This window comes from Agrilus planipennis, unplaced genomic scaffold (assembly GCF_000699045.2).
Source record: "Agrilus planipennis isolate EAB-ADULT unplaced genomic scaffold, Apla_2.0 scaffold201, whole genome shotgun sequence".
NCBI lineage: Eukaryota > Metazoa > Arthropoda > Insecta > Coleoptera > Buprestidae > Agrilus > Agrilus planipennis.
The window spans coordinates 16,070-88,158 of record NW_020439103.1 but is presented as its reverse complement, the minus strand read 5'-3'; the positions used below and the strand labels follow the sequence as shown (position 1 = coordinate 88,158).

At 36.5% G+C, this 72,089-nt stretch overlaps 1 protein-coding gene and 1 long non-coding RNA gene across 2 annotated transcripts in view; one reads left to right on the top strand and one right to left on the bottom strand.

The window, feature by feature from the left end:
• The window catches only part of LOC108740607 (neurotrimin-like), an 80,421-nt gene extending 68,748 nt beyond the window's left edge, over positions 1–11,673 (bottom strand). Inside the window, exon 1 of the mRNA XM_025977507.1 lies at positions 11,465–11,673. Coding sequence (XP_025833292.1) covers positions 11,465–11,525 — 61 coding nt within the window. The 5' untranslated portion in view covers positions 11,526–11,673. The remainder of the gene's footprint in view (positions 1–11,464) is intronic.
• A 31,799-nt stretch (positions 11,674–43,472) lies between these two features.
• Positions 43,473–57,058, top strand: LOC108740619. Its single transcript, XR_001938374.1, has 2 exons — positions 43,473–44,676; positions 57,026–57,058. It is a non-coding gene; the product is annotated as an uncharacterized LOC108740619 (long non-coding RNA).
• Positions 57,059–72,089: the final 15,031 nt, after the last annotated feature.

The window sequence follows — 72,089 nt, the reverse complement described above, 5'->3', positions numbered from 1 at the left end:
CTCCGACAGAACACAGAACAACTTTTACCTGCTGTCTTAACAGCGCGTTTTTGAAAACACCACAAATAATAATGTAGCATTGTACTACAGATGGCGTTTACCGCGCCATTTGTGGTGTTTTCTAAAACGCGCTGTTAAGACAGCAGGTAAAAGTTGGTCTGTGTTCTGTCGGAGCTGTCTGCGACGCGCTGATGAAATCCAAAAAGATCGAAATCGCGATCCGCTACTGGCAGTTTCGACAGAATACAAACCACTTCGAATTATTTTATTCAATGACATACTGACCTACTTAATGACTTATGTTGTATTACTGAATTGGCTTATTAAACAAAAAATATATGAGTAAAAAATACAAAAGTAATACAGCACTGATGCTAATTGCAAGCTGATTAAATGCGGTGTTGCATTACCGCATTTCTCTGAGTGATTAACAGGGCCGGCTTGGGCGTTTTCATGTACTTTCAAATACGGCTTTCTCGAAAACGGTGAACTTTTGGATCAGCTAATGCTTACATAACTGTCTTTTTTTTGTAGAGGTCTATCACTTCCTGCAAGCGTTGCATTTATTTCAAAAAGACTCTGTATAAAAAGCGGTTAGTACCTGTTTGTGGTGTTTAACATTTCGATTAAGAAAATTTAAATGGAGACAGAACGAGGCATTTTAAAAATCCCCGTAGGATGTTTTGTTTGACGTAATGAAAATATGATGTTCGAGTAAATTTATCCGTTCAATTAATTCTAACGTCAGGCGCTCTTCAAAGTTTTTTTTTGCCGTTTCTGGAAATGACAAACCCAATAAAATGAAGGTGTATATTTATCCTGACAGTGGGAGTCATAATTTTCTTTTTTGTTTGCCCCCCATTGTTTTTTCGTGACATTTTTCATTTAAGCAGAACTTTTTTTTATCATGACTCTAAAACAGGATGCTAAATATAATCATAATTACTTTCTAAGTTATTCTGTGTAAGGCAACCAATGCATTTATTGTAATGCATTATGAAATGTTTCTAGTTAACACGTGTGTTAGTACCTTCACAAGTCTCGCAATACACGAAATGCAGAAACTTTTTTATATTTGACTGAGTATGATAGAATTAAGACCAAGTACATACTTGGCATATCCATCTCGACATTGCTTCAGCATATCGGGCAAGAATCGGTCGAGAGTTTTTGAACTACCTATTCCGAGCTCACGTTACTGAATGATCCTCCCTATAGCCCGGATCTTGCGCTTTATGATTTTTGGTTGTCCACATATTATTAAAAGCCAGTTAAAGGGTCAGAAGTTCACAACTATTAGGAAAATATTTCAGATATGACCTGTGTTTCTGTAGCATCTGGTAATGTTTTAGTAATTTAAATATATAGATATTGTTTGGGGATTCTGTAGCTCTACAACGCCTATTCCATTAGTTACGACATCTTGTTTTTCACTACCAACTATCTTAGACGAATTTAATTGGCTAAGAAAGACGAAAACATTGTTTAGAATCCAAGAGTATAAAGATTATCTTTTCTTCCCTTCTGTATTCGACAAAGTGCTGTTTTGAATGACATTTAAAGTTATCCGGGTTGAAACACTCGGTTAATTTCAATGGCTTGCTTCCTTAGCTGCAGTTATTTAAACCTGTCATTTTGCCGCTCTATCTGTCTAAATCATTAGGTGAAGTTCCGTTCCGGAAGGGCTACACGGACCGAATTTAAAGTAGCCCCTAAGGACTAGAGCCAGTCTCAAACAAAATTGAGGTAATTGCCTGGATTTAACGAACCGAACAATGACAATGAGGGTAATATATTCCGATTGGAACTAAAACTTAAAGTTGTATAATATTTTAACCTGAACCGATGCCTTCTTTAACGGATACGCGACAGCTAAAGACACCCTTTCATCCTCTAATCTTCACCCGACAGGCACATGTTCCACTCAAAAGGTTTGATGATGGAGTGGAACTCGAAACTCCTAGATTTTATTGGGAAAAGTTAATCTTGTCGAAAGCCGGCTATGTCTTCACTTGTCCTTACATTAAGTTTTAGCCAAAAAGTTAAATATTAAAGTGGGTTCACTTTTCTTGGTCTATATCTCTTCTTTATACCTTAGTGGTTAGATAAATACGGGTTTAACTTTTAAATGTTTTTAGACGATAGGGCGCCACCTAAAGGCGTATAACCTAACTCCGTCCAATATAAAAAGTTCGCAATTTATTAAACGTATATATATTATTAATCATTGTTTATTGTCGACTTTTGGCTTTATTTTATTTAGATTTCCAAAAGGTCCGAATGTTACCAACTCGTACGTACCCCTACGAACGACACACGTTGTAAAGGGGGAGCGAAGGTACAAATAGAAAGCAACACGTTATAATTTAGATTAATTGTGTCCTTGCAGAGCGCACTACCACTCCTATCACGAGATCTTCTATTTATTAATGTTCTCAGGTGTAGTTGCATGAGATAGCGATCTAATGGAGGAAATATTAATGTGCAAAAGCAATGTAAATAAGTGCCGCCAGCGTTCCTGTACCTGTGGATGTATACGTGTGAGCGGTTACCACAATGGGGGTGTGCATTAGTTTAATCACGAGTTTCAATCGTTTACAAACTTCTTACCACGTGAATATAAAATCGGCAGGTTTTTTACCTGTCTAAAATATTGTTCATCATCATCATCATCATCATCATCATAAGGTGTCCAGCCCAAAGGCTGGGTGGACACGCACCTCCAATTGACTCCATCTTCGCATATCCATCCATATTTACTTAAAATAGAGGGTGTTTGTGAAATAAGTAGCAACCTTTGCTTTTTTGCCGTTGTAAACTTGACGAATTCAGTCAATCGAAGGTGTTGACAGTAGGTCAGTGTGTCGTTGTTAAAGCAACGATCAAATGTTACAGTAATCGTAAGGTACCGCCTAGAATTACGGATCATGAGCGTCGACTCCCGAACCATATCACCACTAAGTTGAAATCCTTGACACGGGTCCTCCTATGTGTCAGGGTGGCGTACCTTAAAGAAGTAGTTACTGCATTAAACATCATGTGTAGTATTGGTTTTGTTGATGTTTACTTTAGCTGACAGACAACAGGTATTGTTTATTTTCTTCGTCGTTGTAGCTTCTGAGTCTTATCTCAAGTATGTGCAGAGGTATACTCCTAGGTTGTTAATTCACGCCCAGGGCCGGGCTTCGAACTGATTGGATTTATTTTTTACGTATCAGGCATCGAATTTCATGAAAAGTATTGATTAATATGAGAAATCCGTAAAACAAATGTGCAAGTAGAAAAAATCCATATTTTGTTGATGGAAATTTGTCACTGGTTAAAGTAAATTTATTATCAAGGTTTAGAAACTGAAATATACCTACTTACACTTAGAAACTATTCCCTTCTTCTAGTGTAAATAAGTACCCACTTCACGCCCAGGGCCGGCTTCGGATTGATTGCTTTTGTTTTTTACGTATCAAGCATCGAATTTCATGAAAAATATTGATTAATATGAGACATCCATAAAAACTGTGTAAAGAAGATAAAATCCATATTTTGTTGATGACAATTTGTCACTGGTTAAAGTTAATTTATTATCAAGGTTTACCTACTTACACTTAAACTATTCCCTTCTTCCAGTGTAAATTAGTACCTAATTCCGGCGCGAGTTGCACATGCAGCTTCGGGACATCCCGCAAGGTTTCACTTAAATATAATATATATCTTTGCGGTTTAGTAAACTTCCAAGACTACCCGCCAAGTTCCCGGTTAGGAGGGTGCTGCTCGTGACGTGTTTGCTGCGGGAACTCGACCGGCAACTAATCCCCATCGAAGAAGGTGATTTACTTATGGCAATTATCGTAATTGAGAAGAAAGTTGAAAATTTTTGAATTTAAAGGCAAGCTCGGCTCTCAATACCTTGCCATACCACCCTTTCCGGATTGTACGAGAACATTGGGGGAGAAAACAGAAATAAAGGCAGTTAAAGTGAAATATGAACGGGCACTTATTGGTTTCATAAAACCAACAACTTCCGAAAACCATTATAAATTTCAAGATATATACGGAATCACAGGTATCAAAGTGGAATTCCAAGTACGGTTTACAACTGTAGTTTTGTCAAAAAAGAAGTTATTTATTACAAAAATCCTAAAATAATTCCGTGGTTCGTGTATTTTTGTAGCAGATGATGCGCTTTTTAGTTGTACCAACGAAGAGTGCATTGTTAAGTAGATTTCCAGCGGTGAGTTTAATGTCAAATATTAAAATTAATTAAAGATGTTTTTGAAACCCCAAATCTTATTTAACAGATTAAAACATAGACTTATCTATCACAGAATTAATTTTTGAATTGATCTTTCTCTCTACAAATAACCTCAAATTAATGAGAAAAAATTGTTGATGCTGTTATTCCGTTGCCGGGAATCGAACCCGGTTTTACACATCAGTAACCTCCAAGCAGATGACAGCAGCAACAGTTTTCCCTCATTAATATGAGGTTATCTCATCATCACCATAAGGTCGTCAGTCCTAAGAGTTGTTGGACACGTACCTCCAGTATACTGAGCTAAACTTCGCATTTTCCTAAAACTAGAACAACCTATATCCTTAACTATTTGTGAACAGTAATTTAATCTAGGTCTACCTCTACCCCTCCTAACTCCTATTTCTGCCTCTAATGTGTCTATAACTAGACCTTCATGTCTGAGAAGGTGTCCTACCAACCTATCTCGCCTACTTTTTATTGACTTTCATAGAGTCCTCTGTTCTGCTATTCTTTCTAATACCTCTTCATTTCTAACCTTCTCTATCGACGGCATCCTAATCATTCGCCTGTAACACCACATTTCGAACGCTTCTAACCTTTTCCTTTCCGCCGCGCCCAACGTCGATGTTTCGCACCCGTACAGCACCGCGCTCTATACATCACCTTTAACAATCTTTCTCGAATTTCTAAATTAATAATTTGCGAACAAAGAAGTAACGTGTTTCTGTTGAAGGCGACTCGACCCTGCGCTATCCTCTGCTTTATATCCCTACTACTCCTTCTGTCCTGACTATCTGACATCCTAGATACTTAAACTCAACCACTTCTTGTAATCTTTCGTTTCCTAACTTTATTTCGCTCTTTTCCTACTTTTTTTCCCTTTCATACCAGTATTTTGGTTTACTTTTATTAATTTTCATACAATACCGTTTTGTCAATACCGCTTCCAGTTTATTTAAATCCCAGCAAGAGCCGGCGCAGCGACAATTCTTCCTCTTTAATTTGGGGTCATCTATATTGGGTAAAATCAGTTCAAAAATTAATTCACCAATACATGAATTAACGCTGCAAAAATTCAAAGTATCTCAGACGTAGCTATCATCCCAAACTAGGTAAATACAATGGAACGTTCTAAATCTGTTAAGCGAACAAAACTGTTTCAAATCGTCATTCTCGGTAGTACAGACAAAATTAAACTGTTTAATCGAACAATTCAGACGCCTAATTTCTTCCAATTAATTAAACGTTTGAATAACGTAAGATGGAGTGAACTAATGACGTAACAGAGCGTACTGATTTTAATTACTGTTTGCATGTTCAGGATGTGTTAACTACCGTAACGAAGTGTAGCATTGGACTTTTTAATCTGTCATAATTTACATATTATCTCCGTAGTACGTAAAGTAGCCGTATGCAACAAAGGGAACAAGCTCATCGTCATTTGTAATCTACCCATTCATTGTATTAATTCATTTCTCTACATATATATGTATAAATATCCGCTCCTTTTGTCAAGGGAATTAGCTTCGAATGGAAATTTCTTAACTTCATCGATACTTAAATAAACCAAAATAAGCTTTGACTAGCCCCAGTCTAATATAAACATTTGATAACGAAAATCAGCGACTTCTTTTACTATATCGTCTTCTATTTTATATTAGTTATAGCCATACTTTTATATCTCTTGCTATATGTAGTTGTAGTTAATTATTAAGTTTCTTTTTTATTGTTAATCTGTCATCAATAAGCACTGAAACTATGAACCAAGTAGATAATATCGGCAGAAGTCCACAGTGGTCATTTTAACAATACCCCGAGCGCCTCAGTACTATACAATTCCGACCACAGATGTAGCAGTGGTGTAGGTACTTACCCGATAGGACGTACCTAAATCAGGGATCGTGTTGATGAGTCAAAGAAATTGTGTCCTAAATAAAACAAAAGGATGTCAGATATAAAAAATAATTGAAAAAAAATCACCGTGCTATTTCGTTTTCAAAGTATTTACTATTTACTCTTAACTTCCAATCTGTGACATTCAAGAGTGAACTTTGTATTATTTTTAATCTTCAACTCCGTTTGTTTTTATGACAAACAAATACTTTTTAGAGTTCTAGAAAATTATGATTACTTTTATAGTAATTGAAAGTTGTAGTTGCAGCGTAGGTACGTAAACAAAATTGATTATTTATCTTCTTTTCAATTAATTATTGGAAACTTTTTCGCAATTTTGACAAGAATTTCATTAATACTTCAAACAAAACACACTACATACCTCAAACCCCGACGTCAAAACACAATTGTAAGAAGATTAACTTTGATATAGACTACTTACCTACACATATATAGGATCGCATGTCTACGTTCGCAATTTTTTTTTCTACTTCTTATTATTTTTTGATGTAGAATTGTGTTTAGAAAGCGTTTGTTTCGTATTACTACGTACATGTACACGGAAACATCCTATGTATACATAAACGATAGACATACATATAAACATAGGTCCGTTTCGCGTGTACTAAGATAAATTTCGCAGACCCCACTATCAACTACCCTAACCGACAATAATTTTCGTCGAACGCGAATGCGAACGGTCTGCTTGGTGCACTTGCTCCTCGGCTGTGCACTCCGCTCTTTTAACGGCATACCATTAATTTAACTATCTTAGCTAATTTATGTCGGGCACTTTTCTCGCTGTTTAGATGCTCTAAAATGTCGATAATGGCCCTTGTCGCTTCAAAACTTCGCTTTGTATTTGAATACGCGCATTCTCAAAAGCATACGTGCCGTTTAATGAAGTTCGACATTTAACACATATTAAAATTGACTTTTCTTATGTAACCCAAAAAATCTTTTGTTACTAAAACTTTTCGTAAGTGTCTCGTTTCTTTTATGTTTTGTCAGCATCGCTAAAAAGTGTTCACATTGTTTAATAATATCTCGGTTTAAGATTGTAAATTAGCGGTAGCTCGGGTCTTTTCACATAATCAAAATTTGATCGAAATATTTTAATTATAGGTATCTGACGATCGAATCAGCGGCTGTTTACTATTGGTGCATTATCCACTAAGATACTGAAAGAATTCATTTTGGGACGGTTCACAATTTGTTAGTCAATATGTCGCTACAGGTTTTGAGCAGACTAAGGAACTTGCTCAGGTTTTAGGTATTATATGACATTGAAAAAGAAGAACTTCGAAATACAGATTTTCCCTCATCATCTACAAACAGTAGGATCTGTTTCTTTTTCTGTTGCAAAATGCCCCCATTTTTTATAGGCGGTTATTTGCGAGGTTTGGGGTAGTATTTTTATATTATGTATTTTCTTTTTTGAAAATTTCACAAGTTTCTACACGAAGATTTCTATTATTTCAGATAATCTATCAAATGGATGAATTACCAGGGAAATTCAGCGTTTCCGGCTGGAGTGTTAAGGAACGAACTGACCGGTAAGCTAAGATTGATTAGTTATTTCTTTTATAAAGAAAATATTGTTTCTACTGGAATAACAGAAGTAACGTAGGTACCTACGTGGTGAAACAACAATTTATTAGGTATTATTTGATACCGTTATATTGCTATTCTCTCTACAATTAATATTATTTCTCTAGGTATTAATAACACGCTAATTATGGTCTAAGTCGTGTTATAATTCGTAAATAAAATTAATTAAATAACAAAAATGGCGCTAACGTCTCACTCTCTATTTTTTGTCGTCTATATAATACGACTTGAATTTGAAATTTATAAATTTGTAAATGTGAATTTGATATCGGAAATGAAGGAAAACAATATGATTCTTATGGTGAATATAGAGTAGAACCTCGATAAGATAAAGACCAAGGGAAACGTAAAGTAATTTGAGTTATTGAGGTTTTTACTTACTATGGGTTTAAGTTTAAGCTTTAAAATTATGGATTTCCAGTGACTTAGAAAACTCTTCAGCTTTTTACTTTAGTATAGATCCATTAACACTAATGTTTTTATATCTACACTGTCTAAACCATGTAAGTAACAAGCATTTTTCTAAATTAGGAAATTCAGCAATTCTTCGTCTTTTACATAGATGACTTTCTCCCGATTCAAACCACTTTTCACTGCTTACTGAGGTGCGATGCCCAAATTATTCGTTTAAGTTATAGAGGGTTTTTATTTTAAGTATTAGAGGTTTTGAACTCCGAGGGAAAGGAAACACAAAAGTTTATGAATTTATGGAGGTTATTACGTTATCGAGGTTCAAGTTATCAAGGTTCTAATGTACTTTATAGTTCTAATGCATATATATTTAAAGTTAGTGTAGCAAGAAGGGTTAATGCATTAAAATAGTAAGCTGCTTCAATGTCAAATGATTTTGATTAAAAGTTTCTGAATTTGTATATTTTAGGCCTCCCATTTTCGAATATACTTACGGGAAATTTTGACGTTAATAATTGAACAGCACTGACTTAAATCTCATACAACCATTAAATGTTACCTCATTTTCAATGAAATTGCCTAGAGTCAAACTTGGTAAATATCGACACTCACTATACAATGTCTTTAAATTATTCATGGACCTTCTGAAAGTTAGATGTCGTGAATGTTTAAGAACTTTTGTTTTATTCAAGAAAGAAAACTGTTATTACACAACGAACTTGTATTAAAGTTCGTTGAGCGTTAACAACTATACCACTCGATAGAAAGTTTTAATTAAATGACCTAATTAGGTACCTACGCAGAGTGTTGATTACAATGAAATTTATACGATCGTTCTAAATTCTGATTATTCTTAAAACTTATTCAAAGATTAAATTGTTTCTGTGCATGTAACAACTGCTGACCTGCATGATATTAAGTCAAATAATCTATTGCTAAATATACAGAGTTCGTTATAAGTTTTTTTCTCATAAAAAAAGTGCGCATGTCGAAGGCTATTAAAAAATAAAACAGGTAAACACAATAAATTGACTTCAAATATTATATATAAAAGTAATTATGAGTGCTGTCGGCACAGAGCAAAGTAGTATTGCGTAAATGAAAGTTAGTATCAGCAATTTCTTATGCTGAAGTGTACGATATGTTGCATAACTATTTACAAACAATTCCTTTAAATTTAATTTTTCAAACAATTTTTAACACAAAGAAACTGATTAAACAAATTGTTCACACATTGTGAATTTAAACCACTAGAAGCAATGGTGCTAACAGTTTCGAGCTAACAGTAATTAATATGGGGGAAAAACTAGAGTATTCTAAACTTATTTTTCTTGACATCCGAATCATCCCTTAACTTGTAATGGATGCAATGGTTTATTTTATACACAATATTAACGCCTAAACCTATCGTTGGAAAAGTCTACAAACCTATGCGAAACGTCGGACACGGTTTAAAAATTAACAAATAAATTATTTACCTCCCATCGCTACCTTGATTTATACATTCTTAACGTGTTTCCTTTTTATTGGCTAACAAGCTTTTCTCCGTAGCTTTGCTTGCGTTGATGTCCTAGATAAGTATCAAAGATCATCGAAAATGCAATAGTTTGGTAAATAGTCCTAAGTAGGATCATAAGGATAAAACTAGAATGTCTAATAGTCTAGGTTAAACATACAGTTTGCGTCGAATGGCAGTAAATATTGTCCTTCTTTATCGAGAGATATTCTCTATGTCTTTTTCTGTACCCCTGGCAATGTGTAAACAAAACTTCGTTATGATCGGCTGAGAAATTAATGCGTGAAACAAACAAAACTCACATTCTCGTTTATATTATTAGTTAGGATAAGACACTTCATCGGGTTTAATGTATCTGCAGCTTATTTGTAGCGAACAGGATTCCATATTATTTAAGGAAGCAGCATACCTAACGTGTTAAACTGTTATGTTGAACTTATTAGTTCTTAGTATAACTAAATATCCAATTAATCATTTACAAAACCAAAATGGCCGAATGCGAACGAGTTCCAAAAATGTGACGATATGTACCTGTAAGTTAATACTTAAGAATGGTCCTCGTCCTGGTCCAACCTCATCCTTTGAAGTGGATTTTAGAAGCTTTTAATGACAAAAGTACGAACGGAATAAAATTGTTTATTATTATTTATTAACATTATTTAACAATTAAGTGATTCCTAAAATGAATTAATGAACAAAGATTACGTATTCAAAGCGTGATGATCCTAGTATTATTTGTACGTAATAGTTTGATTGAACAAATTACAGATTAACGTATCATAATGCCAACGCCATGATCGCTCTCTAATAGGGCGATTTTGTGTTTATTACCTTCATAAATTTGTCACAAAAGTTATGGTTATAGGGAAATTAGAGTAAATCGCTAGAAACTACGAATCTACTTCTGTAAGTATCTCGCTTCATAGCTGTTAACTGTAATTGTTTATTTATAACTTACTGGGTTTCCAAGCAGTTAAAAGGAGCACGAATTTACGTCAATTTAAGTATTTACAATGAAGCTAATTTTCCACAAAAAAAAATTGTTCTTATATCAGACAATTAAAATATAAAAATGACTTCTTATTATAGTACCTATAATCCAGTAAAAGGCTTCTGCTAACTTATTACTAGTTCATTTGATAAAGGCATAAGAAATACACCAGAAGGATGATGTTAAAATAAGATATTGCTTAATTTTTTACAAAAATATGCAGAAGACAATTTTAAAAAAGTTTTTTGTCCTTAAACTACAGTTATATTATTTCGGTGATTTCTTAAGGGGGCCTCATAATTAAGACGACCCCCTTTTCATAAGACTAATTTTTCAATTTTAACAAACTGAAATAGTACTTAGGTACGTATTTAAAATTAAACGCTGTATCACCAATTAAATTACAATTAAAAATTAAAAATTATATAGTTACATATATATTTATCATCGACATATAATTAATATTATTTGACGTAGATGTTTCATTTCATACCTAATCGCTTATTTTATCGCTTGAAAATTACTAAGTATTATTTTCCCTTCATATTATTATCGTACAGCGAATAATTCTAATAAAGTTTATTAGCCTGATTAGTTAAGATACTCTAACAGGAGGATTAGCGTGTACAATACGAAAACAAAATATGCATGCTGTAAGTTATTACAGAAATATTTGTCGTAAAGTATATCGTATGTATACTAAACAAGAATTATTTTGACTCGAAAAGAGTTTCTATCAGGTAGGTATCTTGAATAAGTGAAAAGTTTTCTAAGGTAGTTAGAAACCTACCATTTGCGTGAAGGATCGCGACAAACACTGCTGCGATTAGCATAAACATTGGCGACAGCATACCAAAGTGTTGGTGAAAGCTTCAGAGCCACTTGTACTTTATTGCACTCGCGCTTTTTCTCAATAGCGTCGGACCCGCGCCACGTCCTATGTGTTACGTATATCACAATTACAAGCGTTACTATCAACAGTAGCGATAGGACTGCAATCACCGCACTTGATCCGAAGACTCGCCCGCGCGAATCGTTTTCAGACGGGCGAGAGTCGGTAGCGGTTCTCGGACTCGGCGAATGACAACTCCGAGAAGTATCGCGCAAGTCCTCCGCGCGCGCGAACACGTGTGTTCGCTTTTATCGCAATTGCGCCCTCATAATATGCTCATTGCTAATATCGGATGATAGAAGGGGCATTAGGAAAGACGATGCCGCGTCGAACGACGGATACGACGGTCGATAGGGTGATGGTGGCGAAGAGGAGCATCCGAGAACGACCGTTTATATGCTGTCGACGCGATTCCAAGCGAACAGTCGATGGAATTGAATCGGAAAACGACTTAAGCCTCTCTCGAAACTCTCATCCTAACCACGACAAACAAGTCGATACTTCACAGCACAATAGTACAAACTACGGCGAATGCACAATCGCACAAAGATCGTCACTCTGAAAGAATTGTAGCGTCTTGAAATAGAAAAGCTTTTGAATCCTCATGAAAATTTCACGATGTCTCAGCGAAACCCGACTAGAATTTGGGAGAGGGGCGAGAGGTTACTTAGGGTCTCCACGAGGCTAGCCACACAGCCTCACGAGGCTGTCCGGTAAGACACAAAGGTCGTACAACGCTTGCCTCATTCCACTTTGGGAGATAGTCACTCGAATTATACCAGTTGATAAGTTTCTCTGAGATATTTGATGTTTCACTAATCGCACCCCCTCCCATTAAGACAGATGATGGAATGATTCATATGTGGAGATTCTAATAGGAATATGCCGAGAAATCCCTCTATTGACATGACCCTGATTTGACACATAATGCATGCCCTGCATTTTAGTCGGACCGTTGAATATCCACGAAACATACTTAAGTATACTAACAGGAATATACAAATCCAAACAGTAAAAGATATCATCATCATCATCATCTTCATCACCATTATCAACACTATTATCATCGTCATCACTGGACACGCACCTTCAATCCTCCCTATTCTGAATCAATTTTCGTGTTTCCCACACCCCTAACTGTTTGAGAACAGTAATCAAATCTAGGTTTCCCTTCTTCGCTTCTGTTTCTGTTTCTAATGTTCCTCTAGGTAGCCTTCATGTCTCAAAATGTGCCCTGTCATCCTATCTCACCTTTTTCTTATAAACCTTCATAGAGCTTGTAGTTCTACTGCTCTTAATATCACCTCATTCCTAAACTTTTCTATCCAAGTTTTTTTTTATCATTCTCGCACAATATCGCATCTTAGACGTTTCTTAACTTTTTTATTTCCACGTTTCGCACACAACCCTGCTCCAAATAACACATACAATGAACCCATTTATTGTTTTACATGGCGACGGCGGTCATGACCCTTACTTTAACATTACCTATTTCGTCCTATTACTAGGCCTCCTGGTCCCTTATATATGAAAGAGACCTATCTAATCTCTACGAGCCTTGCAGTGCTGATATCCGAGCAGTTTTGGCATCTTGCTCACCTGCTCTCCCCAGCCGGGCTGAATCTACTGCGAGTACGAGTTCTACTCCACTCGAGTTAATCCATAAGGGGGGGGGGGGCTATGATCTCCCGTAGTACTAGTCAAAGTCACTGGTGAACATTCATGCAACCCATCTCAGACAAAATTACTTGCAACTGGCACTGATGGACCAGATTTGCCGGGTTTTGGTAATTCCGGTACGCATCTGGAAGTATCAAGCGTCTCTCCGTGGAGATACTGGATGGTCTTTATAACCAGGATCACTAGGATGTTCCCCAATTACAAGTGACACTTAAATTACCTTGAATCCAGACAATGGGCTGAATGCCCAGGCGAAGCTACGGACTAACTCCGAGGGGTTTCCCCCCTTCTGTATGCATGTTCCCGCCCTCTAAATGACAATGAAAAGTCTGAAAATTTTAATCTTTACGTTATGCAATGTCGCTACATTTTCATTATGAACGGAAGTGTGAATTTGGCTTCGAATTTGATCAACACCGATTTTGTTCATTATTAACTCTGCATAACTGATTATTATTATCACAATCAATGATAATTATAATATATTTCATTATGTATGTAGACAATATCCATAATTTACTATCACTTAATAATAGTTTGATAATTTCATAACTTCCACAGGAAATTTCCATAAATAACTACCATTCGTTATAAAATTTTCATTTAGTTACTAATTAATCATTAGTGACCAAATCAATGTGTAAGATATTAAATATTTAATTAAGTACGGAAAATTATTTACCTCGAATTAAAATGTAAAATGTTGAAGGTTGATAAAACAATTTTCCCCGATGTTTTTAATTTTTTGGTTTCAGTTCGATGAAAACATAATTCAATTATTAAAAAGTTAGACTTTGCCTTTACGTCATCGACATAATTTGTACGAACCAATAAACAACGTCATAGGAAGGGTGTATTAATAGTACGATAAGTTAGTAAATGTTAACTACAGAAATTCGAAAATGTCATTTGAATAAGTGAAATTAGTAATGAATTGATGAACATAATTTAGAAGAAAAAATTATCTGAAGTATCGGAAAATAGTATGTTTTTTAGGTTGTAACAATACTTTCTTAGCTACAAGTAAGGTGACGAAGAATGCCAATGCAATTTTCAATCACTCATAGAACAGTGAATTACTTAAAGACCTAATTATTGGGTTGTTCGGAAAGTCATTTCGTTTTTTCCCGACAGAGGATTTAATTGTATTCTTTTGCACCCAACTTCACATTTAAGCCGTATAATTTTTATATGCTTTGAGAGCTCATATAGCAAGGCTTGTGTGTGAAAAATTCCAATTAATTCTACGCAGTAGTTTTTGGTTGGTGCCCTTTTAAATATGGAGAGCGATAAGCAGCATTTTCGACATATCTTACTGTTTTACTACAGAAAGGGTAAAAATGCTGTTCAAGCCAGAAATAAATTGACTGATGTGTATGGAGAAGGTGTGTTGACAGTACGCCAGTGCCAGAACTGGTTCGCTAAATTTCGATCCGGAAATTTTGATGTAGAAGATGCACCACGTTCGGGAAGGCCGGTTGAAGCTGATAAAGACGCGATAAAGGCATTAGTTTATGTGAACCGGCGAATAACAACACGTGAGATCGGATTGAGGTTAAATTTATCAAATTCAACAGTTTATGACCACTTGAAAGGTCTGGGATTATCCTTGAAGCCCGATGTATGGGTTCCCCATGTTCTCACAGAGAGAAATCTGTGTCGCCGCATTGACGTCTGCGATTCGCTTCTCAAACGTCACGAAAATGATCCGTTTTTGAAGCGCATCATCACTGGGGACGAAAAATAGGTTGTATACAACAACGTCAAACGCGAGAGGTCGTGGAGCAAAAAAGATGAACCGGCTCAAACCATTTCCAAAGCCGATATTCATAAAAAAAAAGGTGATGCTGTCTGTTTGGTGGGATTTTAAAGGAATCTTTTTTTTTGAGCTTTTACCGGATAACACAACGATTAATTCGGAAGTCTACTTCTCTATAAACTGGACAAACTGAATGATGCACTTCAACAGAAAAGGTCAGAACTAATCAACAGGAAAGGTGTAGTGTTTCACCAAGACAACGCGACAAGCTTTTACAGCTTGAATGGGATAGAATGCTACACCCACCATATTCTCCAGACCTGGCACCATCGGATTATTATTTGTTCCGGTCACTCCAAAATTTTTTAGACGGTAAAACCTTCACCTCAAATGAGGAGGTGAAAAACCTCCTCGATCAGTTTTTTGCCAGCAAAGACCAAAAATTTTATGAGCGTGGAATTATGCTACTACCAGAAAGATGGCAAAATTGTTGGACCAGAACGGTCAATATATAATTTAATAAAGTATTTGTTTATTATACGAAAACTGTCTTTCATTTCCACAAAAAAAAAACGAAATGACTTTCCGAACAACCCTGTACTTTAATAAATAAGTTAAAAATGCTAATTTCACAGTGTAATATTTTGATCCCTGTGTTCTAGGTACCTGATTTATAATCAAATCTATCCGGTTATTAAACTTCATCTCTGTGTATTTATATAAATAGCAAGTTACAATCACAAAGTAGGTGGAAAGTTGCATTGTTGAAGTAATGTGTACCCTGTACAGAGATAAATGCATGTACATATTATACTGCAAGTGAAAAATATTGTTTGGTTACTCAATTTACGTTGAATGTTAGTTTATTCGGAAAAATGTCCAGACGAATGATAGTGTGTTGTATCGTCCTGCAGGAGAAAAGACGAAGGAACTTATAAAGATGTCCATGTAAGAACTTTATTATTCGCCGCCGTCGTTGTCAGCGTCACCGTCGCCGGAACGCCGCTACGCTATGTACTCTGGCACTCAGGGCTAATAATATATTTGTCGGATAGGCAGGCAGTCACGTCCCCCTGTTTTCCGACGACGCGTCCCGTTTATCGGGGGGTAGGAAGCCTGTTTTTGGACAATCGCCGAATTGTCGGCAACTACGGAGTCCGTTCTGGCTCAGCGTACCGTCGAAAATGTCGACGCTCCACGGCGTCGTCCCTTTCGCCGTTCGCCCCCGCCCGCCCTGTCCCGTTCTTTTATTCCCCATTCGCGCGAAGCAAAAACAATATCTGTGTAATGAAGTGGAACTGTAATTTTCTCGACTAAAACCTTTTGTAATCTCCTTCAGCTCGGCTGTCTTTTCAGAACATCCTAAAGTCTAATGAAAGCTGAATGCAACAGACGGTTTTTTTGCAACCGAAAATGCCAACTGATAAATGCGAACAGGCAGATTAATCGCATCGCCTAATACTTCTTTCCGAAACGGCTCCACTAATTTTTATTCGTCCGTTAATCTTTTTGAATTCGCTTTTAAGCGACCGACTGCAAAATATTGTCATGCTTCGATATCTTTCAGTCATTAAGCATATGAAATTCAATTCTAACGTTTCTTCGCTTTCGGAAGAGAAAACTCTTATGGACAACGGCAGAATCGACCAATCGATAGATTTAGAACTAATAAAAACGAATTAGATTTTATTATTTTCTAGTCTAGTGACTGTTTTTAGTTTCTCTTTCCACTAAATGTCTAATATTTAAAAAAAATACTGTAGGTATACGACGAATGGTACCTAAATGTGATTCATTTATTTCCTTTCATCAAATTTATCCTGTACAAAAGCTCAAATGCATTAGTTATCTAAGTGCTAAAGTTTTACACATTCCATTACATGTCCGACGACTGAATACGAGCAGAAATAATTACAACATTTCCGCTAATATTCCGGTGAAACTGTGCACTAGTTTTTGAATGAATAAAGGTAACCAGATGCAGAATTGTTTGCAACGCCATCGTCCCCCATTTGAACATTACACATATGTAGATATATACCCATACAATGCATGTAATATTATATGCGGTACACACTAATAAATGCACGTCATTCTTTGTGTCAGATTAGCCAGTAGCAATAATGAGCATTGTTCCTTTATGTGTAATTATATTTAAAGGCATCTAGCAGAATTAAATTAATAATTTTGCTGCAGAAACTCGCTTATATGTCACTACTGATTCAAACTAACCACTAGTTATCTTAAAAGCTGAAATTTTAGAACGTTATTGTTATTATTTCTTATTTCCAACACGTAATAAAGTTTTGGGCACCTAAATGAAGCAATAACATATATAACCAATGTTGGTTCCAACCGTTAAGAGCCTAGATTATCCAGACTAACGGAAAAAATGGAGAATATATCCAATAATGCTTTGGTATCCAGTGTTTGTAGGAAAAAGTGGCCGGGGTTTAAATGTCTCTATTCGGGTGTATAATTGGTTGCATATACCTACATTATCATGGAAAACCGGGGAAATTAAAATGTAAAATTGGACTTGCTTAGCTATTAGAAAAATATACGTAATGATTCATTTAAAGGCTATCTATTAAGAATATCAAATGATAAACTACTTAGTACACATTCTCATTCTAAATTAATAAAAATGATCTTGATGTGCCTAAACATCTAGAAGTTGTTGTGCTTAACAATTGCATTAGTTACATTGTTGTTTCTAAATTTATTAAATACATGATGAAATCGGCATTTACTTGGTAAAAATTCATAGCTTTACACAAAATAATAAAATTCGTAATTTACGACTAACACAGTAATTTTTTCTAGTGGAATATTACACTAAAAATTTTGCAGAATTGTAGCTTATATATGCCTTAGCTAAAAGTGGGGTTTACATTAGAATAAATTTAATAAGAGTGATGTATTTAACTCTATTTGATCACTTAACAATTCTACATTTATTAATTTCTGATAGGAAAGAGTGGGGGTACGTGTCCAACTAGTCTTAGGACTGATGACCTTATGATGATGATGATGTGTAATGATCACAATCTGTTATAAAAATTTAATTAAATATTGAATTAATTTCTCATTATTCTCAATAATTGTCAAGTGTAAACTAACCGTATTTTTTGTATTCGGATAATATTAGAAAACAGAAACGCTGCTAAGAATCAGCTCTTTAGTTGTATCTGCGATAAAATTGATCGGTGAATTTTCTAGAACACCATGCAAATATTTATTATTTGTTAATACATTGTATGCAGAAACATTTGTCGTTTAATTCCGTGCATTCAAGTGGCTCGGATCCTAGGAAGCGAAGTCGTCTCCGAATTCTTTCTCGATACAACCTCGCCGCATGTACCTGTACCTCTCCATGTGCATATATTGTATATCTGGCGAGTACACACGTTTGAAAAGTACACGTGCATTTAGATGGATAAGTCCCGTATTTGGGACAAAACGGTACGTATTGCGAGCTCTCCAAGAACGAAATGTTGTAGATTTGGGCTCATGCCAAAACAATATATTTTTTTAAACGAGCCAATATGTAAAGTACGTCAATGCATCGAACTTTAATGAAAGAATCCGTACGCTTTTCCGTCTCGGATGCTTAAGGACCTATAAATTATTAGTTAGAAGGAAAGTAAACCGACCGATATATATATCGTCGTGCTCCGTTTCGTAAATTTTTATTGGAAATAAAGAGCTGCGGCTTAACCGTATGTGATTTTGCTTTGGACATATTTTATCATCATTTTTTCGTACATTTTCTTTGCCAAAAACGTAAGAATTTGAATTGTTTTCCTTTATTTTTATGTTTATATGTGGCATGTCGAGCGCATTCGCCATTTCCAGTAAAGTTAGAGTAAATAAATCAATTAATTTATGTAGGTATGAATAATTTCTACCCATAAAGGAGTTTTATTCTTTTACTCTTTCACGAATTTTTAGGTTAGAATACCTCAAAATTAGTATATTTCTTTTGATATAAATATACTTGTGTGACCCTAGAAAAAAAATTCTCTCTCCAGTCTTTCAGAGGCTTTCAGCGTCTCTGAGAGCGTCTCTCACTGTCTTTCACAGTCTCTCAGTTATTGCTTAGGTGTTTTTATGGATTTCTCACAGTCTCTGTATGAGAGACTCGAACAATAAAATTGTTAATTCTCACAGAGAGACTGAATGAATAAAAGTGAAAAATTGAGAGATTCGAGTCTCTCGTTCAGAGATTCGAACCTCTCGTTCAGAGATTCGAACCTCTCGTTCAGAGACTTGATACGAAATGAGGATCTCTCTATGAGCGACTTGAGTCTCCGGTTAAGAGACGCTAAACAGTTTTTTTTGACAGATTCTCGACAGTCTCTCTCAGCGACACCAGAGAAACTCGATGAGAGACGGAGACTCGAGTCTCGCTTTCAGAGACTCTGAGAGAATGAACATTTCTATCTCGGGAATCTCATGACCAATTTACAGTTTATCTGGGCTCATCCTTATCTGTATCAAACTTTATAGATATTGTGTACAGTACTGTCATTTTCTTGAACTTCTGAAATGCCGGCGTTTTTCGCAGGCCGCCATAATTTAACTTTACCCACTTTTTCAGTACCCGATATTCATTCCTCTCAATGGGAGACTAGAGTCTCGCTTTCAGAGACTCTTAGAGACTGAGCATTTTTATCTCGGGGTGTCCCAGATGTGTTCAAGAAACACACAATATGGCGCCATAAAATGTGTATAGATTTAGTCTCTTAGTCGAGAGTAATATTTCAGGAAAGAACAGCAGTAAAGGTGAGTGAGATCGTATTTTAAAATTCGACGATTGTAAATTTCCTTCGCACAGCACACTGTGCACGGAGTCTGTCTCGTTCCTTTCGTCGCGTCGGCACGGGGAGTGTATCTTTTTACGATGTTACACGGGAGCGCAACTTGAATGCTCTCAAACTTTCATTTCAATATAAAACGCACGTTGCGAACGATAGGAGTTATGAAGTGAAAGGTGGCACAGATGGCGCTGACGACATCTACTGCCCGTTTATGGGAATTCGAGTGTCGAAGATGAATTTTCGCTCCGTGATGTAAAATTTTAAGCGACGAATGGATATAAAACTGCGCTCAGTTACAACGCGTATTAAAAATCGACGTCACACGTTATTGACAGTTCTGACAAAGGGGCTTATCGAACAGTTAAAAACAAGAATCTAACTTCCAAGACGACACGTACTTTTCCATGTGGAGAATGATAGATTGACGTGAACATTTCAAATTTATAACTTTTACACTGTTTGTATTCGCAATCGGTAAATTACAGATTTAAAAGTCAATTTAACTGATTGAATTTACTTTAACATAGCAAAAATTCATTTTGGTGTTTAAACTGTGATTTTTACACTACAGAGACTTTACAAAAAGGGGCCAGGTACCTAGCTAAAGGGAGGATGCCGGGGAAATCTACCCCTTCCCCAATATTTTATTCAGTTGGCTTTTTCAACTTGTGTTATTAATTCGGAAATATTATAAAAATATAATTTCGTGTAAAAGGGCCTGTAGGTATAAAAAAAAGGTCATTCATTTGGGGTACTACTGAAAGGGGCAGAGAATGTTTAGATACACTGAATTTTTATATTAATAAATTGAACTGATTAGGTCGTAAAAAAGAAATATCCAATTTTTTAACAGTGCTACAACTTCGCAGCACTTCTATATCATCAGTAGAGAAGTGCTAAAACCCTATAACTCTGAAATACTTAAAATTAATTAATTAAAGATTTCTTATTTCCAATTCCGCCCAAAACGGTCCATTAATAGTTTCAGTAGTTCGATAATTGTGCATTGTAAATAGATGCGTTAATAATAATAGGGCAAAGGACGGTCTTCTTTCTCGGCATATTCGGAAAATTGGAAACCAATCATCTGTTTTATTTGTTTAGTCAACACAGAGATTTCAGCGTGTCTGACAAAGTAAATTTAATTATCGATGGAACCAATCGTGGGGTGAGTGGTGAATTAGTGCAGTTTGTTCTCTATCTGCCATTTTTATCAACAATCGATGAAGACAGCTGAAAAAGATCGCAGAGCCAAATTGAGATATTAATTAGCATCTGTTCAGTGTTTCCTTTCGTCTGAAAAGCGTAATTAATTTCTGGATGAAAGCCGACTGTCGTTTTCGCATTTTTTACATTCCTGCAAACATTGGCCAGATCAAATAACGCTTCGGATAACTCTTTTATAAACTTTTTTTGTCCCGGAACGAGAATTTTTAACATTCATTTTGAAATTCCGATTTTCTAAAATTATGATTGAAATTTCGTTCTAACAAAAGAAAAAAATTCAATCAAATAGAAACCAGTAGGAAAATTTCTCAAAGCTAGATGTCTTTCTATTAAGTGTTCATTACTTTCTAATCAAAATAGTACTTACTCATCATCATAAGGTCGTCAGTTCTAAGACTGGTTGGTCAGGCACCTCAACTCTTTCTTATCCTGAGCTAATCTTCGGATTTCCCTAAAACTAACCTAAAACCCACATCCTTAACTACTTGTGAACAGTAATCTAATCTAAATCTACCTCTACCCCTCCTAACCCCTATTTCTGTCTCTAATATGTCTCTGACTAGATCTTCATGCCTGAGAAGGTGTCCTACCTAACCTATCTTGACTATTTCTAATTGACTTCCATAGAGTCCTCTGTTCTCATATTTTTTTAATACCTCCTCATATTTAACTTTCTCCAAAGTATCATCATCATTTGTCTATAACACCACATGTCGAACGCTTCTAACCTTTTCTTTTCCACCACGCCTACTGTCCATGTTTCGCACTCGTACAGCGCCGCGCTCCAAACAAACATATTTAACAACCTTTTTCGAATTTTTAAATTAACTTTTCACGAGTATTGAAATGACTTCTTTTTTTATCTCTACTACTGATGCTTCCGTCCTGACTTATCTGACTTCCTAGATACCTAAAATCGGCCGCTTCTTCTAATTTTTCGTCTCCTATCTTTACATTCACTCTTTCCCTACTTTTTCTTCCCTTGCATACCAGTATCTTTGTTTTACTTTTATTTATTTTCATACAATACTGCTTTCTCAATATCACTTCCATTTTATTTAAATCTATCTCTAACTCCTCCTTGCTAGATTGCTAATACTGCTATGTCATCTGCAAATCTAAGCATACTGATATATTTAAAAGTCGAATCTTTTTCTGACTGGCTTTAATATGACACTTGGTATTAAATTACTGCGAATGAAAGTCATTTGTCACGTAATGTTCTCTCGACAGTTCCAGAGTTTAAGTTAATTATTTTTCTATGAGTCTTGCTGATAACTTAATTATATCTAAAGAGTAGTTAGTAGATTCGGATCATCCATTTCATTTCATTGTCAGTCCCTTTTCCATTTTAAGCAGTTTAGTGTGGTGTAACGAATTTAATTTCCCACTGCAATTTTCTAAATCCCGATAAGAAGACGCATTTCTCCACGGCCGGACAGTCCGGACTTGGTTCTCATCGGGGTTAAATTGTCCCCGATTTTCCCGCAGGCCCGAATACCGGAAGAAGACGTAATAGATCCCGTTCGGCTCGTTCTAGTTAACTTAACTGTCGAGGGTCTCTTTTATCATTGTTCTTCTTCTTATTCTTAACCTTCTACGTTCTTAGTTGCCACCGAAGATGCCAATGGCAATGGCCATTTCGAATGGTCATCATCCCGTCTCGAATTTCCCTTGTCAACTTTTTCCGGACTTATTAAATCTCGGCAATCGCACGACGCCGACCGTGACCAGCCGGCCGTACGGACGTTGACGTCGACGTCTCCGGAGGCGACTGAGATAATGCACATGGTGTAAGTTTCTCTCGAAAAATGACGCAGAAGAGAAAAAGATACTGGACAAACGGTCGTGATGAAAGGGCTTCGTACATTTATGTTTACGACACTAGAAATGATGGCCCTATCTCTGGAGAGAGAATAAAGATAGATCGAAAATGGGAAGGTTGCATATCGAGGTTATGACCATAATAATTTTGGAAACACAAAATTTACTTCGGATTGCGAAATTGAGCAACTACAAAGAATAACAACTGTTCAATGCCTGGTAGCGAGGTCAACTAATTTTTAGCTTGAAATGAACTTTAATAAAACAGAGATGTAGAAAGTTTTGTTATATTAAGATGGTCACAGAAAAAAAAAACATTTAAAAATTTCCCTATAAAGGATTGCAGATTTATAATTACTATCCTGTGGGACACTTTACGACTTAATGGTCAAATGGTTGGCTTTGAATCGATAAAAGTAATGTTCGATTTTCAACACAGGAGGGTTACGGCAAGCCATTCGAGTATGTAGTCGATTGTCACATGTCTATTCACAATCGTGGTTTGAAACCCACTTCACCTGCATATTTTAATAGTATTGATTACTGATAGTTCAGTGATGTTCAAGGCAATTGCAGTAAACTGGACCCTGTGAGTTCCAAATGATGGTCAGCATCACTTTACCTGTGGTTTCAGGATCGTAGTGATGCATCCAGATGTCGTCGCAAGACCCTATTCTTTTTAAAAAAATCGGTTGTCTGTAAAGTCGGTTTACTGACGATAGTTGAACGTGACAACGTCATAAGAAAATACTGATGGAATGGTTTCATTTTTCAAAAGGAAATTTTAATTTTATTTGTTTGATAGATATTTTGTATGGATATAAAGAAGGAGGTAAATGGAAATGTATTATTGTATAGCAGCTGTCCACGCGGACGCATCCCTCACTGAAGTAGGAGAGAGACAGTTGTCGAACGGTGCCGAACGCGGAGTCCGATTGTGCCTCTTTGTCGCTCGTTCCGCGCTTTCGCTTGCACTTCAAGCCTTAAATGGAACGCCTCAGAGCGAGGTAACGCCGCATGAGTTATGTTTTTTCGTGCGTGCAGCCGGCTCCATCGAATTATAAGACGTTGTTACGTCAAAAAAAGTCTCTTTCTACATAGGAACCATCTCGCACTCATTTTTTTTCTTCTGTACTATAAATAGTTCTGAATGATATTTTGCATTGATGAAATATTTACTTGAACTTCCTCAGCTTTTATTTCAGCAGTAGTTCTTCTGTTACAAGTCAATCAATCCTAGATTCCATTGAGGAATCAGGAACGTCGAGTAGACGATCACTTAATTGTTCGGCCACTTTTAAACCAAACAACCCGCTGTAAACATCCGCACGATCCATATAACTTTTGCCATATTGTATTAACATCCCAGAAAGTATTACACTTGCATTTACACCTTGTGCGACTAAAAATCTCATGACAGAGCGCTGCTCTTCTATGATGCAATCTTCTAGTAGAGTTACCCTGATGAACTTTAATTTTTTGGGTTATATTGACATAAAATAAAAAAAAAACACCTTGTCTCAACCAACACTCCAGAAAAGATTGCACATATTCACTAACAATAAGTAGTTTGAAAATAAAAGCATTCGTTCTACTATTTAATTTATTTATCTGTTCCTTAAAATTTTAAGTCAAAAGTAAAATCAATTTTATCAATAAAATACACAGGTAAAAATATTCAAATTCTCTTTCACATTTCAATACTTTATTTTGTATTATAATGTTATAATATAATTTTGGCGGACGCGCAAGGATATGAAGAAGACATACCTATTAAATATTCATCATTATAAGGTCGTCAGTCCTAAGACTGGTTGGACACGCACCACCACTCTTTTATATCCCGAGCTAATCTTCGCAGTTCCGTAAAATTAGAACAACCTACATCCTCAACTACCCCGCCTAACTCCCGTTTCTGTCTCCAATATGTCTCTTACTAGACTTCATGCCTGATAAAGTGTCCTACCAACCTATCTCGCCTATTTCTTATTGACTTCCTTAGAGAATTAATTTTCCATCCTTTACAGAATAACAAATAGGCGAGATAGGTTGGTAGGACACCTTCTCAGGCATGAAAGTCTAGTCAGAAACATATTGGAAGGCAGAAACGGGAGTTAGGAGGGGTAGAGGTAGGCCTAGAAGAGATTACTGTTCGCAAATAGTTAAGGATGTGGACGGTTCTAGTTTTGGGGAAATGCGAAGATTAGCTCAGGATAGGAAAGAGTGGAGGTGCATGTCCAACCAGTTTCAGTACTTACGACTTTATAATGAAGACAAAATATCTTAAATTAATTATTGTTGCTGCTGTCACGTCCTTGCCGGGAATGGAACCCGACCTCTAGTTTTATGCACCAGTACTCCACATAGCAATCGTCGGAACCAACTAAAAATAAAATCGGAAAATAGGAAACTTTTGAAGTAGCATACAAATGAACTTCAATGAATTTCTATTCGATTGGTGAAAGTTTATGTACACTTTTGTTTAAATATTTCAAAATTTTGAATTGATTGTCCTTTAGAAATCCGATCGGATTCAATACCAAAAAAATTGCTTAGAAAGCAAGTTTCATTGTAGATTATTGGAAAATTTGAAATTTGAGCGTAGTCTTATTTTTATGACCTGAAACGTTTGCTGCAGTGCACTAGTAATAGCTGTACCAGCAAGAAAATAAAAATAGTCCATTTAGTGTACTTTGGGGAATCGCAACATTTATTTTCTGTACGGGTAATAGTTAGTTTAATCTTACGTAATAGTTGCTCAAATTTTAGTGGTGCTATACTTATAGCAGAACGAGGTAGGAGGTGGTAGGTAACAGTGGCGGTTCGGTGCTGTAGGGTGGTTCCTTTGTCTCGAAACCTAACTACTAATATTGTTCGAGCGCAAATGTAGGCTGTTCTTAAGTAGACGAATTATTTAGTTCTCTAACTTTTGTCTTGTGCAGCTTGCACGTAAGTCTAAGTTTGAGTCTCTAAAACAGACTACGACTTTGAAAGTGCTTCCAAGTTTCCCGGTATGTGTAATTCACACGTGTCTTGTTTGAACTCAACGTGCTCTTCCCAGAAACATTTACATTTACGTATATGTATGCATAGGTACATGCATATATATATGTAGCTTAAAAGGTCAAAAACGGGAGCGCTTTATAAGTCTTCGAATTATCGTATGAACGTGACGGTTTAATTATATAATATGATTTTACCTTCAACGTAAGGTCAAATAAAACAAAGATTTGCGTAAGATTGAGTCGCTTTTTTTAACATTAAGAAATCGCTTTTGTGCTCGCGAATGGCTGATTTGAAAATTAAGAATAACGAGGGGTATCAACCCACAGTCAAAATTCTAGTACGTAAAGGGAGGTAAGGGAAACCCATTAGATTACGCTACAAATACAGGGTACGTCTAAAATAAGTAGTAAACTTTGGAGGGCGTTAAATAGATGCAATAGCGAATCGCATGATTACTAAAGTAGCGTGATTAAGAGACAAAAAAGAATTATAAGGACAAGTACAAAGCGAAGCCAGCCCTGGGCGTGAATTGACAACGTACAACGGAATTGTGATAACAGTTCAGCGGCTACATTGATAGAGAATGTAAACAATGACGGTTCTATTGTGTAAATGTTAGGATCTACCATATACATTATATTAAACTACACCCAGTGTACTATATTAACCTTGAGCATAACCATTAAGGAGTAACTATGATATACGGTTCATAGTAAACGGTTTATGATCGCTAGCTGTCCGACTTTACAAGAAATCATATTAATGATAAGCCCGAACACAATTCTTCATTGAGCTTTTGTTTCCACGTTATAACCATAAACCCATGATTCGTCACCAGTCATGACCCTCTGGAGAAAATTTGCGTCGTCGCGGGCAGAGTCAGATCCTTAGCAATGTTAATGCGATGCTGTTTTTAGTCGAAATTGAGCAATTTCGCGGCGACCTGTCTCATGCCCAAATCATTGAGAAAAATCAAATGGAAGGAGCCAATTGATATGTTTAGGTACTCAGCAACTTCTGATGGTGATTCGACGATTGGTCAATACTATTTTCTTCATATTATCAATGTTTTCGTCTGTGTTTGTCGTGATCGGGCATCCGGCACGCTCTTCGTCGTTAACACCTTCTCGGCCCTCTGAGAACATTTTGTACCACCGATAAACGTTGCCTTAGTCCAATGTAGCTTCACCATATGTCGCAGTCAACATTCGGAATGCATCCGCGCACTTAATTCAAAATTCGTGATACTTTTTGAACAGATCTCACAATTCCCTTTAGGGCATGCCTGACTATAAACCAAGAAAATTTCTAGTCGGGATTTTCAGCGATCGTACACATTCGATCATCTGCGGCGTTAAAATGTCGCGTTTGTTGCCCTGAGTAATCCTGTCAGTGCCGGAAACATCCTGTAATTAGAGATATGGGACTTTCTAGTTTTTGGTGCATGTCCATCCAATTTCTGTAAGCGACGAATACAAGTAATTTTTTTACAAAAGCTGGACGTCCTACCGGTGGAAATCATTAGTTAATAATAATAATAATACTGTAATTATTGTCAGTGACTGGCGTGATGAATTTAATTCGATTCTCAGAGTCTATACAGTACATACAGTCCCATTTCTATTTTTTTTTTTGTAACATTAAAGCTAGGGAATTGTAGCCGACTAGACTTGAGGCTAATGCAGTCATTTAAATTAGCGGAAAATTCAACTTAAAGAGAGGTGCCCGAGTCGAAGGAGTCGACTACGTTACATTCAGAAGGATATTATTTAGTGTTGGACAAAATGTTACTTACCCTTACTAAGTTTATCCTGCGACTGATAGCGATACCGTTTCTCTTAAACAATTAATACCTGCTTACATCATTCGCTTTAACAATATGACACGAATAGAAGTTTATTGTTCTAGTATTCTAATGGAGTGGTATAATCCGGGAAGGCTTGTAATTAATAACTCTCGGACATTTTAATTAATTATAGTCTACCGTCTTCATCCGACGAACACGAAATCCGAATAAATGATGAATCCGGCACGCCTGGCAAGTGTGCATTTACTAACCAAACCTCCATTATATCCTTGATCCTTTTTTGCGGCATTGTTCAAAGCCTGCATCTATTTACCGAAACTTTCTGTCCCATTTATTCCAATATTTGACAACGAAGTATTACTTAAAGGCTTATAGAAAACTGAAATACTTATACTCAATATCATACACTGAATACATTTAACCGAAGAAGAATTTTCAAACATTACGAAGATGTTTCGATTTAAAAAACACTTGGCAATGGTTCTTAACAAATCTATTAAATCTCTTACAGCTTCTTTGGAAAAGATGGTTTTCCTGTGATAAACATACAATAAAATGGGTCCAATTCACAACAGTAGATTAGGTCTGTGTGAGACTTGAGCATATTACGTACGAGGGCGGTTTAATAAGTACCCGTGTTAGAAATGAAGACACCTCTTTTTTGGACGTGACAACGTCTTATAATTCGATGGAGCCGGCTGCACGCACGAAAAAACATGACTCATGCGGCGTTACCTCGCTCTGAAGCGTTCCATTTAAGGTTTGAAGTGCAAGCGAGAGCGCGGAACGAGCGACAAAGAGGCACAATCGGCCTCCGCGTTCGGCAGCGTTCGACACCTGTCTCTCTCTTACTTGAGTAAGCGATGCGTCCGCGTGGACAGCTGCTATACAATAATACATTTCCATTTACCTCCTTCTCTATATCCATACAAAATATCTATCAAACAAATAAAATTAAAATTTTCTTTTGAAAAATGAAACCATTCCATAAGTAGTTTCTTATGACGTTGTCACGTTCAACTATCGTCAGTAAACCGACTTTACAGACAACCAATTTTTTTTTATTTTTCAACATAGTCCCCTTTTAGAAAGATACACTGCTCCCAACGTCGCTGCCATTTTTTTTACCTCTCCAAAAAAATAAGATTTGTCGAACTCTCCAAAATCCCCTCTGTCTCGGCGATGACTTCCTCGTTTGAGCTAATTTTTTTTCTCGCGAGTCATTTCTTCATGGTACGGAACAAGATGAAGTCGCAGGGAGTCAAATCAAGTAAGTACGGGGTGTGCGGCAGCAAATTCATAACGTAATTCATGCATTTTGCGGCAACAACTCCTGATAAATGTGCCGGTGCGTTATCGTGTTGAAAACGCACCTTCTTTTTCGTCAAATGCGTCCGTGTATCCTTCAATTTTTTGTCGAAGCGGTCCAATAACTCACTGTACTATTGTCCAGTGATCGTTCTTCCTTTTCCCAAAAAAATCCGTACAGTGATTTCCTCGGTAACAACGTTTGCCAGGCTTCCTGGTCGCTCCTACCAAAAACGGATCTTTGCCCACGTTTAAATTCGTTGAAGCAATATCTAACTGTGGCCATAAATAGCGAAATGTCTCCATAAACAGTATCCAACTTTGTTTTCATCGCCTCGCATTTTTTCCCATCCAAAAACAAAAAGGGAGTTATCAAACGATACTGCTCTTTTTCCGTCTTATCGAAAATTACGAAACACGTCTCAATCGAATGGCTGCCAAATCCAAACTAACTTATCAATCAGTCTGAAATTCGTTTTGGCGTGGTTTGATAGATGGCAGCACACGATGACAACACCAATTTCCCTCTGCAACGTCCTCTGTCTTCAAACACGGGTACTTATTGAACCGCCCCCGTAAATTGTCCTTGATCTAGAGATAGAAAACTTTATTAAAGGAGAGTCACAATAATTATGCATCCAGTAGGGGCATTTTTTAATTCTTCTTGAATCTGTGATAACGTGAAATATTTAATGGTTCAAAGCCCAACCTTTGAAATGTATCAGTCAATTATTGATTCCAATCTCTTTATCATCTAAACGCATTTAACGGGTAGCAATATTAAAGCCTAATGACCTGTATTAATTAGCCCTTTAATCTATAAATCGATATATCCATCTACTGTAAGATTATTTCACATCCAAGTAAATTGAAACAATCTTATTCGTTTCGTATGCGAATTAATAATTGATTGTGTTAAATCAATAATTAGTTACTGGAAATGTGTAGTGAATAATCACAATATTCGATGCGCGTGTATCACGGAAAAGCTACTAGGGATACGAAGCTTCTACTTCTGCCTCATCGTAGAGTAAGTAAGTAATACTCTGAGCAGTCGTAAGAATAATCAGCTAATATTAAATAGTAAAGGTAGATTTGTATTAGGTACTGTGTAAAAATTTGTCAATTTAGTCAACAAAACCGAGCTAAATTCATTCTTTGTTAATTCTGTTGTGCATAACTTCCGCCGCAATAGTTTCCATACGTTTTATAATGTTTCTGTTTTCTTTTAGTGGATGTCTACGTATTATTTATTTTTAGGGCGGTAGCAACAGGTTTTCTTCATTGCAGTCCCCGAAAAATATTTCAAGTGAATATTTATGAGCGTGCCGTGCAAATTTCAAAAGCAACTCTAACACATAAGTGAATTGGACTGTGAAACAACGAGCACACAAAACGTACGGGCTACCGCAAACATACCTCCGTCCTTTCCAGGCTTGAATAAAAATGAACATTACAATAAAATATTCACCGTGTTATGTCTGCTTGCTACAAAACGGTAGCAAATATTACACCCTCATTCCTAAAACACATCCTACGTTCATAAGCAAAACAACTACTAAAAGCGATTAACTTTTATAAAAGTTTCTGATCAAATGTATGCTCCAAACAAAATACTGTGTTGCAACTTGGTACTATGACATTGTCGTTACATTATCTCGGAGTCTTAGTCTTTTCAAAGTTCGATTTTAACAGCGAAAGATTAGGTTTAGACATCATATTTAGTGTTATCAGTCCTAAGACTGATTGGAGTCGTGAGGAGATGTGTTATCTCTATCAAAACCGACAGGACATCACTAGAAGACGATCCACGTAGTGGGACTATTGGAACCAGAAAAGAAACTCAATAAGTGTGATATTTGTCGTCAACTTCAAGAGCTGTTAGCTCGTTACGGTGATGAATTTTGACAACGAATAATAACCACTGACGAAACGTGGATACCTTGTTTTATACCAAAGACCAAAAGTCGATCCAAACAATTGCGGAAACCTGAAGAAGGGCCTCCAATGAAGGCGCGTGCAGTTCCGCCAGTTGGAAAGGTAATGCTTAGTGTATTCTGGGATTGCGAAGGGATTATTTCCGAACCACTACGACAGGCACTTGTCAGAGAAAAGCCTGGAAAGTTGCACAAGCGTCCTTCATTGCAACAGGATAATAAAAGACAACATACTGCAAGAAAAACGAAGGTCGTTTTGAATGATTTATGATAAGAATTGCTTGCGGGTACACTTTATTTTCCGGATTTTGCACCGATTTTTGCGATTATTATCTGTTCGCAGATTTGAAAAAACCCTAACGGGCTGTTCCATTTGGAAGTTTAATTGACGTAAAACTAGCCATAAGTAGATGGATCGAGGAGACACCGAAAAAGTTTGAGGACGGTTTAAAAAAATTAATTTATCGCTGGAATAAATGGAGGTTATGTTGAAAAACTACATAGTAATACTGACGAAAATTAACAAAATAATTAAAATTATAGATAAATTCCCAGAACTTTGGAAGCATCCCTCGTATGACTCTGCCTGGTCCTTCATGCCTAAAAAGTGTCCTACCACCCTATCTCGCCTAATTCATATTGAATTCCACAGTGATCCTTCTTCTTTAAAATTTTTAAATACCTGCTCATTTCTAATACTTCCAACCTGTTCTTTTCTCTACGAATAGGAGATAGTAAAATACAAGTACTTGATAGTGTGACAGTTAAAAAACCTAACCTAACCTTATCTAATCTTCTTAAAAGTTTCTGTTCAGATAAATGTATTATTCCTCAAATGAAATACTGAGATGCTGTTGCCAATTGATACTTTGCATTGTTGTCACATTATCATGTAGTTTTAGCCCCTCCCCCCCTGTCAAGATACGGTTTTGGTTGCGTAAGGTTAGATAAGACCATTTACCAATTAAAAATATGAGAGAGCAATAGTATGAATAGGATTGAAGCATATGTCACCATGAAGAGTTATAATTTTCAAATTGCATTTGATTGTGCCTAATGGCAATTTAGAGTTACGCTGAAAGATTCATGACGATTCGGCTATCAGTTTGCTTTACGATAGATACCATGTTGGATAGAACACATTGAGAGACAGAGCGAAAGAGAGGCATGTGCGGTAACAAACTTCTACTTCGTGTGACAAGTTGTAACGTTGTTGACAGCCGAGGATTTACCGATTCGTCAAGTTCCATCAGTTCGTGTGGAAGAAGTGCAACGGAGGGTGTACTCAAGCTTCTGAATTAGTTAAACTGGTTCGAGTGACTCTCCCGCCACATTTGAAAGGCTTGTCGGTCCTTGTCTCTAAAACATTCACTTATTTCTACGTGAAATACGTTCGTGATTATCATCGGTACGTTTGTATTTCTAAAACTGATGAATTTTGTAATCTATGACACATTTGAATGTTTTGCGCAACTCACATTACAACTTTTAACATTCAATAAGGTTTAGCAGTTTACGTAAAAGATGGAATCGATTTTCCAATGTAATATTTTACGGGTTACGCTAGATGCAAGTTTGACGTTTAATATGAAATCCTTGTTGAAAAATTTAGAAACTCCTATTCATTTAGAAAAGAACATGTTAGTTCATTATCACCAGTAGAAGACCAATGTATCTTTGATACCAACTTGACCAACAAGAGATTCAATAGGTACCTCAAAAGCTCAACAAGGTTAAATTAAGACGGACGATTGATTAATTCATAATTCCTACCCTTTAGCCAGTAAGTTTGTTAAATCAACATCAAAATGAATAAACGTGTAAAAAATAAGGATAAAACTTCCTCAACACGACTTTTTCGAAAATTGTTTTCTTTTTTTGAAAAACTTACGCGAAAAATCGAGAGAAAGTGTTTTAAATAATACGTAATCTTTGCGAATTTGACATTCACTGATTGAAATTAACCGCTAAAATAGGGCAACAAATGCTACCCTAGACAAAAATTCAGTCTCTCTCCAGTCCCCCAGAGTCTTTCAGCGTTTCTGAGAGCGCCTCTCACAGTCTCTCAGTTATTGCCTAGGTGTTTTTATGGATTTCTCACAGTCGATAAAATTGTTAATTCAGAGATTCAAGTCTCTCACAGAGAGACTGAATCAATAACACTGAAAAGTTGAGAGACTCGAGTCTCTCGTAGAATGACTGGTATCATTGAAATATGTTGAACTTAGAAAATTTTAACCATGTCTATCGAGACACCAATTATTGGGAAATTCGAGTCTCTCGTTCAGAGATTCGAGTCTCTCGTTCAGAGATTCGAGTCTCTCGTTCAGAGATTCGAGTCTCTCGTTCAGAGACTGGATACGAAATGAGGATCTCTCTATGAGCGACTCGAGTCTCTCGTTTAGAGACTGGATACGAAATGATGATCTCTCTATGAGCGACTCGAGTCTCTCGTTCAGATACGCTAAATAGTTTTTTTGACAGTCTCTCGACAGTCTCTCTCAGGGACAACAGAGAGACTCGATGAGAGGCGGAGACTAGAGTCTCGCTTTCAGAGACTCTGAGGGACTGAACATTTTTATCTCATCCATAAATATCTAGGGGTAGGAATAGTCTTAATTGGGTCATTTTAAGCCATCGAGATGAAAGTTAAGTTGCAAGAGCAATCTTTTTATAATTTGAATGGAGAAAATTGAACTCTGAGGTAACAAACGAATTTTGTTAAGAATTTCATCTGACGAACCCGCTTGTGTGTTAACCGAACTGTGTAAAACAATACATGTGGTTCTTTATTCGGGTAAAATGTTGATCGGTTGTTGGGTCGGTCGTGTTGTTGTTTAAAAATTCATTTAAAATTCGAATTGCGAAGAAGTGAGGTCGAAGGGCAACGCTCGACAACGAACGGCACCGGAGAGTTGCTCTTACAACAACTGCCAACCAGTCGTTCTTTGTCGTCGTGGTTCCTCTTTATGTATGTATGCTGCGTAGCGTCCGTGTCAAGGCGAAGGACGAACGGGAGGTGCCGTGCTCTTCAACAGGACTTTATTTCATGAAAGGAAGAATAATTTCACGCGATGTTGTAATTACTTAAAGAGGATCAAAGGAAATTGTCGCGCCTCATGCTCTGGTGTGAAGCTACACTGGAATTTCGGAGGAATTTCATTTTATCAAAAAATTCTTGTTATGCATTTTTCTCGTTAAATAAATCAGCAAATTTTAAGAAATATTTACTTAAAAATTATTAAGAGTTCTTGGGAAACTGTAGAGTACATTGTGCCTGTAAGAAAACAGGATCTATAGTTGGAGCAATCAAAATTGGCAAAGTCTTGAATAAATTATCTGCGAGAATGGACGTATATTCTTTCTTGTTTCCACTTGGAACTGTAGTCATTTGCTGCGTTTTGAACACGCCCTTGCTGTACGCAAAAGATCAGCGTCGGCTTTATAACTGCCTGGTTGGAATTATATATTGAAACAAGTGTCTTTGCTTTCCTAAACTCCTAACAATATTGAAGTCCGATGCTGTCAACATGCTCAAATTCTGCTATTCTGCATCTCTTTTCGTTACATATTAATTGGTATAATGATATTCATTTTTCTTTATTATTGTCCGCTGCAGTTCCTACCTGACATCTCTCTTCTATGTTTGCCATATTCTCTACAACGTTTATCGTGAGTAAAAGTAGGTGTTCTGTCAGCAACAACACATGTCTAGTTAGTATGTTGAAACAAGAAAGTAAATGTGACAATTTTATTGCTGACTATGCCAATTTTGAACTTCCCAACTGTACATACAATATTCAATTATAATAATAAAGCAAAAAGAAGAACACTTTGTTACCTTCGTGTCTCACATAATTTTGTATATCTATTATGGTCTTCACAGTATAATTTAAGAAAAAGAAAATTGATCAAGAACGTTAACGAGAATTACTTGGAATGTTGCACAGTGAAATTCGCTTATATAGAGTTGACAATATGTATAAATATTCCATTTTCACTATTTACGTTTCTTTCAGTTAGATACTCACTGCTGAATATTTTTTTCAGATTTTATAATTACTTGATGGAAATTTCGAAGCGACACAATCCTGGAGGATGACGCCATATTGGAATTTGTCAGGAATTTAATTTAATATAAATGTCGCTTTTTTCAACCAATTATTCTGCATTTTTTCCTTTAGACTGGCCCGCAAATTCCAATAGACAATTTTAGAAATATCTTCGCGGAATTTTTAAGAAAATGGGACTATTTTGGTGTAGCAAGTCAGTCTCTTGGTAATTTAGAATAATATGCCTTTATTTTCGTACTGTTAAATAAATAATTTACAAAATATCTCAAGAAATCTCGTTATTACCCGGTAGCCACTGTTATAAGAATTTACGTTTTAAACATAAGAGACTATAAGGGATGATACAAGTTATGCCCACTAATGTTAATACGTGATATCGTTCTTGCATAAAATGGACATCTTTTGCAATCCCTCATGTGTTCGTTATAACCGAATTGCAGCGTTAGTAAGACATGTTCATCATCATCACGTCGTCAGTCCTAATAAGACTGGTCGGGCACGCACCTCCACTAGTTCCTATCCTTAGTTAATATTTGCATTTCTCTAAAATTAGGACATCCCAGAATCCTTAACTATTTAAGAACAGTAATCTTATCTAGGTTTGGCAAGGCATATATGTTAGATTAATCACTGTATAGTATAAAACAAAGTCGCTTCCCGCTGTCTGTCCCTATATATACTTAGATCTTTAAAACTACGCAGCGGATTTTAATGTGTTTTTTTTAATAGATAGAGTGATTCAAGAGGAAGGTTTATATGTATAATACATGCATAATATAATAGAGAAACACTCATAATTTTAGAGGATTGTAATGTGGTGTCGTAAATAAACACATTTTTTGAAATAATGTACCACAGTATTGTACATCTTAAAAAGGTCTACAAAAAAGTCCGGGATGGTATATGTCTATCTCTTAGAGATAACTCACAATAACCATTTTTTATCCCTTACTTTTTACGAGAAACAATGGCTTATTTACGAAGCGATTTTAAGCAATACAGCATTAATCCTTATCCAATTAAGTACTCTTAAATACATTGTGCATTTAATATAGATCAATATGGCTCTTTACAGCATGTAATATAAATGAATATTTTCGAAGATATTAAAGGTTTAAAATGCAGGGACATGCGGTTGCGGCGGTACCGGCCGAGGGGCCAGTTTGTATTATCTAATGACAAAAAAGCTGTAAATGTTGTATAGAAAGACATTCAGTAGTATATTAAGTATCAGCATTGCACCCTTGCGAAGCTGAGGCGGGTCGCTAGCGAACTACTAAAGTATAATCCTTACTAGCATTCTTCCTTCTTTCCTTCCTATACACTTTATGAAATTAGTGAGGTTAGGATTTCAAAGATGTTACATCCTTAAAGACTCGTTTATCCATATGCAAAACAAAAGCTGTAAAATATTCGCTGAAAAAGATTGGAAATTAAGCTGTGATGAAAAAAGGTCGAGTGTGCATTCGAGTCGGCGGGTCGGTCGCAGTCCGACGAAGAGTTCGAGCCCGCTATAAAGATGTCGCTACGTCTCGTCCGCGACCATATGTCCAAACAATTGTGGGAAGGAATATCAAATTACCAGCCAGAGCGGACTGGAACGTTTAATAAATATCTTCCGACAGGATGATTTTATGGACTTTCTTGCGGGAACGATATTTACAGAACCTGTTTTCTCTCTGTTCTTGAACTAAACGTTCTTACGAATTTCGTACTAACGGACGCAATGGTGAACGCAAACTGGCTGCCGGCCGGATGACTTGATCGTCGGATGGTAGGCTTGTTGCTTGGTTGACCCGACCAAAAAAAAAAAAAAGAATACGAAATTCCACAACCACCACCAACGCACAATCTGTACAGTTCTTTTCTAAAGTATACAACGTGAAAATACTTAAATGAGTCAAAATTATCTGCTACGTGGTGAAGGAGACCATGGTGTCGGTACCAGAGGTCCATAATAACTAGCCATAATTTGTAAAATGGCGCGTGATCAGAATCAACTAACATAATCAATTTATTAATTGTAGCTTAGGTTGTTGTTATCTTCCAAAATGCAGTTGTGCTTAATCGTACAAAGTATTAACAGTAATGGCGCCTCGGGGTGGTTCACAGAGAGGGTTCATAGCTTTAAAATTAGTAATTATTTATTAGGATTTTTCATTACAATTCTTTCAGCATTCGTTAACCGTAAATACGCATTGTCCAATAAAACAGCGATGCAATTCACTGTGCCGTTATAGTCGTGAGCAAAATAAAAGACTTGCTCAGTAATTAGGTATTATGTGGCATTGAAAAGTACGAAATACAACTTCCCCCATCTCCAATGTAATGTTAACGACCCTACGGATCAATATTCTGTCGTTGCTCGTGCGGGTGTACATTGGCGAACGATGAATACGTAATAAAACTTACATTTATTAGTTTGTTTTGTTTAAATTGGGTAAAGGTCTAGATGAGGAGGTCTCCCCCACCACTGTGCCATAAAAAGTTCGTGGCGGTCTCACCCCCATAAAAAGTTATGGGGTTTTAAAGTAATAAATATGCCAATTTTTATACATTTCTGGGCATGTTAATATTTATATAGTCATTCTTAAACAATATTCAAAGGTAAAAGTAATTAAAAATACATAAACATATTGAGAAAGTTATATAAAACATTATTTAACTATCTTTATCAATAGTGTATGTTAGGTTAGGTTAGGTTATCGGATTTTGTTCAAGTGACCACCATCTTTCGATCCCCCACCTCCACCCTCTTCAAAATATTTTTTTTATTGAATTTTATTTGAATTATAGTGTATAAAAATTGTCAAAATAATCAACTTTCAACCCCCATAACTTTTTATAGGGGTGAGACCGCCACAAATTTTTTATGGGGTTTTACTCAGATGACCACCCTCTTTCGATCACCCCCACCCCCATCTAACCCTCATAACTTTTTATGGGGGTGAGACCGCCACGAACTTTTTATAGTACAGTGGTGCGGGAGACCTCCTCTTTCGATCCCACTCACCCGCACCCCCTTCGGGGGTGAGGACCATCATCTAGACATTTACCTTAAATTGTTGTCCAGTTGCTCACTTGTTCTGATTGGAAAGCTGCCATTCAGTAAGCGTAAGAATTGGAAAATCTTTACATACACGTCCGTGGAGCCGTCGGTCGTCCGTCTGCAAAAACACGTAACAGATAATGAACAGTTATAGAAAAACGTAAATTATAGTAATACAATTTCGCTCGCAGTCGTCGCAAAATGCATTTAACCCTGATTCACGCTATCATTCGATTCAATCTAGTGACCGGGAAACAGTAGCAGTATTTGCTGCCGCGCGACGGCAGCGCCAGTAGCAGAACAAGTGAAAGAAAACAAACAAATCGAGCGGCTCGAACGCTACTATATAGCGAGCTTCACGACAAACATTCTATATAGATCTAGATTCTAGACGAACGCAGCAAAGAGTGTGTGAGAGAAAGAAAGATAGTGTGAGAGTGAGAGAGAGAGATAGAATATAAGAGCAGGAGCTGAGTGACAAGGCCGAAAGTAGTACTTAATCCAAAGCCTTCCTCCGATTCAGCAACAGCAAAATGAAAGCCCTTATCTTCTTAATATACCAACCATTATTATTCTGCTGAATAAATTTTGAGCTCGAAGATGCTCCCGAGAATGCACTTAAGTTAGACAATCACAATTTTAAAACGTTCTCTGCTCTATTTCTTTAATATACGTTTTTATTTATGCGGAGTTACTAAATCGCCTTGGGAGCTGCACGGAGATAATTGAAATACACAATGTTCTTTGAAATGATGCTAACGAACAAATACCTGCTGCTACGTATCCGTTTGTTTATTACATCGTTATAGTGTAACAAATTTTAAGCGAGAGAATAATGCATATCCCAACTGGAAGAAATCATCAACATTCCAGTAAAAGATGTTCGTGGAACGAGGGGCTACGATCCATTAAAACTCTGACTTTTAAGATGCAGACAAATTTCATTTACCCCATATGTTTAAGGGTTTGAAGGGAGGTAGTTTCAGGATCCTACCGTCATAATCTCTATACTAAAATTTCCTTGAATGGGGATCTAATATCTACTTCTACAGTAATCAACAGAATCGCAAAAAAGTTAGTTTAGGTTAAGGATTATCCATTGCATTATAAATTTCCATTTTATATCGTGAGATCCCACCTGAATCGTTTTCTGGAAATTGTGGCAGGTATGATTTACAGTTGATCGCTTTCATCAATATATTGGACACAGAAAAAATAATTGCAGTTTAAACTCTGTCTTATGTTTGATTCTTCGTGAAGATGAAGGTTTCTTACTGAATAAAGGAATCTTTCGTTGTTGTTAAACTGTTTTATTAACGCCAAGAATATTCGAGTACTCACTAAATACGAGGGTGGATTGATAAGTTTCCGGCCTGACCAAGAAAAACAAGGTTTTTAAAAATTTTTTTTTTTTATTTCTCAACATAATCTCCTCCAAGGCTGATACATTTCTCATAGCGGTGTTCCAGTCTATTAATGCCATCTCTATAGACTGATTCGTCAAGCTCCTCAAAATAACCATTTACAGCTTCGATTACTTCTTCNAGAGATTTGCGGACAATGAAGAAGTAATCGAAGCTGTAAATGGTTATTTTGAGGAGCTTGACGAATCAGTCTATAGAGATGGCATTAATAGACTGGAACACCGCTATGAGAAATGTATCAGCCTTGGAGGAGATTATGTTGAGAAATAAAAAAAAAAAAATTTTAAAAACCTTGTTTTTCTTGGTCAGGCCGGAAACTTATCAATCCACCCTCGTATAGCGAGCTTCACGACAAACATTCTATATAGATCTAGATTCTAGACGAACGCAGCAAAGAGTGTGTGAGAGAAAGAAAGATAGTGTGAGAGTGAGAGAGAGAGATAGAATATAAGAGCAGGAGCTGAGTGACAAGGCCGAAAGTAGTACTTAATCCAAGGCCTTCCTCCGATTCAGCAACAGCAAAATGAAAGCCCTTATCTTCTTAATATACCAACCATTATTATTCTGCTGAATAAATTTTGAGCTCGAAGATGCTCCCGAGAATGCACTTAAGTTAGACAATCACAATTTTAAAACGTTCTCTGCTCTATTTCTTTAATATACGTTTTTATTTATGCGGAGTTACTAAATCGCCTTGGGAGCTGCACGGAGATAATTGAAATACACAATGTTCTTTGAAATGATGCTAACGAACAAATACCTGCTGCTACGTATCCGTTTGTTTATTACATCGTTATAGTGTAACAAATTTTAAGCGAGAGAATAATGCATATCCCAACTGGAAGAAATCATCAACATTCCAGTAAAAGATGTTCGTGGAACGAGGGGCTACGATCCATTAAAACTCTGACTTTTAAGATGCAGACAAATTTCATTTACCCCATATGTTTAAGGGTTTGAAGGGAGGTAGTTTCAGGATCCTACCGTCATAATCTCTATACTAAAATTTCCTTGAATGGGGATCTAATATCTACTTCTACAGTAATCAACAGAATCGCAAAAAAGTTAGTTTAGGTTAAGGATTATCCATTGCATTATAAATTTCCATTTTATATCGTGAGATCCCACCTGAATCGTTTTCTGGAAATTGTGGCAGGTATGATTTACAGTTGATCGCTTTCATCAATATATTGGACACAGAAAAAATAATTGCAGTTTAAACTCTGTCTTATGTTTGATTCTTCGTGAAGATGAAGGTTTCTTACTGAATAAAGGAATCTTTCGTTGTTGTTAAACTGTTTTATTAACGCCAAGAATATTCGAGTACTCACTAAATACGAGGGTGGATTGATAAGTTTCCGGCCTGACCAAGAAAAACAAGGTTTTTAAAAATTTTTTTTTTTTATTTCTCAACATAATCTCCTCCAAGGCTGATACATTTCTCATAGCGGTGTTCCAGTCTATTAATGCCATCTCTATAGACTGATTCGTCAAGCTCCTCAAAATAACCATTTACAGCTTCGATTACTTCTTCATTGTCCGCAAATCTCTTACCGCCAAGCCATTTTTTGAGATTAGGGAACAGAAAATAGTCACTCGGGGCTAGGTCTGGAGAGTAAGGAGGGTGCGGCATCAATTCAAACTTTAGATCGTTGATTTTAGCCGTCGCAACGATTGACGTGTGCGCTGGTGCGTTATCGTGATGAAACAAGATTTTTTTCTTCGCCAGATGAGGTCGTTTAATTTTCACCTCGTGGCTCAAACGTTGCAATAAGTCTGCGTAGTATTGACCAGTGATAGTATTACCCTTTGCAAGGTAATCAATGTATATAATACCTCTTGCATCCCAAAAAACAGTAGCCATAACCTTGTTCGCCGAAAAAATTGTTTTTGCCTTCTTTGGAGTTGGTTCCCCTGGTCCAATCCACTGTTTAGACTGTTCTTTGGTTTCAGGAGTGTAGTGGTGGACCCACGTTTCGTCAACGGTTACGAATCGACGCAAAAATTCGCTTGGATTACGCTTATACAATGACAAATTTGCGGTAGAAATGTTTTTTCGAATCAATTTTTGGTCGACTGTTAGCAAACGCGGCACCCATCTTGCACAGAGCTTTTCCATATGCAAATGTTGGTGCAAAATATGTTGCACACGTTCATATGACATCTTACAGGTCTCAGCTATCTCACGCACTTTCAATCTGCGGTCTCCCAGCACTATTTGATGAATTTTTTCGATCATATCTGGAGTTGTGACCTCAACGGGGCGTCCTGAGCGAGGCCCATCAGAGGTGCTCACACGACCCTTTTTAAACTCGGAAACCCACTGCTTAACGGTTGAATATGACGGGGAGGATGTCCCCAGTGTTGAGTCCATCTCTTTTTTAATTTCCTTCGGCGTTAACCCCTTCAAATAAAAGTATTTGATGACAGCACGATTTTCCTGCTTTTCCATTTTTACGAAAACCACAGAGGCGTCTTGTTCAGCGTGCTGTCAAACCTACACTAGCAAGGAGATCGGGCTGAAACTATAGCTACAAGCTATCCAAGGATGGTACTATAGAATGTCACCTCAAGGTAGGCCTAGTGGCGTCATCTCTTGGTTAGGCCGGAAACTTATCAATCCACCCTCGTACTTTCTGTATTCCACATTTGAATGCTCAAACCCAGTGATTCGTCATAAACTACGAATTTTCAGAGGCTTGTACTTGCGCTTGGGCATGTAAAACGTTTGAATACGTCATATTAAATTGACAATTTTAAAATATATGCAGAATTTGAGCTCAATATAAGATCTAGGTAACGAAATAGAGAATTCAAAAGTGGCTCGAATCGGTTCATATAACGCAAATAATACATAGCAAGCATTTAATAAGTTTAACGAGAATTTTGTGCAATTTTACTTCCTAAACTCTCCCTTTTGATGCTTTCAAATGTTAAATGGTAGAAGTAAGATTTATTTGTCCATTTATTCAAATTGATATTTTGGGCTGAGAATCCACTTACAATTGAAATGCAATTCAATAGAATCATCAGTTCTTCTAAGGACAAGAGTTTGAATAATGGATTTTAGTTCTTTTACTATAAATATTTTATTAAAACTACAAAGAGTAAGGCCTTAATTTGAAGTAGGTAGTAGGTAATAGATAGCAACATAGGAAATAGAATGCTGTTAATTATATGTAATAAGGAACCGTAGTAAAGCAGCGCGTTATGGGACAAAAACATTTGTAGGAAGTTGCAATCCGAAGCCGGCCCTGGGCGTGAATTAGTAACGTATAGAGAGATAACAATTAAGCAACTACATCGATGAAAAATGTAAACAATGACGGTTGTAGAACAATTAATAAAGTAAATGTCGACAGCTTACTACTATGCCACTGTACGTAATAATATTTAGATAACAATTAATTAAATAATTAGTTTGTAAATCGCTAATAAGTACAATTTAAAGTACATTTCGACATGGTATTAAGAACACAAAACACAAAGAAATACTTGAACAACACGGATGCTGCAGCTGATTGAATGCGGCGTTGCAATGTCCTGCATGATCCCAACAGGGCCGGACTAGCCGTTTTTCTCGAAAACTTTTCTTGTTTTGTAATGCCCTGCACCTCCTGCAGGATTGCTACTTATTTCAGATTTTCATATGTTGTAAATTCATTTTGGCAGGTAGTTAGAGTAGCAAGATCCTTGTCAACCACTATGAAACACTACAGTTAGAAGTGAAATATCAACTGCCAGTTACGTAATAAGAATTACTTCATTGCAAAAGTTCTGAAGGCAATTTCGTTCGTTGATTTTGTCGCATGTCATTCCTGACGATCGTAACTTCCAGTATCTTAAGAATGCTCTCTCGCTATCAGTTGGAGCGGGGACCTGTTCGAGCATTTCTAGTCGATCGAATTTAACATCTCAATCGAAACAGAAACGAAACCAGCGAACGCGACACGGGAACAAAATTAGCATTTGCTTGATTGTGAGTGAGTGAGTGACCAACCAGCCATCCAGTCAGTCGTTCCAGTTTTGCGGTGTCCAGCACCGTTGCTTTTGCTGCATGAATCGGTAACCGGTTCATTGGGGGACTCGCTGTGGAGACCAGAAAGCGATGTTCTCTTCTCTTGATGCCTGACTGTAGCTGCACAAGGGTCTAGCCGTTACACCCGGTGCAGTCACGAATGTAGCCGAACGTCGAATGACGCTGAAAATAAGGACATTAACCGGCATAAGCTGTAAAATAAAACAAATAATCTGTGATAATCGTAACCTAACATAATCTGCAAAACAAAAAAGTATAAAAATGAAGAGAAAACTTAGTAAAAAAAGTACAGTAATAGATCCTGGGTCCGTATGCATGGAAGAAGTAATCATGACTGAAGTATTATTAAGTATCATTACTTCCTACTTGTCGTAGGCTAGCAACATTTGCCAATTTCAATTTTGGATTTGAAGATATAGACAACGAACAGCTTGGTTCATTCTCACTTAAGGTCTGATAGTTCACCTCATTTATTGCGATCGTAAAGTTATGGTAGGAACAGACAACACGAACGAAGTGGCGATTTAGACATCTCATCTAGGATTGGTCCGGTGCATGGCCACAATAATCGTGAACTTTCGTGACTGCACCAGGTGTAACGGCAAGGCCATACTGTTGGCTGCCTCCGCGACTACTTGGTACTTGGTTCCTTGACTGCGATCCATGCCTTCGTCTGCATCAGTGTGCAGCCGAGTTTAACGTCTAGTCATTTCTTTTTGCGGATACTAACCTACAGCACTCATATACACTCTCGTACACAGTCTCTGTTCGGTCTTTGGTTTGTTCGTTCGTCCGTCCGTTCGTTCATTCGCTGGTTGCTTCGGTCTCTGGCGCGATTATTACTGTAATTGTCAGGTGTTAGTTAATGCAGGGCAGCACGTGCTCTGTGTCGCTGTTATTAGCCACTTGTTGCGCCTCGTATAGCCTTGAAAGGCCGATGTATCGTTGTTAAGCAGACATTTGGATCGTTTCTTTCTTAATACGGGTCGTATGGTCAAAAATATCGCGAATTTTTCACTGACGGCCTCTCGGTAACTATACATCGATGATGTTCTTGATCTGAGTGTGTTTACAGTTAGTTGTTTTCTTACGCGGTGCTTCTTTTGGATGCAGTGATGTGAAGTGTTGCATGGGTAGACGATTATTTATCAGAGGTATACATTTTACTATTAATTAGTTTACGTAATGCGTTGTTTTCCTGATTAGGATTGACAGGAACTTAATTGACCACTGACCACAAAATCAGGAAAGCTTACGTAAATATGCACAGGTGTCGGTTGGCACGAAAACAGTGTCAGAATGCTGATTTTGTGTGGAATTCCTAGCAAAGTTGTCACGTTACACAACACACGGCCTGTCTCTGGCACAAAAAACGCATTATGTGTGCAGTCCGTAAATCACATTCTACGTAACGATAAAAGTACCTACTATTTCCTAGGATGCCAACAATTTCTTACTGTTAAAATGCAAACTTATTATCGCATGAACTAGTCAGGTAGTAAATATACAAAGAAACCAAAGTCACGGTGACGTTTCTCCATGTGATCAGATTTCGTCAGTGATTATCTGTACTGGACAGCTAACTCGCCAACAGAGTTAGTATATTCTTAGAATGAAGAAGTGAAGAAAAAGTAGGAAAAGAACGAATATAACGATAGGAGACGAAAAATTGGAAAAAGTGGCTGATTTTCGGTATCTAAGGAGTCACATAAGTCAGGATGAAAGGAATAGTAGATATAGAACAGAGGATAGCGCAGGGTCGAGTCGCCTTCAACAAAAAGAAGTCACTTCTATGTTCGCGAACGATTAATTTAGAAATTCGAAAAAGATTGTTAAAGGTGTATATTTGGAGCGCGACGCTGTACGGGTGCGAAACATGAACGGATGGGACGGAAAAAAAAGATAGGCGAATGATGAGGATACCGTAGATAGAAAAGGTTAGGAATGAAGAGGTATTAGAAAGAATAGAAGAACAAAGGAGTCTACGACTCTTTCAGTCATGAAGGTCTAATGTCAGAGACATATTAGAGGCAGAAACAGGACTTAAGAGGAGTAGAGGTAGACCTAGACTAGATTACTGTTCGCAAATAGTAAAGGATATGGGTTGTTCTAGTTTTAGAGAAATGCGAAGATTAGTATCCAACCAGTCTTAGGACTGACGACCTGAGGACGATGAATGTGAAACCGCTTTAAAGTTACAGATCTTAAAGTGTTTGTATGTAAATATGACGTCGCTGAAAGAAATGCTAAATATTCTCGATCGATAATTGCTGATTGAAATCGATTTAGCTTTAGATCGGGCAACTATGGTACGAGTACATATGATAGGTCGCACTCGCACTGCATGGACAGTACATTTCATTTCTCTTTTGGTTATCAATGGATTTCTCCGTGAGTCATAAGTAGACAGTAAGATTAATTTGAAATCCCAAAAATCGGAATCCCGGATTCGAATCCACTATTCTCTGTACTCTAAAAGTAAACAAAAGTATCCGTTACTGTAAACAATATGTCGTTAGAAGCGATATTGTACTATGGGTTTTTCGTTTTGCCATTGTAAGGGATTTTGATTGTATTTCACATATTTAAAGAATTAAATGGTGTAATTTTAGTGCTTCTTGCAGACACAAATATTTTCATGCTTATAATCCATTATGGTTGGGATTTTTCATATCCATTAAAATGTTATCTTTATATAATAAATGTATATGTAGTTTAGATATTTATGAGGATGCTTATACTTTATGCCAATAGGTTGACTGAAGAACGGTAGCAACTAAAGAAAATAACTCGTTAATTCTTTAATTTCCGAGTATAGTGCATAAAATCAAGTTTCAAAATGTCGTCGATAATTTACTGTTGATATTCATTGTTCATCGTAAAAGATAAATGCACCGCTCAAACATCTCGTTAACACTGTTTTTAGTTTGAGTGGTTTAAGTGGCTCCTTTCAGATAATTCTCGCCAATGAGGCAATAAATCAGTTTAATGCCCGACATTTAAACTGAAGACTCCTTATCTACACAAGCAGCAAATATCGGAGACTGTAAAACTTTAAAATTAATAAAGATGTACTTAAACATCACAAGTCGCAATTTGAGTGCAACACTAATAATGTAATTATTATAATTAGTAATACCAGGGGTGGCAGTTTTATTATAATGGTATAAAAGTTTTATAAACGTCGGATCCTAAAAAAGTATTTGATCCACCGCCAGATACCCGATCCATAATGGATACCCGGTCCGTCTCTAATTTGAACCATAATGAAGACTAGACCATAATAATCGAATAACTTACCGTTGTTCCTATATACTGGTGCACCCGAAACGCTCACAAAATTTTGATTTGAACCGCAAAAATGAGAACCACGGAGATGGACAGATTTAATACGTAGAACATTGTCAATTTTCGGGCTTTTTGTTCGAAGTCTTCAGACCTACCACCTTATGAAGAAGAACTGAACGTTGAGAGTAAAAAGCTCTAAATGAACGCTAAAAAGTTCGAAGACTGACAATGATTTAAACGATGGCTACGAAAACTAGAATCTATTTGTGATACAAGATAACCTTAAAAAATAAAAATCCCTATTCCGGTTCGCCCTATCGGTACAGCATTTCTCAACTTATCAAAAAATACATACGTATCATTTTATCCACTATGTTCATTGGTAATATATGTATGTACCTAACTACTTAGGTTTTCAGTAAAATGATTTTATTTTTGTTAATTAACCTTATCGATAACTTCTTGCACGTAGATTATAGCTCCACATACTTATTTTAATTACGACGCGCATTCATTGCTAAAAAGTGCGCCCAATACTTTAATGAAAATTTATTATGTTTTGGCAATACCGACGACAACTGCATTAATGAAGACGGGTTTTCCTCTGCCCTTTCTTCCAAAGTCGAGAGGTGGATATGCAAGGCCAGCTGAGTCTTTGCAAAGCGATTTATTGTCCGTTGCCATGTGTATATTTAATTCGATTGAAATCTGGATATGCGCGAACGGCGAATACAAATACACGAACATTCGTACACACACGCTGATATAAAGGCTATGCTGGCGCGCGCCCAGCCGCAAGGAACTGGTTCCGAATTTTGATCGTAAATGCCAAGAGTTCAGTGCAATCTGTACTTAGATTTGCACACAGTCTAAATACTTCCGATGGTAGTTAGCCTTTGTCTTACAGTATTTTTGGAAAAAGAACGAACTTTTCAAAAACAAATTTAATAAGGAACACATTTGAATAAAATACTTCGAAGTGGTCTGTATTCTGTCGAAACTGCCAGACGCGGATCGCGATTTCGATCTTCTTGGATCTCATCAGCGTGTCGCAGACACAGACCAACTTTTACCTGCTGTCTTAACAGCGCGTTTTAGAAAATACTACAAATGGCGCGGTAAACGCCATCTGTAGTACGATGCTACATTTTTAGGATTACGTATGCTCCAACAAGGTCCATTTAAATATATGGATATCTACTTGCTGAAACGAATCCCGGCGTAGCTAACCTCAACGTGATAGGCACGTTACCATTGTTCTCCTTTCTTCTTTTTTTTATTTCTTTTTATTCTAATTGCGATTCAGATAAATTTTTACTCTATAAGTAACAAAAAAAAAGTATTTGTAGCTTGCTTTTATGTCAATTATTGAGTTGTTGTTATTGCGAGTAAAATTAGTTTGACATTTTACTTAATTTAATCCGTAAATGTATTCAATGGCTGGTTAGCTAATCCAATATTTCTTGCATTTTTTTTGTAATTGTAGAAACACAAGTGCACGACTCTAGATAGTAAGTAAGTATTACGTTCGTTTGAATATAATTATCATTACGTATACAGTTGGTCACAGCAATTTTTCATAAATGTGAGTCAATTTATTGAAAAGTGGCTAAACTGAAACGTAGCAATGGTAGATTTCTAGGCTTAATGATAATTAAAGAACACCATATTGAGGGCTTGTAGAATGATTTCTCTCTTGCATAATTAAAATTAAATTAACATTTGGTCGACGGCTTTTTCAAACTTCTCTTGAAACTTCTATTTCGTCTTCCTGCAGTTTTAATGTATTACGATGTAATAAATCACTGTATAATCAGCTGTTAATAAAAAAGGATATTAAATTATTATTAATAAATAGATTTATGAGTAAAAAGTAATAATAAATTACCATAATATTAAGTAGATAATATAAAAATACGCTAGATTTATTTAATGTTATCATGGAACTGCAAGGTTTTAGCCCCTCAACTCCTGCCGCTGAAGCTCATTAGCTACCTATTTTCTATAGAATATATATATTATGAAGGGTTTTTAATGCACTACCAATAGCACCTGGGAATGCTCCCAGAAACGCCGCAAAACGGCTTAAAATTGAAAATTATATAGGAGACTTCAACGTTGCGTCAAGCGACGAACCCTTCCTTTTAAGTTATTTTATTCGCGATGAGGTCATATCACGATCTTGAAATTTGGTACATAGAGGCTCTATGATGTGCTCTATCCATTTAACATAAAATGCAGCTGTTATTTGTCTTTTTTATTAAAAATATTGCGTTAAACGTTTGACACACAAAAAAGAAAACGAGTGGAATTGGTAATTTGCCTGCAATTAGCGGCTTTTGAGATTGGTTTTTCATATTTGACGTATAACTTCACCAATTTTATTAGGTACATACATACACTGATACGTGCCTACATAATATGCAAATCTATATAGATAGGTATGCCTACATGCACGCCGCGCTGATTTAAATTTTTGTCGCTGTATGGTGTACAGAAATTATTTCATTATTTAGTTTGTCTGCTCATTGGACCGTAAACCATAAACTTGCTAACTATAGGCTTTGTTTCCAGTATCCCAATTAACTGGCGCGTAGCCTTGATTCGCTCTCCATTAAAATTGCATCGTGTTCAATGACGTTAAAAGTATGGAATCGTGATTTACTTGTAATGAATATTACGTTTACGTATAATGTAAATAAACGCACGGGCTTTGCAAAAACGAAACTATAAAGATAAATTGGTCGTGCAAATCTAAACGTTTTTTAGACTTTTTTACATTTTATAAACTAAATTAGAGCCACACCAATCGACGATAACCAAATGTCTCTGTAGCACTTGAAAGTAAGTAGGAGTTTTTGACTACTTCAGTTTAAAGGAGTTGACTAAACATTACAATATTCTGCTTTTTACTTTATTAGTTGCGAAAATATTAATGCATGGTAAATAATTTACATTTTCCATTACTGAGTAGTGTAAGTAATTTCCATTAACTTTACCCTTTCTTCTTACTAATGAATGTGTCGACAATTGTCAAATAATAAATAATGAAAAGAATTCACTCTAATATCTACCATATTTTTAAGAGTAATAAATGTACTACTGAATAATACTTTTACACAATGCAAAATGTTTCGAAAAGTAACAGTTATCAATTACAGTATATTGCCACTAGTCTAGAGACGATTAAAAAATTTAAGAGAACAAATATAAAATAATTCTGCTTTAACAAATAAATTAAGGATTATGCAATCTTTGTAAAACTTTTAACTGTCCATTTTATGGTGGTGATGTTCCCTATAAATCCCAAACGAATCATTGTCGGTTCATTAATTTTTGAAATTGCGGTTTCTTAAAAATTTGTAATATTGATTTTCTAAAAACCACAATGACTTCTTGTCTGATTCAAAAAATTGGTTGCGTTCTATAAATGCAATCAAATGATCTCTTAGTTTTGTTTATTCAACATGAAAGGTAAGGGAAGAACATTTCTGCAAATTTAACAAATAAAATCACAAATTATTACTTAAATTCGACAGGATATATATATCTGCACATCTGGGTACAAGGGATTGCAAAACTGAAAACGTATCTACCGTTTCTTCTTTTCTCTATGCTTAACAGAATAAATTAGTATACCATTTCGATTTCATTTTACAAGAATTTCAGAATTTGCATGTTCATATTAGTCATTTTAGACATCTAGCTATTAATAACGCGGCATTTTACGTTGTCAAAATTATTAGAAAGTAATGAAAGTCCAATGATTTGTAGGATTCACTTTTGTAAGTTTATAATTTCTCTTAAGAATAATGATCAAAAATATTCACAAGACTGTCACAGTATATAAGGACTAGCAGAACCTGAAAACTGCTGATGTAAAAAATGTACAGAATTTTCCTTTACAAAGGGTTAAAAACCAACACGAAGCACCTACAAGTAATTATGGGTTTAAATCTCCACAGACCGTGTCTACTGGGCTGTCTGCAGTTCTTTGAATTAACCTCAATGTTAATAGCAGTAATGTGATCTAGCTGTTCTGTTTCTGTGGTTGATATTGATCATTTAAGCAAATATTCAATTGATAATTTCTTGCCTCTTCCATATTTCCTGGTAGAAAACAAAACCCATAACCATGTTGTTAAGTTTTGAATTGAAAACAACTTCTTGACTTAGCAAAATCAAAATCAAACGCTAAAAGATTTGCATATAAAAAAATAAACAGTTTATTAACTTGTAATGTTGTTATTTATTAGTGGATTACCACCAAATGTAGTTTTAATCATATTTACCGTTCTGTAATACGTACATCTAACAGGAATATACGCATTTTGACCATCTTATCATATTTTACCGTTTATTACCGAAGTGGCATTGTATTTAAGTGAGAAGTCGCAGGCCTTCTGGTAATAAAATAATGTTTACGATAATGGCTACCATTGTGCAAGGTTTAGTTGGCATGCACTCTTTTACCGCACTGTCACCCGGACCTTTGACGCAACCCGTTTAGATTGCATTTTTGCCTTCGGCTGACAGGCACAAAGTGTAATAATTGTTTCTAGTCGAGTCGAAACCGCAAGAGTCGGTAGTAAACCGGGGCGCGAAACAGTAGGTAATTTTGAGATGTTTTACCTTTAACAATCAACATTCGGAAAATTCCTGGAATGATTCCAACTCTACCACAGAAGAAGATCCCGTGTATTAGAGGAACAGAGAAAGGATTGTAATTGAATGTTATGGGCGTTGAATTACGTATTAGAATGTTGTTTATGAACAAAGAACATTACTATAAATGTACGGATAAATAGACAAAGGTTCCATTCCGGATCAGGCCTTAGATATTTTAAAGAAGAAAATATGCTGTGGTTAATTTAAAACCAATCGGTATTTAGGTTTTTATAAAAGTCAAAATAAGGAAAGAGTGAATATAAAGATAGGATAAGAAGTTTACAAGAAGTGGCTGATTTTAGGTATCTAGGAAGTCAGATAAGTCAGAACGGAAGGAGTAGTAGGGATATAAAGCAGAGGATAGCGCAGGGTCGTGTCGTCTTCAATAAAAAGAAGTCACTTCTATGCTCGTGAACGATTAATTTAAAAATTCGAAAAAGATTGTTGAAGGTGTGTGTTTGGAATGCGGCGCTGTACGGGTAGGAAATATGGACAGTGGGCGGGCGCGGCGGAAAAGAAAAGGTTAGAAGTGTTCGAAATGTGGTCTTACCAGCGCATGATGAGGATACCGTGGATAGAGAAGGTTAGAAATCAAGAGGTATTAGAAAGAATAGGAGAACAGAGGACTTTATGGAAGTCAATAAGAAATAGACGAGATAAGTTGGTAGGAGTTAAGAGAAAGAGGTAAGCCTAGATTAGATAACTGTTCGCAAATCATTAAGGACGTGGGATGTTCTAGTTTTAGGGAAATGCAAAGATTAGCTCAGGATAGGAAGGAGTAGAAGTGCATGTCCAATCAGACTGACGATCTCATGATGATGAAAAATCAATTTATTTGAAAGAACTTCAGCTTCTTTTCTCTTCCCCTGCTATGTGCGCCGTTAGAAGTCTCTCATGATCTCCTCAAGCACAGATATACCATCAGCTTTTCTCAAAATAAATGCGAGCCTCTGCAAAGCAAGTTGTTATATTATTAAATTTAGCTTCTAAGCTTCTGGGACGTTTAATGTTACATCTGTAACAAACCGAAGGAATGTCGCTGAGCGCACGTAATATGCGGGAAAGGCAAATGACGCGGTGTCTATTAATGTTACTTGAAATAAAAGTAAAATGTCATTAGTGCAGAGGATGCAAAATTTTGAGATTTAGGGGTTGATTAAATAAATTGAATAACTTGATTTACCGATAAAAACATTTTAATTACTTGTAATAATGTAAACAATATCACAGCTGACCCCTGGGAACAGTTATATTAATTATCACGAAATCGCATAGTGACCTTAACCACTTACCGATATTTTGTGACCAATTTTTCCGTTTTTCTTTCTTGTAACTGGTATTTTTGTGTATTTCTATCTAGTTTTGAAATCCATCTTATGTACCTGTCTTAAATGCTTTCAATTTCTGTTCTCTCTTCCTACCCCTACATTTCCTCTCCGTGCAATAATGTTCTCTATTAATGTCCTTGTGAGAACTAATTCCTGGAAAGTACGCCAAATTATAAATTTCCACTTGAAGTAGTTTTTCATTTATGTAATCGTCTGTGACAGAGCGCGAAATGAGTCGTGATTTCCATAATAGAGAAACCCGTATAAATGCAGTTAATATTTACATCCTCAATTCAACTGCCATTTTTAACGACAAATACAGTGGCATCAGCGATTTATTAATTGTGCTCATCTTAACATGTCACGTTAATCGAGTTTATTTCTTGTTCAATGCTTTGCCTCATTTACCTCTTTAGATAGAGAGAGAGAGAAAGATACGCTTCGTCTTCAGTATAACTCGTCCATGTGTATAAAGTGGGTTGTGCATCGTGAGAGCTATCGCAAATTGAGCATCAAAAGTTTGAAAATCATTAACCGTGTGGACTCATGGACTGTAAGCAGTAAGCAGTCAGTAGTCAGAAGTTATTCTGTAATCTCGATTTATTCTTTTCCTGCGAGCCATTGAACACTCATCTCTTATACACTCTTATTACAGGATATTGATTTATAAAAATCTTAGAAATACTAATTATTAATGTTGAAGCAGATTAACGCACGTATGATTTTACATTCGTTATTGTTTATCTGCACATATTTTATTAACCTTGGTACTGGATGTATCGTCGTTTCCAGTACGCCAGCTTTGAAAATGTCCATTATACGTATTAGCACACAAATACAGGTTGTCACACATTGTTAATTGAAGAACACTGAAAATCGATTATTTACATATAGAGCAATTAATATTAATTAACACAAAATTGTAATTTTACAATAGTCTGAGTCTCATTTTTAAATATGATACTTAATTAGGTAGGTAACTATTTCAATACTGCAATAAACACGATCAGTTGTAGGAGTAAATTTCGCCCAAACACAATTAAAGTGTTCCTTTTTCTACAGTTTAATGAGTAAGGAAAATAGACTAAATAAATTTGTAATTAATAAAATTTCATCATTAATAGCATTAGTCGAGTTCTTTGATGTTTTAACTAAAATAATAGACTCATTTACAATTCGTCTAAAGATTTTATGAATAATGAGCACTCATTTACAATCTATCCAAAGGTTATTGAGACTATACTTTCATATAGCGTAAAAACTGAGAGGGTCCTCTTAGAATACAGAGAAAAACACTACAGCAGTCTTCAAATAACCCGGTATTCCCTTAATACTATTTTTTAAAATAAATATCTGCATAACCCTGATAAACTCTTATATCCAAGTTTATTTTACCACTACCAGAACACAATTTGCGCTTTGTGTTAGATGCTTATCTGTTTTGCTTTATACAGGTAACATGCTCTACAAATAATGATATTCATAGCTCTATCTGATATATGTATTCTTTCGGTAAATACTCCAATTTTGGGTAATTACATGTGTTCGTTCATTGATCTTACGTTGTGTATCATCCTGTACATTTACAATTTATTACGTGATGCATATTTTAGTGTGAGTCACGGTCGCATTCCGAGAGTTAAAGTAACTGTTTAACAATGCAGCACTGACATATTTAAGGTTAAACATGACAAAAGATTATGTGTTTTCACGTGTTCATTATTATAATTTACAGACCTCAATTTCAGCAAAATTTGGAGAGTGAATTATTACTTTGTAGCCCCTTAGTATAATGTACAACAAAAATTAGCAACTAATTAACTAACAGGTTTTCTTGTGAGACTGTTTTTGAGATAGGACAAAGATGGAAATACTTGCATGATAATTAAGAATGAAAATAGTATGAAAGTAAATATTACAACAGTTCATTATAATGTGACATTACATGAAATTGCTGCTACTTTCAATGGATACTCGGTAGTGTGAACCAGTTGTTCACATTATCGATTTTTTTACATAAACGAATGCTGTATTTCATGTATAGGGTGTGTATCCTTTAATTTTGATACTGATGACTAGAGAGCGGACGTCATTCGTACGACTACGAAATCATCGTTGCACCGCGCACCGTCGAACCGTTGCACCGCGCGAAGTGTCAAACGTTGCACCGCGCAAACAATGATGATGCCATTATCAGGAGTGTTCTTAGAGCACATGTACCACATCACAGTAGATATCGCGAAAACGCTTTTCATTTAGTTTTATGTATTGTGGGGCCGCGGTCGCATCCATTACAAATGCAGCACCCCATCTTTGTTGACTTCATGATTCTCACCCTTACATGTACCAACGACGTCGCTCTCATTTGATGACAATCATGTTTTGATTTCATACTTCAAATACTTGATTCTAAGGAAAGTGGTCTGTTGTGATAGTGATGAAGAAAGTACAACAATTTGGTTGGTATTCTATATTTGAAATGGTTTAAATGCTCAGATATTTCCGATCATTATCGCGACAAATTGTTTCATCGTCGCTCCCATTACACGCGCTCATTGCGTTGGTATGATAGAATGTAGTGAAAGTATCTGATATAATATTTAAATCGTACCTGACGTTCCACGAACTTTTTCATCTAAATTATTGAAGGTAATTTGTCAAAGAACATAGACAGAGAAAGTTATTCGTTCATTCATTTTCGCGAAATGAATTGCGCCTTAGTAATTGAATCCATTTCAACGGTATTCAGATGAAGCAGAAGTTAATAAAATGTACCTAATAAGCAACTTTTGCTGTTTATTGAATATTTTTAAAAAGAATCATAAAGTTCCTCGAATCTTGTTTTTAGTAAAGCTACTCGAAAGTAGAGGAATATCTTAGAAATATCATGCTTTAATGGATCCTTCATAACATCAAAATGAAAACGACGATATTCCAGTTCTGAGTTTATTAAGGCAAGGAGAAGTCCAGCCGGATGTCGTGGTCTAGTTATGTGGTTCATAGCAATTTTTTGCTCTTGGTGTGGGTGAGAACTAAAAGGTATAACCAAGATTCCATCTTGATTGAAGTAAGGGTCCCTGACATTCTTAAAAAGAATGTCGAAATAGGCTGGTCATATAATCGTTATACATTATCAATCAAACGCTAACGAGTAAAAATTATTACTAATCATTACGTACAATTGACCTGTCTACGTAACAGCATTTGCGAGGGTCACCAATAGGTATGCGTGTTTCGTTAGTTGACGCTTGCGATAACGAAAGGCGGTAAGGTAACGCGGCAAATGTTCCCAGTCATTGACGACTCGTTCACTGGGGTCATTTGTGGATACTTTTTACAGCCCTTACCATGTGGTGCTATCACGAGACGCACTTTACAGTACCTCCAGACAGTACCTTTAAAATATTCTGGAATACTGATTAGACATAGTGCATAAGTATGCGTGTTGTCTGCCTGTAGTAGTTGAGTTTAGAGTCATCGCGAAACTAGCCCATCGTTTCGTTGTTTAGATATCTGTCTATTAAACACCACTTTATACAATACGAAATTATTTATTGAAACATTAACATTTCCATTTCCTTTATAATTTTTACATTGCTTGTTTTTAACTTAACAGACCTCTGATGCCTTTTGTTTATTTTACTCAAAATAGTCTACTGTAAGTTATGTGCAAGAACTCGGATTTTTTGAGGTAAAGGGTTCACAAAAATACAAGTATTTTTATGGCAAGCATTTTACATGTATCAGTCGTATCAGAACGGAAATTCTGAGGCATTTAATGTGATATAAGGTACATGCACCCGCGACCTTCAAACTACTACTTAATTATTATTAATTACCTACATAAATTTCGACTAATTAGTTGCATAACAAGTACACGCTTCGTGTTTAAAATTCCTAACAACAATTTATTTCTACAAAAATTAGGTTCTACCTATCCAAGCAATAACTGTAATACAGTAGGTATCTATAGCTTATGGAGTTCTTCACCCTTCGTAATTTATTTTAAGTGCCTGTTTACCGTTACACATTTCATCATTTAGATGTTATTTAAATTAACGTTGCCGTCATTAAAAATTTTAATATGAAACATCACCATGTAGATGCGTACCAAATGACCAAATTCTTTGTTTTACAATTTTTCTTTTAATCTCTCGTTAATGTCTTTGTGTGCATTATGTGACGAAAGTTGACAACATTTGAATATTTTTCTTTACAGTTGTTCCTGTTCACGAGGACCAGTCGTTGCTAATAAAAAGGCCATAAAACTGCACGTCGTCTGCCTTTTTTTTTATAGGAACGTACGTGTGTGGAACCCGAACACGTTGCCACCATAACAAACACGAAACATCATCGTGTCGAGAAAGAGCGTTCGTCATCTTTTATACTCGGCCAGTCAGCGTCTGATGATCGAGTCAAAAAATACCCTCCAAAGAGGAAGTGGTACTAGCGTTTCGGAAATCAGCGTCATTTTTAATGACGATGCTAAATTAAAAGACACAAGCTATTATTATACCTAGTGATTGTTTCCGTACGCGTTAGTAGCGTTTCGTGAGTGTTCTCCGGGAAAAGACGTGGTGCACTTGTGACACCGGCACCGGTACGTGCCGCGGTCGGGCGGTGGTGAAGGTGCACCCGTGTGCTGCCGTCGTCGTTGTCGTGAACATCAAAGTGTTGTGTGCGGAGAGCTAACGATATGCTACCGTTTGCATCGCGCGTGACTCGTTTGCTGAGTGCCACCAGAGACAAAGATGCCAGAAGGAGTGCTCCGCACATTTTCTGAGGTGCAGGTAAGTCTCAACGGGAATTTTCTCTTCCTTTTTCTACCTTCTCTACAGTAAGCATCAAAAGGATTGTGGAGAGGGATTTTCTTAGTGTAATTATCAGTTTTCGTCGGGATATCTGGGTGAACTCCATGTACCACTTACAGTAGGTAAATAATCTAATCGCATTTAGATTAACCTAGACACGGATTCAAAAGTCATGGTTTATATTGGGGTTGGATGATGTAACTTCTAACTTCATCCTAGCTCTTTTTCTCACAACAACTGGATTTGGCAGAAAGCTTCCTTTTTATTGATACGAGGACGTGTGTGTCTAAAATCAAATTTTGGGATAAAGAGCCTATGATGATCATGGATGGCAATATAAAATACCAAAATATTATCTTAAGTTAAGTTCTTGATAAGAGCATTAGCCATAAACGCAAAAGTCATGGCNTTTTGGTATAAAGAGCCTACGATGATCATGGATGGCAATATAAAATACCAAAATATTATCTTAAGTTAAGTTCTTGATAAGAGCATTAGCCATAAACGCAAAAGTCATGGCATAGATCACGTTAAGTTGAGTGAAGCTCTCCCCTCTTACGCTTTCTGCCTTCTAAATACTTATAATCAAAGCTCAGTATGCGTAGTAGGTGGTGAATGTTTATCACTTGACTCATTTAGTTTGCGGATTGCTGTACAAATTTTGGAAATACGTGAATGCAAAGAGTTGAAGGCAGCTACAATAAATGCCTTTTTCGCGTTAGCGCGTGATACACGATGATGATGAGGTTCTTGTACAGGTTCGGGCACATCACGTATTTTTGACGAAACGTTGTTATTTTTCGGTGAAGTTCAATTTTTACGACGAACGTTAAGGGGGTTGTGTCGAGCATGACAATTTGTCGGCTATTCTTGCGACAAAACGTGCAAGTTTAACCATCTGTGTCGGTTTTGAACACATATATAATTGGAAAACTGCATACATTCGTACTATAATTTAAACTAATTCATCTGTTCTTAGGAATCAAAAACATCTTGACGCTTTTCACGTCATATACACTCGAAACGTTGTAAGTATTTTGGGTCTTCGGTTAAGGTGAATTAGTAGGCAAATTACAATAAGATCCGGTTGTAATGACGACAAAGGAACCAACGAAATTCGATTGTTATAACCGACGTTTGCTGGAGCTACACCTAAACGCAGGCTCTATCCTTCGGGTACAATATTTTATAGACGTTTTGACCACCAGATTTTGCGAGTGGTGACAGGCTTTGATCAGTGAAACCCTTAATCAATAAATCGATTTATTATACACAAAGGGACCGATGGAATTCGATCACCATAGCTGACGACTGCCGAAGCTAATACCTAAAATGTGGCCTCAACTAAAATACTCTTAATGTTGTTCGCGGTCTCTGTTCGCCTATTCCGAACGAACCTTTATAATTCAATTTAGTCTGCAATCTTTAAAACTTCATTGAACTGTAAACAGGTAATTGGCAGTTTACTTGTATATTAAAACTCTGGTTAAATCTAAGTTTATAAAGTAGTCAGGAAGTTGTGAGCACGAATAAAAGGAATTTATACCTACTTACTTTAGCAAGTCGATATAAGCCCCTTTCACTTACAAATTAGTTTTTTTACGTTACCTTAAAAGCAATCTCCTAACAATCGCCGAGGGCTCAAAAGTTCACCATGACGTTTTCAGTTAGTTTGTAACACGGAAACTTTCGCTTATTTTTCTCACGATAATGAAAGTAATCTTTTCGTTATTACAACAAAATAAGTAATTACTGTATTAAATACAACATATAGGTGTATCTTGTCAAAACGCTTTAAAATGTAGTTAGTGTTAGGTAGTATCATCATATACTTATTATAAAGAAACTATCGGTCACAGTCGCGGTTTCGCCTGCAGTACAATAAGTGTTTAGAAATATGAGCTTTATTTGATTTAATCTATGCATTTCAAAATATGTATGGGGTTGGTGCCCCTGCGTTATGGCACAATTCCAATGTGGCAAGTTGGACAAATGCCACAGTAAGAAACTGAAATCCTATGAATTAGATCGTATTAATCTAATTGATCTGTTATATATGAGACATTCTAAATAATAACCGGAGAGGCTATTCCAAAATATGCTTAAAAAAATTTTACTTTTCATGATGCTATTAGGAAACATAAACGAAAGAGGAAGCAAAAGTAACTTTTGATTGATTAGTGTAGAACTTCGATCATCGAGTTTTACGAAAAATGCTCAACTTTTCTAGATTATTATTAATATTACCAACTTAAAGACTCTTTCAAATAAATACAATTTTCTTGGCACTTCGACTTTTCCGTTGTGATTTCATGAGTTTCATTTCGTATTTGGATTTGTGCATTCATAAAATTCTTTTGTTAATTGATGTTCGGATAAGGCAGGACTGTCAACAGATTAATAATAAAAATTATGGCTTAAACATAGGTAAGTGAGAATATTTGCCTAGGTGAAGTATTCCTGTATTGGCATTACTTTTTATCTGTAATTGTGTGATAAATTATGTAGATCGGCTTTTGTTTTATAACTACCCTACGTAATTTGCGCTTTGGCTCTATCCTGTTCGCTTTCAATTCGCGGTGCAGTGTTTCCTGCAGGTATCATATTTTAGTAAACTGTCTATCATTAGGTGGGTACTTTGAGAGACTCTCAACACTTTGAGCCACTTTTTCAACGTAATGGATTTCCTGTGTTTCCAGCATTTCCCATTCTTCCTTCGTCTCCTTCTCTATACAGGAGTGTACTCTCTCATTTTCTACTCTCGGAACGGAATGTGAATGTCGACGTTTTTTGGCCGACGGGATTAACAACTACTATACGCGTTCCTTTATTATCATTCTTTTTCTTTTTCGTTGTTGTGGATTTTTAATAAGGTATTCAAAACCAGTAGGTCGCCCGCGGGCCTTCCGCCATTATCTTGATAATTTCACCTCGTCGGTCGTGCCGTGCCGCTACTGTTCCACATTCGCACGTCTTTATATCCTTGCCTTGTTATCTTTTATTATTAGTGCAGGTCAGCATGAATGCACATAAGGAGTCGTTTGATTGCGCCCCCGGCCCTGACAGCTGATTATTGTACTTTATTCAGTTCAGTTCTTTCAACACCTACTGTTAATGATACAGGGCGTTCGCGCCAAAGGAACAGAAGTTATAAACTATTTTTTTTTAATATGAACCGGGTATGTATTCATGCATGGCAATTAAAATCCTCCGAAAGATTATTAGTTACTTAACAATTCCACTTGAGATCGAAAAGATTACAATAATATAATTAGGAATCATTTTTAGTTTTAGCATTTAGTATTTTAATGAAATTATACTATGCACTGTAAATATCATGCAATTTGCTGTTAGGTAATAGCATCAGTCGTGATTGTGACGATCACATACACTATTAAAAGCAGTATAGTTACTGTTAATCCAATAGATTTCACTTAAAAGCTGCGTGTACTTCGTGACAGTAAAATGATTATTATTTATCAACCTGTTTACGTAAAATTGTAAATTAGGAAATTAATATCACGAACATAATTGAATCTTTAACACAAGCAAAAAATTACAAGACAATTTTTATTCTACATTGTATAAGTATAAAATCTGGTAAAGTTCTTGTTCTTCTTGTTACAAATTTGTGATATGAAATACGTTACACAAAGAATTATCTGTACTAGATTCCTTAAATGCTTAGAATAATTGATTTGTCATACGTACTTACCTACTATTTGATAAATTCTTGCTTTGTTTATAAAAACTAGAAACAAATGTTCTTGGTCAGCGATTTGTCGGATCGCGATTTCAATTTCTTTGGGCCTCATCAGCACGCCGTAGATTAATGTCAACAGAACACCGACCACTTGTAAATTTAGGGGTACTATGAAATATAGGCATTCATGCAAATGAATAAAAAATACATTTAAAAAACGATATTTGTCCTTTGTAAAGTCGAAAAATTTTATGTCGAGTGTCCCTACAGTCTTCGTTTTTTTTCTCGCTTTGTGTTGTATTTCACTATTTCGTTTGCAGAAGAATAACCATCTTTTGTTACGTGGTGCTTCACATCTGTAAATGCGACTCTCAAACTTACAATCACAGTTAAGCATCTTGGTGGTTGCAATTGTTCGGCGCAGTGTTGGATCTTGGAATCTGAAGATACATTATATTATTTCATTTTGTCTTTGCATTCGTGTTGTTGATGAGCGAGCTATTGTAGATTAAGACTCACGATTAATGCGGAGTGTTTGATAAATTATTATTTTAATCAATAATTGTTAATCGGACATTAATTATGCACCCGACTAAGTAACTATAAAAGTAAGTACCTGTGCATGCATTAACGTTTGTTGGCGCTGATAAAACGTGATCATTGCACTGTATATGTACAACAGCTTCCAAAGAGAAAGCAAGCACAGGTTAAAGCTGACGACAGACACGCACACATTAACTAGTGAAGATTTAACTTTCGGCATCTGACTCGGTAAGACTTATCCACAAGCCAAAAGGGCACAAGCGTATCAGAATTGAACAGGACTTCTTGCGATTACACCTCCATCAGACGAATTGGCTCCAGGAAGCCACCGAAGCTGCCTGAAGGTTAATGAGGCGAGTGGGCCTCAAGTTCGAGCCCATACAACTCTTAGTACATTCAATATATGGGGAACCACATGAGACCCGGGCGCTGATGCTCAGCCCTCTTACCTATCATGCGAGCTCTCACCCGACTGCCCTCTCAAATCCGACACCAGCTGGAGGAAAACCAAAGTTAGGACTCGTGAGCACCCTTTCGTCCGTTAGGTACTAATATAGGTCAGTTTTGCCGCATCTCTTTAACGTCAAACACCCTTCAAGCTTCTGGCTAGCTCGAGTTACTCTGCCTTCGTCTGAAAACGTGCAGCTTCCCTTAGTGGGTCATATGTATGCTTCACACCAGATCCACGTATATTTGCTCTATTCTGTGGGCTTCACGATGACATCTCTAATAGATTAACTTAGTCTCAATTCCCTGACTCCGTCTGATAAACATCAATGTGTCAGGACGCTTACCGCGCCGTGAACATGGGTGGGAGTCCTGACTTTTCTTCGTCTCTCGATATGCCCATGCGATTATTACTGAAGGTATCAGTGACATTGAGTCCCCCCAAGACACAATGAATACCATGGGGGGAGGGATGATGATGCCTCGTATAGAGATTAAATTAGTCAAAACATAGACCAGATCAAGAACATCTAAATCATTATGCCCATTGAAGAAACTCCTACGATGCCGAAATCATTATTGTGAATTATAGTAATTGAATATTTTGTAACATAAAATCTACGCTTTTTCTTCAGCCTTTAATGTGTCTTCTGCAAAATTAGACACGTAAGCAGTTTCTATAAGAAAACAATCAAACGACTGGCGTGTATATCTACTTTTCTAATTCTGCTGAAGCGGCCAAAACTCCCGTGTGTGCGCCATCAACCTAAAAGTAATCGGGCGTCATTATTCCCTTTTAGTTGTCGCTGGATGCATTTTGTGCGATTCCACTTGCATTACGATTATTATTATTATAACACGGATGTTCTGTACATCGTCTTCGTCGTCAGACCGTCATAGCCGTCGTGGCACTTCCATTCATCGTAATCGTCGTCGTCACGCGCGTCCCATCTTCCCGACGAAGGCATCGCGCCATCACGATCACGTTAAACGGTTTGAAAAATTACCCATCGTCACGTTGACGAGGTCGTCGACGAACCTTTTATGCTTTAATGTATGCGGGTTATGGAAGTGAACGATGGGTCCTCTTCCGAACCATTTGTTTTTCGTCTCGCTCTCGTCCCTCCGTTCCAACCACTTTCGCTACTTGACATTACAATTTCTCGTTTCGACAAACGTATTTCTCTTGCCGACAATATTAACGGTAGAACACGCACTAGAAGTGACAATCCAGGACGGCACTTGAAATTTAAAGACGCAACAACCTGTTGCATTCGTCTTTCGAATTGGAAATGAACAATGATCAGGAGGACCTACTCCTAACCCATACTCACTATCTTATCTATGAAAAGAGGTTCAACACGTCGAACGATTTTTAATTACAAATTACGATTAAATGGCAACTTCGTCAATATCGAAAACACAATATAAAATTATTTTATTCCATTTCTTTCCCTATAATTTATGAAAATAATAATGAAAAATCAAAGGCAAACCGGAGCAAGAAGATTTATTGTAGTAAAACCAACACCGGCGTTTCGCCTCCGATTTGAGACTTTATCAATGCTTCAATACATGGTGCACTTATTTGTCATCGTCACTATGTATTGNGCACCATACCAATGGCAGCATCTTATGCTCCAACTTGAAATTTTTTGTGGAGAAATGTAGTTTTTCCAGATAACGTATATTTAGTATTTAATATAGATATCGTTTAGTATGTTCTTACTAGGTAATAAAAAAACATATCGATTTGAAAGTTACGATCATGCCTTCGCGAAGCTGAAATTTTGTGGATGCAATGTATTTTTGCATTTTGGCACCGTAGCAATGTGTCCTTTAATTATTGGTCCACCAATAAGCTTTCGATATATTTGAAGTATGAGACTACATTTACGGTTAACAGAAAACGTAGTGGGTGTTGTAAACTGTTTATTGATGATTTCTTCAAATATTTTATGATTGATACTCGTATATGTGTTTGTATGGATTATTGTGTACCTGGGGGGTTTTTACGACCTTTGTTGGTGAGCTGTAGTAGATAGAATCATTCGGTACGAGGTGGTGGTAGAAGGGAAGCGGAATCGATCGTCCTCTGTCGAGTTTTTACTGGAAACAGTGCCGGAGGCGGCAGGATTTATTGCGATACGCGTGTTCACTAATGGGATTGAGCAACAAAACGTTGATCTAATAAAGCTGCGGAATAGGGAAACGCTTGACAGGGAAAATTTTGCTTCTTTCGTGTTACGTCTCCAATTAGGCGATCATGTGGTAGATAAACGAGCGGGCATTTTCAACGGTGAATTACGCCACCTTACGGTTAATGATGATTATTAAAAAGCTCCCGATTATACTACCTATGCCCTTTTATGCTTTACTATTTTACGGTCAATAACAGTTAAGTTGTCTTTAAAATATATAACATATAGGGAAGACCGGGGCAAAATGGGATACTTAAGAAAAAAATCATCGTATAAAAAAAATTAAATTGTTTTATAGAATAACTTTTTCTCAGATAGCAACATTATAAATCAACTTTAGATATTCAGAACATTCTACACAATAAATCACTTAATTCTCTCATAATGAGGAACAACAATAAGGAACTCAAATGGCTCGGGGTAAAAAGAGTACATATTTTAATCAGACTGGCAGCGTTCACAAGTATGCGGAAAATTGTCGTGCTCATCAACCCCAACACAGAAATTAAATTATGGGCCCAATCATGGCACATGCCACAACATAACAAAATACCCATTCTTTGGTCGACTGCGAATAAGTTCGTACATTAAATACATGCGCAGTACCCAGTAGCATTGCCTAAAGGTTTAGACCATTGATTAATATTCGAGAGGACTCTGGTTCGATTCCGAATTTCCATGGATCACTTGGGCAAATGATGGGGCAGTATTAGTAATGATAAGTTTATTTCATAGGTGATCTTTCACTTCTCTTCATTTCGTCTGTCACATCTTCCTTACCCCAACCGTCACCGACCCATTCTCATGATTCCTAAAAGGAGGCTGAAGAGGACCATCCGCTCTACTCTCTGGAGTAGTGCGGAGGGACTGCTTGCCCAATAGAATTAGGAACTGATGGGAATGATTCATTAAAATGTTTTCAAGCGCACTTTATTTCTAGGTCTTCTTAATATTTTTCTATCCAGATTGAGTATTCCGTTAGCCCCAACCGTTTTGCCCCAACAAACACACTTTGTAGTTAAACCAAGTACTTCTAACCTAAAACAGTTACGACTATGAAAAGTACCCTGTATCAAACACCGATACTACTGCTACGATATAGGACTGAAAATACCGCAAAAATATTAAGTTACACGCCAGCATTTGTCACAAATCTTCCTGAAAATATGAATAAATTCTCAAGTTCTATATCGATATAAAGTATCGATAGGTACTTTCCTTCAAAGAGCAGCCCCTTTTGTTAGGATTTCGAAATCATTTTTCGCAAAGTTGTAGAACTATCTTGCTATAAGGAAATACTAGGAATTGAATTTTAGCGAGACTCCACCTTAATATTGACCTGTAAACATACATATATTTATGAATTTAATCGTAAATATGAGGACAAATTGACTCACATTGAACAGCAGCTTCTCATCAGCAAAGAATATTTCTTTCATGCGCAAATAATTTTGAAAACAAGATCAAAGAATATTTCGTGTTTTAATCTCAATCTTAATAAACTGTGCTATTTACATTATTCAAGCAAAAATAAGAAATTCCTGACTTTTTAAGTAGTATCTACCTACTGAAAAATACTATAAATAATGCATATTCATTCATGAACCAAAGTTGAATAATTCATATATTATATTCACAGAAAAAATGAAACACTATTATTATTTCGTAAAAAGTTTGAGTTTGTTTGAAGGAATTTAATTAATTATTTGTTAACAGTTGTTAGATTTTGGGCTTTTTATTTTTTTTTATTAAGGTTTTGTCCATGCAATACACAAATTTACAATTTATTCATTTTTGTATTTGTCAATTTACTTATTTTTTTATAAAAACCTTGGACAAGGTAAACAAAGAAAAAGTAGAAGTCTTTAGCGTATTTTTCAACAAAATTTAATTGTCAACTGTACGAGTCACTTGTGTTCTTTAAATATTCAATTGTAACTGTAATATGAATACACTACCATTAGAAAGTAGGTATAGAAACATTCATATTATGTACTAAGTTATGTCCTTTTATTTATTTTGGCTGTTTATATCACCGCAGAGCTATACCTATTACCTGAGATAAAAATGTTCAGTCTCTCAGAGTCTCTCAAAGCGAGACTGGAGTCTCTGTCTCTCATCGAGTCTCATGATGTCCCTGAACGAGAGATTCGAATCTCTGAACGAGAGATTGGAATCTCTCAATAAGTGGTGTCTCGATAGACATGGTTAAAATTTTTTGAGTCAAGATATTTCAAAGATCCCAGTCTTTCTACGAGAGACTCGATTCTCTCAGCTTTTCAGTTTTATTGATTCAGTCTCTCTGTGAGAGATTCGAATCTCTGAATTAACAATTTTATCGTTCGAGTCTCTCATACAGACCGAGAGAGATCCATAAAAACACCTAGCCAATAACTGAGAGACTGTGAGAGACGCTGAAAGACTCTGAGACTGGAGAGAGACTAAATTTTTTTGTCTAGGGTACCCTCAGAAATAATTTTTTAGAATACATCTCAGTAAAACGATTTCTTGATGCCATTATGACAGTTCCAACATTTGAACATTCAGTAACGACTAAAAAGTTACATNAATTACAATAAGATCCGGTTGTAATGACGACAAAGGAACCAACGAAATTCGATTGTTATAACCGCCGTTTGCTGGAGCTACACCTAAACGCAGGCTCTATCCTTCGGGTACAATATTTTATAGACGTTTTGACCACCAGATTTTGCGAGTGGTGACAGGCTTTGATCAGTGAAACCCTTAATCAATAAATCGATTTATTATACACAAAGGGACCGATGGAATTCGATCACCATAGCTGACGACTGCCGAAGCTAATACCTAAAATGTGGCCTCAACTAAAATACTCTTAATGTTGTTCGCGGTCTCTGTTCGCCTATTCCGAACGAACCTTTATAATTCAATTTAGTCTGCAATCTTTAAAACTTCATTGAACTGTAAACAGGTAATTGGCAGTTTACTTGTATATTAAAACTCTGGTTAAATCTAAGTTTATAAAGTAGTCAGGAAGTTGTGAGCACGAATAAAAGGAATTTATACCTACTTACTTTAGCAAGTCGATATAAGCCCCTTTCACTTACAAATTAGTTTTTTTACGTTACCTTAAAAGCAATCTCCTAACAATCGCCGAGGGCTCAAAAGTTCACCATGACGTTTTCAGTTAGTTTGTAACACGGAAACTTTCGCTTATTTTTCTCACGATAATGAAAGTAATCTTTTCGTTATTACAACAAAATAAGTAATTACTGTATTAAATACAACATATAGGTGTATCTTGTCAAAACGCTTTAAAATGTAGTTAGTGTTAGGTAGTATCATCATATACTTATTATAAAGAAACTATCGGTCACAGTCGCGGTTTCGCCTGCAGTACAATAAGTGTTTAGAAATATGAGCTTTATTTGATTTAATCTATGCATTTCAAAATATGTATGGGGTTGGTGCCCCTGCGTTATGGCACAATTCCAATGTGGCAAGTTGGACAAATGCCACAGTAAGAAACTGAAATCCTATGAATTAGATCGTATTAATCTAATTGATCTGTTATATATGAGACATTCTAAATAATAACCGGAGAGGCTATTCCAAAATATGCTTAAAAAAATTTTACTTTTCATGATGCTATTAGGAAACATAAACGAAAGAGGAAGCAAAAGTAACTTTTGATTGATTAGTGTAGAACTTCGATCATCGAGTTTTACGAAAAATGCTCAACTTTTCTAGATTATTATTAATATTACCAACTTAAAGACTCTTTCAAATAAATACAATTTTCTTGGCACTTCGACTTTTCCGTTGTGATTTCATGAGTTTCATTTCGTATTTGGATTTGTGCATTCATAAAATTCTTTTGTTAATTGATGTTCGGATAAGGCAGGACTGTCAACAGATTAATAATAAAAATTATGGCTTAAACATAGGTAAGTGAGAATATTTGCCTAGGTGAAGTATTCCTGTATTGGCATTACTTTTTATCTGTAATTGTGTGATAAATTATGTAGATCGGCTTTTGTTTTATAACTACCCTACGTAATTTGCGCTTTGGCTCTATCCTGTTCGCTTTCAATTCGCGGTGCAGTGTTTCCTGCAGGTATCATATTTTAGTAAACTGTCTATCATTAGGTGGGTACTTTGAGAGACTCTCAACACTTTGAGCCACTTTTTCAACGTAATGGATTTCCTGTGTTTCCAGCATTTCCCATTCTTCCTTCGTCTCCTTCTCTATACAGGAGTGTACTCTCTCATTTTCTACTCTCGGAACGGAATGTGAATGTCGACGTTTTTTGGCCGACGGGATTAACAACTACTATACGCGTTCCTTTATTATCATTCTTTTTCTTTTTCGTTGTTGTGGATTTTTAATAAGGTATTCAAAACCAGTAGGTCGCCCGCGGGCCTTCCGCCATTATCTTGATAATTTCACCTCGTCGGTCGTGCCGTGCCGCTACTGTTCCACATTCGCACGTCTTTATATCCTTGCCTTGTTATCTTTTATTATTAGTGCAGGTCAGCATGAATGCACATAAGGAGTCGTTTGATTGCGCCCCCGGCCCTGACAGCTGATTATTGTACTTTATTCAGTTCAGTTCTTTCAACACCTACTGTTAATGATACAGGGCGTTCGCGCCAAAGGAACAGAAGTTATAAACTATTTTTTTTTAATATGAACCGGGTATGTATTCATGCATGGCAATTAAAATCCTCCGAAAGATTATTAGTTACTTAACAATTCCACTTGAGATCGAAAAGATTACAATAATATAATTAGGAATCATTTTTAGTTTTAGCATTTAGTATTTTAATGAAATTATACTATGCACTGTAAATATCATGCAATTTGCTGTTAGGTAATAGCATCAGTCGTGATTGTGACGATCACATACACTATTAAAAGCAGTATAGTTACTGTTAATCCAATAGATTTCACTTAAAAGCTGCGTGTACTTCGTGACAGTAAAATGATTATTATTTATCAACCTGTTTACGTAAAATTGTAAATTAGGAAATTAATATCACGAACATAATTGAATCTTTAACACAAGCAAAAAATTACAAGACAATTTTTATTCTACATTGTATAAGTATAAAATCTGGTAAAGTTCTTGTTCTTCTTGTTACAAATTTGTGATATGAAATACGTTACACAAAGAATTATCTGTACTAGATTCCTTAAATGCTTAGAATAATTGATTTGTCATACGTACTTACCTACTATTTGATAAATTCTTGCTTTGTTTATAAAAACTAGAAACAAATGTTCTTGGTCAGCGATTTGTCGGATCGCGATTTCAATTTCTTTGGGCCTCATCAGCACGCCGTAGATTAATGTCAACAGAACACCGACCACTTGTAAATTTAGGGGTACTATGAAATATAGGCATTCATGCAAATGAATAAAAAATACATTTAAAAAACGATATTTGTCCTTTGTAAAGTCGAAAAATTTTATGTCGAGTGTCCCTACAGTCTTCGTTTTTTTTCTCGCTTTGTGTTGTATTTCACTATTTCGTTTGCAGAAGAATAACCATCTTTTGTTACGTGGTGCTTCACATCTGTAAATGCGACTCTCAAACTTACAATCACAGTTAAGCATCTTGGTGGTTGCAATTGTTCGGCGCAGTGTTGGATCTTGGAATCTGAAGATACATTATATTATTTCATTTTGTCTTTGCATTCGTGTTGTTGATGAGCGAGCTATTGTAGATTAAGACTCACGATTAATGCGGAGTGTTTGATAAATTATTATTTTAATCAATAATTGTTAATCGGACATTAATTATGCACCCGACTAAGTAACTATAAAAGTAAGTACCTGTGCATGCATTAACGTTTGTTGGCGCTGATAAAACGTGATCATTGCACTGTATATGTACAACAGCTTCCAAAGAGAAAGCAAGCACAGGTTAAAGCTGACGACAGACACGCACACATTAACTAGTGAAGATTTAACTTTCGGCATCTGACTCGGTAAGACTTATCCACAAGCCAAAAGGGCACAAGCGTATCAGAATTGAACAGGACTTCTTGCGATTACACCTCCATCAGACGAATTGGCTCCAGGAAGCCACCGAAGCTGCCTGAAGGTTAATGAGGCGAGTGGGCCTCAAGTTCGAGCCCATACAACTCTTAGTACATTCAATATATGGGGAACCACATGAGACCCGGGCGCTGATGCTCAGCCCTCTTACCTATCATGCGAGCTCTCACCCGACTGCCCTCTCAAATCCGACACCAGCTGGAGGAAAACCAAAGTTAGGACTCGTGAGCACCCTTTCGTCCGTTAGGTACTAATATAGGTCAGTTTTGCCGCATCTCTTTAACGTCAAACACCCTTCAAGCTTCTGGCTAGCTCGAGTTACTCTGCCTTCGTCTGAAAACGTGCAGCTTCCCTTAGTGGGTCATATGTATGCTTCACACCAGATCCACGTATATTTGCTCTATTCTGTGGGCTTCACGATGACATCTCTAATAGATTAACTTAGTCTCAATTCCCTGACTCCGTCTGATAAACATCAATGTGTCAGGACGCTTACCGCGCCGTGAACATGGGTGGGAGTCCTGACTTTTCTTCGTCTCTCGATATGCCCATGCGATTATTACTGAAGGTATCAGTGACATTGAGTCCCCCCAAGACACAATGAATACCATGGGGGGAGGGATGATGATGCCTCGTATAGAGATTAAATTAGTCAAAACATAGACCAGATCAAGAACATCTAAATCATTATGCCCATTGAAGAAACTCCTACGATGCCGAAATCATTATTGTGAATTATAGTAATTGAATATTTTGTAACATAAAATCTACGCTTTTTCTTCAGCCTTTAATGTGTCTTCTGCAAAATTAGACACGTAAGCAGTTTCTATAAGAAAACAATCAAACGACTGGCGTGTATATCTACTTTTCTAATTCTGCTGAAGCGGCCAAAACTCCCGTGTGTGCGCCATCAACCTAAAAGTAATCGGGCGTCATTATTCCCTTTTAGTTGTCGCTGGATGCATTTTGTGCGATTCCACTTGCATTACGATTATTATTATTATAACACGGATGTTCTGTACATCGTCTTCGTCGTCAGACCGTCATAGCCGTCGTGGCACTTCCATTCATCGTAATCGTCGTCGTCACGCGCGTCCCATCTTCCCGACGAAGGCATCGCGCCATCACGATCACGTTAAACGGTTTGAAAAATTACCCATCGTCACGTTGACGAGGTCGTCGACGAACCTTTTATGCTTTAATGTATGCGGGTTATGGAAGTGAACGATGGGTCCTCTTCCGAACCATTTGTTTTTCGTCTCGCTCTCGTCCCTCCGTTCCAACCACTTTCGCTACTTGACATTACAATTTCTCGTTTCGACAAACGTATTTCTCTTGCCGACAATATTAACGGTAGAACACGCACTAGAAGTGACAATCCAGGACGGCACTTGAAATTTAAAGACGCAACAACCTGTTGCATTCGTCTTTCGAATTGGAAATGAACAATGATCAGGAGGACCTACTCCTAACCCATACTCACTATCTTATCTATGAAAAGAGGTTCAACACGTCGAACGATTTTTAATTACAAA